This window comes from Elaeis guineensis, chromosome 9, assembly GCF_000442705.2.
Source record: "Elaeis guineensis isolate ETL-2024a chromosome 9, EG11, whole genome shotgun sequence".
NCBI lineage: Eukaryota > Viridiplantae > Streptophyta > Magnoliopsida > Arecales > Arecaceae > Elaeis > Elaeis guineensis.
The window spans coordinates 23339778-23411866 of NC_026001.2; the positions used below are offsets into that span (position 1 = coordinate 23339778).

The following is a 72089-nucleotide window of genomic DNA, read 5'->3' on the forward strand; positions in this document are numbered from 1 at the left end:
TAAATAGTGATAATATAATACTATATTAATATTATTATAATTTTTATACGAATATAATATAATATTAATATTAATATTAATATTATAATATTTATTATAATTTAATATTTATATAAATATAACATTTTTATTAATATTAATATATCATTTTTATTAATATATTAATATTTTATTAATATAATATTATATATAATATTATTTTTATTAAGATATTAATAAATTTATTATATTAAAATATTAATATTATATTAACATAATATAATATATATTAGTATCATATTAATATAATAAATAATATAATCTAATATTGTATTGTAATATATTAATTTTATCTTTATATAAATATAAATATAATATTATTATTTATATAAAGTTTAAAAATAAAAATATATGATCTTCTATTATTAAGGGTATAATAGGTATTCTATATAATTTTGTTCAACCAAATATAAGTTACTCTTCAAGTCATTTTTTCATGATTAATTAAATATATCAAAATCCTATCCTGAGAAAATAATTTTTTTGAAAGTTTTAGAAAGAAAAGTTCTTCCTGCGATCCAAATAAGCCTAAGAGTCTAACCAATTAGATAAAGGCTTGATTCAAAGCTTAAGCAGAAAAAAAAGTTCGAGTTGAAAAATAAATATGGTACAAACACCTTATCCATAACTTTGAGGAGTTAAGAGCCTGGTCACTCTCCCGTTGCAATAGTATTAGCATCTCACATTGCACCATGCTTTAAAAAAAAAAAAAATGAATATAGGAAAGGAGAAAAAAAAGGGGAAAAAAGCCAAAAAATGGGAAGAGCATTAGGGAGATTTATATTTAGCATAGAAAAATAAAAAAAAATGAAATTAGTTGAACAATGGATGAGTCTTTGGGAGACCATAATAGCTAAAGCAAACAATTTTGAAAATGAAGTAGTATTATGGTTTGAGATAATTAAGGTTGTAAAACTTCTGGCGGTACATTATAGTATATTAAATTTAATATGATAAACAAGCTAGTCAAAGGTTGATCACAGGGTTCAAACTTCAAATTAACTTCAAATCAAGCTTGATTAGATACAAAATTGATGAACTTGCATCCCTAATCACCACCGTTATCCATCTACCGTTTAAATTGCTGATGTGGCATCATCGCCACGCCAGTTCACAGGACAGTCGACGGGCTCCACGTGTACTATAGTGTTACTTTGTAAATTTCTCCCTCTTGTCTCTGGAGCCATCCGGTGATTCTCTCTCTTGTCCTTCTCCAGTCGAGCGCAAAAGCGGTTCTTCTAGCCCTCGACCTCAAGCGACTGCTATTCTTCGATCGTTGCCATCGCTATCTCCGACCAAGGTACGGCCTCTGCTCGCGGCCAGCAAGCCCTCTGCCGCCACCTCCGTGGCCGCCGCCGGTCCCACCTTCTCTCGCCTTCTGCCTTTCTCGCCCTGATCGAGTCCAAGTCCTAGACCCCGTCGAATCCAAACCCTAGTCGCTATCGGCAAGCCCTCCAAACACTGCCCAAGATACCTAAATTTCAAGGTTTTCTTTTGATTAATGTATTTTTTCTCCTGACGTTTGGTTGCGTTTTGCAGTTGATGTTCTGAAGGCTAGAGGCGCTTTGGAGAGCCAGATGGTTCAGCCTACCAAAGGTATTTCGCAAGTTTTTTCCAATGAAAACTATATGCTTGCTGGGTGATTTGCTTCTGGCTGTCCATTTGGTATGGTGGTCCATGCTAAATTGTAATTTTTGGAAATATAGGTGTTGTTGATAATATTTTCTTTTAGGGGATGTTGTAATAGGAGCTTGTATGTCCAAAAAAATATGGTTATAGGGTAGTTGGGTTTAGATAGTGGGAGCGAGGAATCTTTGTTGCGGGATTGATTGGTGAGAGTTAAAAATTGTAAAAGATGAATTGACTGAGACAGTCGGATGATATGCTTCACATCCGCAATATGAGAAAAATATAATCAGCGGAAAGGTTCCTAGCATCTCTCCTGTTGTTTGGGATCTTTCCCTTTTCTTTTCTTTTATTTTTTTGTTGCGTTTGATCTCTTAATTCTTCTACTTGTTAATTAATAACTTTCTGTTTTTTTCTTAATTTTTTGATCAACCTTTTGATGTTTTCTTTCATTGAGAAGATTTGGAATTCCAAACTTATGATGGAACATGATGTGGCAGTGAATTAAGATGTATGATTTGCATGCTGATGCTCCTGGGGAAAACTCCTTTCTTTTGTGCATTGAGGCTACCCGTAATTGTTTGTCGAGTGGAAGGAAGGGTATTGTGGGTGTTCTAGGTTTATATTTAACCTTTTAGTTGTTGAGATTTGAGCTAGTTTTGCTTTTCCCTACATTGTAATGGAGAAAATCACTTTGAACAAGATCATTTTATTCCCGGAATCATCACACCCTCCTCTTCTAAGTCCCAAGCAGCTTCTTAAACTTAACTAAAAAGACATGTTATATTTCTGATTTCTAAAGATATTTTGAGTTAAAAAAGGACTGCATGATCTTTCTCTATTGTCTACCTTTATTGTTAAAACAAATCTTAATGATTTGTGGATTTGATTAATTTCAGTCATGAGAGTAACACATCAATTTGGTATTTGAGATTTGACTCTGGTTTTGTAAGCTTAGGGTGTTATTGTGACAGTCCTGAGAGCAACCATCAGTTTGATATTCAAGATTCACCTTTTCTTTAAGTTTAGGGTGTCATTACAATCGAAATCTTACTATTGGAAAGCAAAATCTTGATAAAATTGTCTCCATCTTCTGCCTTACTTTTTGCCAACAGTAATCCTATCGATCAGATGGTAAAAGAAGATTATAATAAGCAGCAGCGAAATCTTATAAATAAAGAAAACATTACATTTCTTTTGCTACTTAATCTCTTTTTTTTTAAATAAATTTTTTTATCTCATAAAGATCTCCATGCTTGAATTTAATAAACTAATTGTTAATGCTGATTTTTGATTTGTCCAATGATATCACTAATCTTCTACCAAGGATGAATTACATCTACTCGAGCATAAGTCTTTGCATTAGTTGCTCATGCATTGATTAAATTTTGGATCATTTTTTCCAGCTCAAAGAGTACAACATCTACTCGAGCATAAGTCTTTGCATTAGTTGCTCATGCATTGATTAAATTTTGGATCATTTTTTCCAGCTCAAAGAGTACATATCTATTGCTCATGCATTGATTAAATTTTGGATCATTTTTTCCAGCTCAAAGAGTACATGTGTGTGTGTGTGTGTGTGTGTGTGTGTGTGTGTGAACCATAGAAAAGACCCAAGGATCTCATGAACAGAGTGTCATACTCGATTTCAGATATTGTAGTGGATGTGTGTGTGTGTGTGTGTGTGAACCATATAAAAGACCCAAGGATCTCATGAACAGAGTGTCATACTCGATTTCAGATATTGTAGTGGAATGAAGCAAGAGAATTTTAATGTGTGTGTGTGTGTGTGTGTGTGTGTGTGTGAACCATAGAAAAGACCCAAGGATCTCATGAACAGAGTGTCATACTCGATTTCAGATATTGTAGTGGATGTGTGTGTGTGTGTGTGTGTGTGTGTGTGTGAACCATATAAAAGACCCAAGGATCTCATGAACAGAGTGTCATACTCGATTTCAGATATTGTAGTGGAATGAAGCAAGAGAATTTTAATGCTCAAAGTTATATACAGTAGTGTGTAATCTGAGGAAGGGGAATGCTCCTAATCAATTAAACAAACATGCCCTTTCAATGCCCAATAAGGCTAGGCATAACTTCTCTACAAAAACATGAAACAAAAAAGGAGGACAATAGCACTAAGGGGAAATGTTCGATTTCAGATATTGTAGTGGAATGAAGCAAGAGAATTTTAATGCTCAAAGTTATATACAGTAGTGTGTAATCTGAGGAAGGGGAATGCTCCTAATCAATTAAACAAACATGCCCTTTCAATGCCCAATAAGGCTAGGCATAACTTCTCTACAAAAACATGAAACAAAAAAGGAGGACAATAGCACTAAGGGGAAATGTTCTATTCAAGAAATATGGGTTTGTTGATGGTCTCTTTTTTTTTTTGGAAGTACAGTTGGTTTAACATGGTAGATGGGTTTGATTTTAGGAAAATTTTATAAGAAGGATGTGCTAAAATTTAAAATTTTCATTAGGTAATAATGAAGCCTGTTGGTTTTCCAGCAGAATCATTAGAAGAAAAAAGGGAACTAGGAGGTGGCATATCAGATTTCAAGGTGCCATCATCTCTCTGTCGAGGTGAGATTGTACAGTGCCAGAGTTGGTCTTCACTGGTGTCTGGTGAGTGAATCTAGTTGGAAATATGTAGAGGTCTATGAGGGCAAGAGAGGGATTGGGAAGCAAATGGTAGTAAAAGGGCAAGGGAGGATAATAAGTGGGTAAGAATTGAAATTCTGCATGATTGAGTGTTTGGCAATCAACTAAATGCATCTTATGATGTCTCATTTCGAAAAAAATACAGATTCCTTATTTTAATAAAAGCCAGCTTTTGTATTTTACAAAGGACCTAGTAAACTAAAACATTTCTTATCCTAATTTAACAATTCTTTAACTAAAACTCACTTCCCAATGTGCCTTAAATATAATGGTTTTAGTAAAGCTATGCATCCAAAAGGCCCCTAAGGATGCATATATGAGAGCTAATTGCACATGCATCAATGGTTATAATGGATCAATAAGTAGATGCTCTTATCCCAACTGAATTGAAAGTCTTATGCTTTACTCGTGCTAGACTTTAATCTTGGGCTTTTTTTCTTTTCTGGAGAAAACATGGCTTTAAGTTATTGACTAATGAAATTTTGGGTTTTTTCACTTTTTTGGTTGCAGAAAACACGGTTTTAAGTTATTGACTTTCTTGTGATAATTTAGAGTTCAATCAACAAACATATTTTCTCGCCATGAACTAAGTTAAACTTGAGTGCAAAAGAATGTGACAGGTGGTTATTGAAATTGGGCCTAGTTGACTAATCAATTGATTTTCTATTAGAAGTATAACAAAGAAAAATATCCATGAAAGAACATATAACACTTCGATCTATGGTTGGCTATACCGCCCTGAATTGCTGTGTTCAAGGTGTATCGAGCTGGACCAATATGGAATTGGGATGGTTCGTCCTGTCAGCTCAGAATAGAGGCCGACTGTTCGATTAAACCCTCCCCTAGATTGATTAAATACTCTCCCTGCTGTCACTAGTAAGCGTCCCCCCTATCCTTCTCTCCTTATCTATCTCTCTCGCTCTACTAGGGTTAGTGTTAGAGTTTCTCTCGACCCTCCCCCTTCCTCCTTCCTCTCCCCTAATCTCTCACTCGCTTCATTAGGGATAGGGTTAGGTTTTAATCCTCAACCCTCCCCCTCCCTCCCTCCCCCCCCCCTCCATCTCCTTGTTCTCACTACACCCTTGGAACGACGTAGTATAGACACGTACCCTATCGAATTGGTAGCCGGCTGGTATGCTCTCCACTACTAGTTTAAGGGACCTTGCTTTGAAGTTTGATCAATGGATGCTCCAAATGAAAAGTGGCAGCAATTTGGGAAGATTCAAGACATTTACAAGTATGATCTTGTGGTATCATAATGTGGTTAGGGTTATTGATGGGGGAGAATCAATGTGGCAACAAGAAACCTTGAAGGTTTGTAGCAAGAATTTAAGTTAGTATCTTGGATCAAGATGGAGAAGATCATCCATTGTAGCATAATTAAATAAGCTATTGTTGCAATAGGAATGGTTCTAGTATATTGTTCTAACCATGGATTGCCGAACCGTCTCGAATCGGATGGTTCAGGGTATTTCGAGCTATCCCAAAGGCAAATCGAAATGGATCGGCTGAGACAAATTGGCACACTGGAGGAGAGAGGGAAAGAAAGGAAGAGAGAGAAGAGGGGATCTCGTCGTCGAAAGTCGGCAGTGGCCCGTTGAAGCCGTCGGAGGGCTGTGGAGGCCTCCGCGGCTTGGCATTGCCCGATAGGATGTTTAATCGAGCGAGAAAGAGAGAAAGAGTGGGAGCAATCGTACTGGATGGAGATGCAATTGGCGGAAAGGTTGCCGGAGGGCATCGGATGGCCGTCATAGCCACTGGATGGTAGAAAACATGCGGACAGAGCCGAGGCCACAGAACAGGGGCGACTGTTCTTGTTCACTCATTGACTTTTTTGAAAAACGAAGATGAAAGTGAAACTGGCAATGTATTTGCGGGCTTCATTTAAGTGAATCCGGTAGACCCATTGTGGGCTTCATTGTTTGAGGACTTATTTTTTTAAGTGAAGCCAACAAATCGATTGTTCGGTGGCTTTGCCTCTCTCTATTTCTTTCCCTCCCCCTTCCATCTTTCCCTCTTTTCCTCCTCCATGTTCCCTTCGCCTTTGTGTCGGTTCACGCCGGTCTGGTCTCGTACGGATCCATACTGGCCCATACCACCGGCCTGCTGACACATGCTTCGGCAACGCATCCGCTAACCTTGGTTTTAATGGTAACATTTTCTTTACTTGATGAAAGCAAAAACAGTCATTAAGCAAACAATGTAGGTTACAGCTAAAAGTAGGCCCTAGGATGGCCATTTTCTGATAGACTAGAAGTTCATGTTGCCTAGGCACTCAAGTTACAAGTGTCTAGATATGCAGATCATGCTGGCCTCCTTGAATCTCACGTAATGAAAATTCTGCGGCACACACATGCATGAGCACACATAAATGTATTAATGCATATGTTTATGTTTCCAATATTGTTTGTTTGGTTATTTTTGACAATATAATGGTAACCTTTGATAAGAAAAGAACTTATATATGATAAAATAAAATTAGGAAAAGGTTCGACTTCGACACTTCCACAGAATCATTTGAAATGATGGATATTGTAGCGTCGTCTTTGCATTAATATAATATTCCAAGTGCTGCCTTTAAGCTGATGTGAATAAGAAGGTTATAAGTTACGGACAAGAGTCAGCACTTTTGAAGGTCTTAAAATTCTATGTTTGGATAACTTTGTCATAGATGTCATAAAAGATGAGAGACAAATATTGATTGCACTATACACTTAGTTCATGGGAAGTTTGTATTATTTTTATTATGACTTGTTACAACCTCACTACTTGTTATTAGGAGTATCTCTCTCTTCTTCTAGAGGATGGGCCTTGGTATAATGGTAAGATTCCTCCATTGTGACTTGGGTATCATAGGTTCAAAGCATGGAAATAGCCTCTTTGCATACCAGGGGGAGGCTGTGTATATCTGACCCTCCCTAGACCCTATAAAGCATTATGCATCGGGACCCCTTTTTTTTCTCATCCCTTTTTTTTCCTTTTTATTGCACATCTTTTGTGATTCATTGGTAAAACAGAGAGCCTTTCTCCCTGCTATATAAATGGTATTCCATATAGTTTGTTAATCTTTTATTCTTTTACGATCACCACAAAATGCAAGCGATTAATTTTGCTCAAGTTACTAATGTTAACGTACAATTGCCTCATGCATATTATCCAAATGTATTGTAGATTGACAGCTCTTCTCACATTGTCAGTTTGATTTGGAAACTCACACTCTTAAAGTGAAACATATTATTGCATACTGGTCTGATTTTTTAATGCTTAATGTGCTTTACTTATTATAATTGATATTTGATAATGTGATATATAGGAGAAATGGAGCATCAAGAAGATGAGTGCCGGATTGTTGGTGAACATCATGGTAAACAAGATGATGAGGTAAGCCTAGTTCAACTGATTAGTGATATTTTGTCGTCCATAAGTACAAATATTAAGCAACATTATTAAAATTTGACCATGATTTTAAAAATCTGGTTATTCTCTATTTTGTTTTATATATCATAGTTACTAATATAAATTTGTGAAATGCACTTGGTCTTTCTTTTTCTTGGAAATGATTAAAGTATTCTATATTGTTCTGGTGCCTGTTGAAGGCTGGCACACTATATGTATTGTGCTAAGTGTTTAGGATAGTTAGGCATGGTTTAGAAATGGAAATGTAAGATTTAAGCCTATACCACTGCATGCTGTGTTCTATGATGTGCCATGTTTAAGTTTGCATTGCTACCATCCTGTGTGTATCACTTGGACATACATCAATATAGGCCTGTACATGGTGATGCGAGTTGATATAGATGATATAGAGGCACACAATGGTTTATAATACTGATAACCTGTTGGTATAGAATGTGTCATACATATAGCATGGTATAACAGACTAATCCTTGTTCTTTTGCATATGGCAGGGTATTTTTTTTAATTTAATTTAATTTATTTATTTTACAAACCCAAGCCTACATTTGTCTATAATGGTCTACACAATAGGTTGGGATCGAAGGTGATCCACAAAATAATTAGGATTATAAGAAGATTAATAAGATGCACTCAAGGAAATTTTGATTTTAATGGAAGCTGAGTAAATAAAACGAAGACCAATTATAGATATATGAATAAAGCTTTTATCACCATTATTAGGGGCTGTTTGGTTGACAAGTTTTAGTATAAATTTACAAAACTCAAAAATGATTGAGTTTTACAAAAATGGTTGTTTAATTGTTTCTATAAAACATGCATTGCCAAAAATGATGAGTCATGAAACCCAAAAAATGAGTCTAATGACAAATAGGCTTCCCCAGAACTTGTTTTATCGTGAATCATGTTTTTGAAAACTTACAGGCAACCAAGCAGCCCATTAAGATCTTTTTAGGCACTATGTCGTGTAGTTCAAAAAAGATGTAGGGAAGCTTTGAAAAAGATGCAAATAGGTTAAAAAAGCATTAAAGCAAGATGGATGTTGCTTGGGATTCAAAAATCATAGGAGAAATCAAGAAGTCAGCTACTTTTACGAAATCAATAAGTTTTTAACAACGTGATTTTAAAATAGGAAAATTGCTAAATGATTGGAGAACTATTTTGATGCATATCTATGATAACAAGATTGATGAACAAAATTCTACCACATACTGAAATTAATCCACACTTGAAGTTTTGAGAGAGGATGATGAGAATAAAGATCAAGATTGATGACATTAGCTTTCTAGAACCAATATGGATATATACTAGGAAGCCTAATTGTCATGTCTTCGATCCAAGATCATGGGTCAGGGGTTATGGCAACTACCACATACTCATGGAGAACCTCCCCATAAGTATGCAAGGCATTTCATCATGCTATCATAAAGCAATAGTGGAATAATTAATTAATAATTTAAGTCCAAACTTAACAATCTAAATTTCAACTTTCATATCTTAATAAATTCAACAATATTCAAAAGATCTTGCATCAATTTCAATAAAATTTCCAATCTAAAATAAAAATATCAAGGTTCTGCTTTAATCACTCTTCCGTACATATTTCTGTATCAACCTAGTTCTTAAGATCTGTAAGAACAGTAAAATAGAAGATAATGAGCTAGATAGCATAGTAAGCAATGATCGTTTCAACTAGATTACATCAGACAATAAAATAAATAATTATTTATAAAAAATAAGCATATGGAGTTCATAAGTTCGAAATTAGTTTTTATTATACAACATTATTAAAATATTATTCATGTCATATTCAATTTATTTTCAAAATTTGAGTTTCTTTTAATAATCTAATTTTTTTCAAATTATCAAGTGTCAACCATGAACTACAATCACATTATCCTTGTGGTAGGATCATAATATCGCATGTCATCTTACGGTAAGCTACATGTCATCTTGTAGCATGTTGCGAATCATTTGGTAGCAAAGTCCTTCGTAATCGCTGGTCTGCTGGTAGTTTGTCGCTGGTTTGCTGGTGACATGTCGTTGGTCTGCTGGTGATATAAATCCTCAGGACTAATCAATTGCCAACATATTAGCCTCCATTGACGGGATCCTCTACATAGTCAGGCTGAGAGTTCAAATCATCTTAAATCAAAATTTTTTCATAAGTCATGTTTCATATTTCAGTTTAAAAAGAGTATACATAATCATGTAGTATCGAAATCAATCAAGTGTAATGTATAACAAGATCAATACTTTCAATCATATTCATCATAACATTTCAAAATAAGATATTTTCAATAATAAAATATTCTTTGTCAATTTCCTGCATCATTTCATAAATCATGCCAAAAAAATATTTTATAATTTGCCGATAAATCTAAGAAAAATAAAATATTACTTATCCCATATGCATTCCAACAAATTCACATAATTTTAGAAATTTCTTTCCAAAATCTTCGATTTATAGATCATATGGCAGTATCCTATTGTCAGATATCTGCAACTCTATACAGGATCAAGTCCAATAATTAGAAAGGATATGAATAATTAAAAAAGTCAGGATTGACGGATAGTTGCATTCAACGGTCTGAATTGGTCCGATCATCTAATTTCATTCAATCAAGATCCAATTAGGATAGGTGGTTCAAGAGAGATCGAAGATGATCAAATCAGTGTTGTCTGATAAGCATCAAGATGAAGGTTGGTACATCGTTCGATAATCAGGAATCAGTTCGATTAAATATTTTTATTTAATCAAGATCATTAGAGATGTAAGGATTCAATAGAGATCAATAAAGATCAAATTTTACAGATATACTGTTCAATCGACAAAGTAGTTCAGAGTCTGTCTATAAGTCAACTTGGACTCAATGATAGGACTAGGAACCCTTTATTGAGTTCATAAATCAAGCAAAGAGAGTCTGAGAAAAGAGAAATTAATGAGATACAACAGGACTGACAGGCAATACTATCCGACGTCTCGATCAATCCGAGTAAGATAATTTCATTAAATCTCGATGGAACTAGTGTACATATGGTTAAATGGAACTTATGGAAAAAACAAATCTAGTAGAATCCAGTTTGGTTAGTGTGGATGTCAACATGCTGTCCGACGATCATGGATTAGGACCTTTTCACTAGGGTCGCATCATCAATCTTCTCAAAGTTTTAGAAAATCTTAGGAGAGAAATAATTTAGAGAGAGAAACTAGAGAGAGAAAGTGGAGAGAAAAAGTCGAAAGAAGAGAGGAGAGAGAAATTTCTCTTTTCTTTTTTTTTTCTTTTTTTCTTTTTCCTTTTCCTTTTTCTTCTTTCTTCTTTTTTTCTTTTCTTCCATTCTTCCAAATAGAACAGGGGCCCTTGGGTTCCCTATTTGTTTCCCCAAATCTAAGGCCACGGCCAGCATGGCAAGGGTTGGGAGCAAACAGGGTGATGGCGGCACAGGTGGGGGACCACAGGTCGGTGGTTGACGGTGGTGACTGCCGCAAAAATAATCTAGAAATACGGATGAAAATCAAGGTAAAAACAAGGAAAATCAATCTAAGCGCTCTTTTAATAAAATTCGGTGATTGCTAACTGGAGTCCCAACACCCATGGGCTGAGGAAGACGAGAAGGATAGAGAGAGATTCTTATGCTTTTTTCGGTGAGCTATGGCCTTCATTCAGGCGGGCACGATAGAAATTTTTCAGTAGAAGAATTCAAAGATGACTTTTTGGACGATAGGAGGGGGCTGGAGCTAGTGGGGTTCAAAGGGAGGTTGGCCCATTTTTAAAGAGGGTCGAGGGGAGGAATCCGAGTCCTCCCTAGCTTCAATTTCCATCGGGAAGTTGTGAGAAAGAGGACTCCCAACAGGAGTCCAATTCCTCCCACTCAGCATGTGCCATGCACGTGGCTAATTTTTTTCTTCTTTTTTTCAATGGCTGCTTTACGATTCGTGCTAAGAATTTTTGATGGATTGGGGTATTACACTAATAATGCAGAATAGTTTCTTGCTTAGTGAAATTATTAAAGAATTTAACTAAGCAAGAAAATATTTTTTTTGGTGGTTATTAAAGTATAGTGCTACACAAGGATTCAAATACTGTTGGAATGAGACAGTACTACCGGTTCCACATCGTTCTAATGTGAAAGCAGCGCCATTACATTTGCTGGGGTACTGAAACAGTATGTACTGATACACACCACTTGTATCAGTCTGAATTGGCGATACTGTACGAACTGTACTGGTCGGTATTGACAAATTTTTTAATCTTTTTGGTGTTTTCAGTTTTGGTACACATTTGTTGTATTGATACCGTATCAATACCATACCATTCCAATAGAAAAATTGTATGGGGTTTGGTACCATAATGAAAACCTTGGTTACAAGTAGTGGTTTGGTGGGCATTTTGGAAGAGTGCTAAGCATATATGTTATATGATTTTGATTATTGGGAAAAATGTTCTTGGCGTAGACGATGCACTTGGTAGAGATGATAATGCTATCCCATTTGGTAAAACTTAGAAGAATAGTCTAACAAATAAGTACTAAGAATGTATGAGAATTGCGGCAATTGAGGACATTGAAATGGTGTGGGCATGCCAAAGGTAAATGCTTTCCTTGGCTGCATAGAATGCCTAGGTGCCCACTTTCACATTAGTTTTGAGTGGAGAAAAAGGGCATCCGAGTGCACGAGGCTCCCACCACTATGAGGTTTGGGGAGGGTCAGATGTATGCAGCTTACCCTCGCATGTGGAGAGGCTGCTTCTTTCAAATCATTGGTCAGCATTGAATATTGCCAAGTTGATAATCCCCATTGATTTAGCAGATTTTATTTGATATTTTGTGTCTCAGCTTTTGAACTAGTGTTTAACGTCTTGGTGCCCATGCTAGTATTGACCCAGGATTCAAGTCCCAGTAGGACGTCCCACGAGACATCGGGATGGAGTACCATTCAATGTGTCGGGATAGGGCATCCTGCTAACATTCTAGCATCCCAATCGGGATATCTTGGGACATTCCTTGTCTCAAATGTCGGGACGGGACGGCGATGCGTCATGTTCTATAGGAAAATCAGGACAGCTCTACCCATGGGATTTAAAACCTTGGTATTGACACCATGTATATGGTATGATACAATCTGGTATATTATGGTTCTATACATCCACACACGATATGCTTGTAGGTGCCATGATAGCAGAAGTGAGATGTAGGATCACATGTTGGTGAGTTAATGTACCATGCATTGTGTTAGTAACTTACTGGTACAAGGCAATATGCTGGTATAGTATGGTAGTTTAATCAATATTTTGGATATAACCATATATTTACATTTCTACTTATATTTGTTAATTTTTTAAATTTGTGGTTTTTGAGCTGCCTTGACCTCAAGGTGCTTGGATGGTACCTAGGAACAGGACCTTAGGTTGCCTGTATGCTGCCTTCAATTTCTTAAGACTTTCACAAAGACTTCAGAAGGCATTTGTGAGTAACTTGTGTCTAAGAGTCAAGAAAAGGAGGGGAGACCAATCACATAGCTTAAAATGCTTATAGTAACAATGTATTTGAAAAAGAATTCTGCAATATTTGGGTTAATATTATTAGGATTGTTTGGCAGGATTTGCAAACTGATCCCGAATAACTAAGATATGCGTGATGGTTATGGTCAATTTCATACTAAATTAGATAAACTAAAACGATAAAGAAAGCTACTTATATGTTCATGCACTGATTTATGCAAAAAGATACATGGAAGAGGTAACATTTACATGCTATGGCATAACTACCATCGCCAACAAAAGCATATAACATAGTTATATGCAGTTCTTCAGTATTTCATGAATACATATGAGCAGTTTGTTGGTAATGTATAAAGTTTGTGATTTATTAGGTTAGTTTGTTATTATTTTTCCCCTGATTGGATCTCAAAGGTTCTTCTAGCCAATAAAATAAATAAGTAATTTTTGGTAATTTGTTACTATTTTCTGATCTTTTCATAATATGTTTGGGTGCCATTCTGGTGGCATTGAGCTGGGAACGGTACAGGTACTTGATACACTAGTACCATTAGGGATAAATAACTATAGTCCTATTCAATTTCTTGTTCTCAATTAATTTTACATGATAAACTCAGAATTTATAATTTGCTTTGTTCTTGTAAACCTAATAGGCTGATTGATATTCATCAGATATTCGGTACTAGTAATTTACTTTAATTTCTTCAGCTGGTTTTCAAGATCAGAACATGCAATTAACACATAACCGAATCTTATAAATATAATTTTTTGCTTTGCAGGAAAGTGCTGCACGTCTTGAGGAATATAAGAAATCAATTGATGTGAAACTTTCTCTCCGTCATGGCAATCTGAATCCTGAGAGGCCTGGTAACTATGTAGTGAAGCATGTCATCTTCATAAATTTTCTGTTGTTTTTTGAGTGTACTTGAAAGTTAGGGATTCAAGTTGAAGCTTAGTGACTAATATTTCACGATTGTGTTAGATGCAAAAAGTTAGATGAGCCCTATTACCTTGACATTTAATAAAACTAAAACAAAATCATCCATGGACATCCAGACATCAGAATTTTCCCCTCCTCAAATGTAAGTGACTTACCCAATAACATTTTTAGGTGAGGAGATGTAATATTTCATCCCACAGGTGATGGCATGCAGAACAATTGATAGGTACTTGGACTAAATTATTTTCTTTCTCAAATTCTGGTTGTGAGACCCCAAAATTATGAAGGGACTTGATCCTACTGGTCCTCACCTTAACAACTGATGAGCAAAGCATTCTTTGTGTTGTCTTTACAAATTTTTATTATGGGTCCCTATGCAAAAAAATATGGAGTTTTGGATTCTCACAAAAATTAAGGTTTTCTTTTTGCATTCTAGTGAAATTGGTCTTCTCATGTATGAAGTATGAAGGAGAGGTGGCCAACCATGTCCGTCCCCCCAAAAAAAAAATCCAGCATCAATTGGCTATCATATAGTATATCTTGTTAGCAGTTTCAACCAAGGCTGCACCATTCAGGAGTTGGCATGATATGCTTATTATGGTGTAATATTGTACCTCCACTTGGAATGTGCTGGTATGGAAAGATATGCTTGGATGGGCTACTTTATTCATTTTGTTTTTAAATAGATCAATTGTATTGCTTTGTACTAGTGCTTAGACATGTTTTAGACAAATAAATCTAGTCTTAATTAGTCTGTAGAAATTGGGAGTCTTTAATCCTCTTACCTATCTATAAGTATTGGGATTTAACAGTTGCACTGGATGATTTGTTACAAATTAACATTTCACAACAGTTGTACACCTATTACAATACAAATAAGCTCAACTCTATGATATAACAAAAGAGTAAATGCAACTATTTTTATACATTTAGCAGATTTTTTGTGTTAAAAAAGTATTGTCAGTACTATGGGCAGTTCATATTACTAATGGTAGTAAGGAAAGCTCATATACTATGTCATACCATTTTATAATCTTTGGTCAAACTACACGTCGACTTTTATTGTTATTATGTTCAATTGTTGATCACAGTTTCAAATGCTATCAGAAAAGGTAGTTGTGAAGCGTTTCAGATCATTTTGCAAAGATACTAAAAGGTTGTTTTGATTGGGTATGGGTTAAAACAGGAAAATTCAGCATAAGGCCATACTGCTACATACTAGCATGCACTGATGCATATTGAAACAACACACACTGGTACAAAGTCAATATGCATTTATACAGGCCATTACACTGGATAGAGGTGTGCACCCTTGTACCAGGTTGATAACCTGTCAGCACATGTATGTTGTAGATATTGCACGCTAGGGAATGTGTTCAGAATGCTATATTGACATTTCATCAGCCACAACCCACAAAAATTTGCGGGTGGAGACAATTTGGAGAACTTGCTAGAGGACTTTCAGGTCTGTAGATAAATTAATTGAGATTTCTTTGACTACTAAGGCTTTTTTGCAGATTCTGATTCTTTGTTGCCTCTTTGCAAGGTATATTTTGAAGGGGTTAGAATACTCTTATAAGTTGGTTTTTGGCTTTGCCACCCCCCCGCAAAAAAATAAAAATAAAAAAATAAAAAAAAGGACCACCACCACCTACATGTTTTTGTTAGCATGTCAACCCCGCACCCTCTGCTGATTTGTTGTAGCAATTATTTGGTGATTTAATCTTGTTGTCCTTATTATATCCGAAAGGACATGATTTTTAAGAAGAAAAAATAATATTAAGTTCAATTATTTGTCATTCCTTGAAGTGGTTGGCCGGATGTTGCTGCCAAAATATTTCATCTTTGATGGTTACCAAGTATTGGGTTATGGTGTTACAAATGGTTACCTAATTTTGCTGTCCTTAGGTACTGTTCGTCTTCAGATTGATTTTTCTCTTTTGGGGTCTAGGATAGCCTCCTTATTTAACTTTCATTTTTTTGTGGATACTGGACTATTCAACTATTTCCTTTGTACTCTGAGTGGTTGATGAAAGTCTCCACCGCTCCAGAACTTTTTTTCCCCTTGGTTGGGGCTTCCAAGTATATGTTACAGGAAGTCTCTGTTTCCTTCAAAATATTTGGAGAATCATAGGAAAAATATCAGAGATGGAAGCATGCCAAGGGGGGAAATGTTCTACTGTTTGGAATGATGATAGCATGCCAAGGGGAAAAGTTGCATTATTTGGAATGATTGAATGCACGATTCTAATGTTTTCGGATGGAAAGTCTGAAACTAAAAATATTTAAGGTCATCTCTAAACCAACAAAGAATGCAAAATATTGTGTCACACATCACTTTATAGTCTATATTGTTCAGCTGCTTGATAATGATCTAATTATCTAATACTTCATTATGTTAATATTTTCAAGAGGAAAACTACCAAAGATATAATGATGTATAAATGCTGACTTGATGTTAGGGATGATAGTGGGTCATGTAGGTCATTAACCATACCCACCCTGTACTTGCCTCAAGGTGGGGTAGGTAAGTTAGATGGAGCGGGTTGGACAAATCAGGTCAGGTAAAGCTATAAAATCAATATATATATATATATATTTGGCATAGAAATCTTTTTTTTTTGGGGCCTTGGGGAGGGATTTTGTGAAAAGTCATATATATCTAGGTTGGGTTTTGGTGCTTATACCCTCCTGGATTTGTGGTAGGTCAGGTAGAGGCTAGAGTAAAAGTGCACGGGTTATGAAGGAAATGGTTTTTTAAAGGGGCTTTACTTAGTTTGGTTAGGCTTTAAAAGCCATTTCACCCAATTCTGTCTTTTAGTGCTATAGAAGTGCTAGAGTGAGACATCAAGGATGGGCAAAGGAGAGAGTGTGGATATCTTGCAACACAATAGAGAACAAAACTTGGTTGCAAGATTCGCCTCTTGCTACCATATTCTATATTGATACCATCTTTGTACAACATCAATAGCTCGATAGGTTTGGCTTAGTGACACTTGGTAGTCAGTACACCTCTTATACTATATAGTGATATAGTACAGTATGCTGGTATACACTGGGATTGAACCATAGATGTACCATGCTTGCAAGGTTTGCCGTATTGGTCGGTATCTATGGCATTGGGTGTACCATACTGATACCAAACTGATATACAGTCTTGTACTGTACGGATACTTAGTTTGTCTTGCCATCTCAAAGCGTACTGCATACCAACATTGTAATAGGATGGTACTGGTATTATGGGGTCTGGTAGCGAAATGGTAAACCTTGCATGCTTGGTTGAATGATGAACTTAATCTTCACCTTGAACCCGACTAGGAGAGAATGCATGGTCAAGCCAAGCCACGCTTCCTCGCCCGCTTGAATGGAATTCATTTCCTTTGTCTAGTTGAGAAGGGAAAAAGCCCGGCATGGAACTGGATCGTGAGTGTTCTAAACCATTGCATTATGGGGAACTCCATTCTTGTCAATGTTGTCATGATCGATTTATGTCCTACCATAGTGCCTGGAGAACTAGGCTTGCTTAGCTTTTGAAGCTATCTTACTAAGCTATGTGTGAAGGAATTTATCTAAGATTTTATAAGTTAGCTAGAAGGTGCAATTTGAAAATTTCTATGAACAACAAGATACATTTTTTTTTTTTGCATTTATGTTTTACCCCATCATTTAATTCCAATTGTTCCTTATTCTTTGTCATCTTCCTTGTGCAAATCTTTTGCCTTCTTGTGCTGCCATCCTTTGTTCGCTTTGCTTTTCTCTTCTCTGTGTCAGCACTTGCATACTGCCTAGGTACCATGTGGTACCCTAGTTGCTCACAAAATGTGGCCATTTGTCAGACCTCTTGGTTCCATTTTTAAAGTTATGCATAAAACAAACTATATGCAGTAATAAAAGCTTCACTATCTTTTCCATCTTATTTTGTCTTTTTTAATTAATTGATATTTGTTATTGATTAAGTAGTATTTTCTTCATTAACTTCTATAATTTTTAGGTTGAGGAGGAAATGTATGTGTATATTATTTATCTAGATATTCTTATGAAAAATACTTGGTGAATAGTTAATGAGACTTGGTATATTGAAGAAATTACTTGGTTGAGTGATCCACATAAATGATCTAACAAATGATGGTTGAAGGATATTGACCAAGGAATTCCGTACTAGCCCGAACCGGCCGGTACACCCAGTACCGAGTCGGACTGGTGGGGAACCGGGATGTTCGGCTGGCGAAACCGGTATGCCGGAGGAGGGAGGGGGAAAGAGAGGAAGAGAGAGAGAGGATGAGAGGGAGAGAAAATCCTAGCCGTCGGAAGTCGGTGGTGGCCTGCTGCGGTCGTCGGAGGGCTTTTGCGGTCCGATTATCACCCGATAGGGCTTTTACAAGAGCGAGAAAGAGAGAGAGAGAGAGCTTAGAGGGGGGTTGGGGGGAGCGATGTACTAGAGGATGCGCAGCTGATGGAGGGGCCACCGGTGTTTGCTAGGTGGCCGTCGTGGCCATCGGGTGGCGGAAACCGTATGGGTGGAGCTACGGCCGCGGAATGCCTCTGTTCATCGTCTTTTTTAAAAACGAAGATGAATAGTGAAGCCAGCAATCGGTTTGTCGGCTTTATTTTGAAATTTTTTTGAAAAAAAAGGCTAAAACAATGAAGCCAGCAACTGGTTTGCCGGCTTCACTTAAGTGAAGCCGGCAATCGGGTGAAGCCGGCAAACTAATTGCCGGCTTCAAGTATTTCAGGCTTTTTAAAAAAAATAGCCGTGAAATAGGGGTGATAGTGAAGCCGGCAAACCGATTGCCGGCTTCAAGTATTTCGGACTTTTTCATAAAAAATAGTCATGAAACAGGGGTATCACCCTTGTTTCACGCCCATGGCGTCGCACGTGCGGAGTGCGCCGTCCGACAGCCACGACGGTCAGTCGGAGGTTGTCTGACGGTGTCTCCGACGGATTCCCCTCCCTCTTCTTTCTTTCCCCCTCTCTCTATTTCTCTCTCTCTCTTTTCCTCCTCCCAGTTAGCTTTTTTTGCCTATGTCGGTTTGTGCCGGTCTGGTCCGGTCCGGTACGGAACTATATTGACCCGTACTGTTGGCCGGCCGGCACGGATTCTGGTACCGAGTTTGCGAATCTTAATATTGATTTTTTAACCAATTCTTACTTTGGCTTATTTATAACCCGAGGTATCAACATTTTTTTAAATAATTGAATTTGTTTAAAAATTGTGGTTTTGTCAACTTCCCATCATATCTCATGGAAGAATGATTCTTATTCAGCAAAAACAACATCAGTTTTTGTTACTATTATTCTGTCAAGCTTAGAATGGACTTCCTTCCATATTAATATTTAAGATAAAGATATTATTAAACTACTGCTTAATAGTTTTTAAAATAATAAAGTAAATTTTCAAGTGATGTTCTGAATTGTCTTGTTGAATAGTACATCTATGGTGTCAAGTACTTTTATTGAAGTTGATGATGGATTCAAATAAGGCAAACTGTGATTGGTCATGGGTCAATTACCAACTATCAGGAATTGGGAATGAGTGAGGGTATTCTTAACTAAATATATGAGATATTTCACTCGCAGATAAGTGATCTTTAACAGATGAGATGGCAGTCTGGTGTCTAGGAGCTTTCTTAGATGACACAGTCTGCTTTCTAGTGGCTTTCTTACCCAAGGTTTTAGAAAAAGACTGATGCCAGCCCGTATTGGTCACTGGATGGTACAGCACCTTTGTCGACAAACTGTTCAGCCAGTACCCTGTTTCAGCATGAGTGGTATGTACCCATCATTATAGGCTGTACTGATGGTACTTCAATCCTTGCTCTATATGTTCAAAATCAGTTTTGGTGGATTTTTGGTATCTTGCTATTTATGATCTTCTCTCTCTGGTAATTTCTTGATGTATTTTTTTCTAGATGTAATTTAAAGGTTTCTCAGCAATGTACTTGTTCCACTAGTCTATACTATATTAAAGAGATGAAAATTTGGAATATACCATTAGGATTTTCTATGTTGCACTCCCCTCTCCAATCAAAGGGGAAAAAAAACCTCCCTTTACCAGAAAGAAAATCTCCACGCAATCTTTTAGAAACACTCAAATATTAGAAGAGTAAAGAAGATATAGCACCTGAAGATGTAGTTGCCTAATTGAGATTCTTTAACATATCATTGCACCATAATAGAGACATGTTCCTCAGTTCCAATCGAATGGTATTAAAACTATAGACACCTTTCCGCTTTCCGGATGCCATGTTATCATAAATATTGACATCTTTTGCATATTGCATTCAGATTCGGATCATAATAGCTTATTGAGGTTATGTAGTAAGTTCTCCTTTTTCTTTGCTCTTTATTTTCTTTCATAAAAAAAGGGATAAAAAAAGATAAGTGAACAAAACATAGAATGCCTTTATCATAAACAAGTGAATGAATGGTTCCGAATATTTAAATTCATCACATCTATCCATCAAATGTTTTCTTCTTTTTTTTTGTTCATAGTTATGTATTATTTTTATTCTTAGATTTGATTTTTAAATATTTTCTGTTTTAATTCATTCTGCTTTTATCTTTTATGTTAAGTTTATTTTTTTTATTTTCTATATTCCGTTCCATATCCCTTTAAGCCTTTTCTCTGATGTGCATTGGATATCTTCTAGCTAGAAATGACTTATGGAGGTTTGGATACCAAAAAAATGTGATGAAGTTATGATTTATAATTATGTTTTCTTTCAAGCCTTGACATAAGGAACAAAGTTAATCTATTAAGAAACACTTTTTGAAAATGATACAACAAAATCCTATGATTTCTTGTGGCTTCTATAAACAGGTAGCTTCTTCCTTTTTATGCTTCTGTTGTTCTAGATGTGCAGTGTACATATATCTTTCTCTATTTAACCCTCAGTTTATTCATAGGTGGTATATACATATTTTGCTTTCTTTCTCCTTGGTACTTGACATGTAACAAATATAATGTCCCATATTTTTCCACTTTCTTTACAAAAACTAAACCATTTTCATTCAATATGATATTTATTAATGAAAATGCAAATCTGACTTCTGTAGAAGTCTTTTATTCATCAATTATGTGGATCAGATGGCTTAGGGTTTTAAGAAAGTAGTGAATGATTGTTGAATTTTTTTAGGTTTTAGTCTTGGCATTGGTGCTAGCAAGGTCTGCAATCTCGGTTTCGGCCTATCGGGTACTATACTAGTATGTTGCTAGTTCGGTACGGATAAGCACCCTGTACCTAGACATTTCTCAAGCCATTTGTCTCACTTTTTATCACAGTACTGCCTGATTCCAGGCAGTATGAGTTGGCATGCACCCTGGTATGCCTCAGTACGTCTAGGAATACTTCAGCACATGTTGGTATGGATCATATGATGCCTATGCTGACTTGAATACTGGGCGGTTCAGGGTGGTAGGGCAAACACTTTCTAGCCTCTTCCAATGCCTCTGAAATCACGTCTTATCTTTCTGATGTTGAACTGTAGTGGACTAGACATATAATTCCAAGATGACATATTCAATTGCTTCAGATCACTAATTTTGTATAATTCTATGGCATTTGGTTGGGTCACTATGTGACTGCCTAGCAGCCTATGTTAAATCTTTGACTGTTCCGTATGTGGTTCCCCTGCATTTTATTTTTCTCTGCTGAACTCTTTTTTTTTTTTTTTGTGCATGAAAAAATTAGACCCATGGTAGTTTTATCATTACATCATGCACACCTTGCTTTCATGCCAGTTGACCATAAGTTCCACCCTAGTGACACTAGTGAAGCTGATTTTTCTCTCTCATTTCCTTTTGAATGCTGTTTGAGTTAAATTATTATACTTATTTATCCTATGCAGTCATCAGAGTAGGTGTCTCTTTTACATAATAATATTGTGATGTTTTTCTTCCAGACTCTGGTTTTCTCAGGACATTGGACTCCAGTATTAAGCGCAATACAGCAGTTATTAAAAAGCTTAAACAGATAAATGATGAGCAACGAGAAGGGTTGATGGATGAGTTAAGAAGTGTCAACTTAAGCAAATTTGTCAGTGAAGCTGTGGCAGCTATTTGTGATGCCAAGCTCAGAACTTCAGATATACAAGCTGCTGTGCAGGTATCGGATTGACAATTTACATTTTATGCCTGCATTGCTTGCAAATATCATCTTTATCTGTGTGTCCAGGTTGAACATTGTTAGTTATTAGAAAACATCTCCAACCACTACTGACTACTCGATAGGATTCTAGGACCTTTTACATCTATCTTTTTAGTTGGTGCATATTTAAATTGTATATGCATATAATATTCCTAAGACATGGATTGTGTACTTTGTTGCCTTATTTTTCTTGGATTGATTTTGGCTTTTTGTTTAAGAATAGTCAAGAAGAAAAACATCAACTCATTTCATCATGCTAGCAGTTGTTTCCATGTATCTTGCTTTGTTTTGATCTTTTTTGTGGCCAAGTTTTCTGATTTGGGAGTTGTTCTTGGATTCTATTTTTCTGTTACTTAAATCATGTTTGGTTGCCCTTTTTCCTAATCTTTGAATTTGATTAACTATTTAATCCTTGCTGGGTTTGTGTGAGAAAACATTTCACTTTGGGAAACCATTTCTGAAAATCTTGGTGCTTCAACTTTTTTTTTTTTTGTAATTATTCATTTCATTGTTCTTAGTTTGGATCCTGCATTTACCTGAGCTTTTTCATTTCAGTTCTGTTTGTAGCATGCTAACAACCTTTTTAGTGCCTGACAAATTGATGCATACTTTGAAGCTAGTCTTGTAATTGTCTTTAAGTAGAACATAATTACTATAAAGTAATAGGTAACCTGAACTATGCTTTTGTTATGGAGCTTGGAATTGATGTTATGGGGCACGTGATGTTCTGTCAAGTTACTAGGTGTCCTAAAACATATATCTTTGATGTGCATGCAGATGTCTATATGTCGTAACATGCAACTAATTGGATCCATTGCTTGATAATTTGCTAAATTTGGTAAATGGTAAGCTAAACTTGATGTGCAATTGTATTGTCAAGCAAAATCACGAGATTTTGATTATTCATGAAACTCAACTTGTAGTGTTTGGATAGCACCTTTTGGAACTAGATGTCATGGGTTTCAGTGCTGGTTGGCATGACACGACATGATACATATCATGGTAGTACCTTATAAGCATGCAGGACCAGCATGGTATTGGCCGCATAGCATTACTTGTTATGCTGTTGTGCGAAGCAATGGCATGGGATGGGATGGCATGGCAGGAATGACGATAGTGTTATACCAGCACCTTATTGGCACCCAATTCTTCCATTTATGGGATGTCGAAGTGGAGGTAGGGGCATATTGCATTTAGGAGTGGGGGGGTAGGGTGGTGGTGCTGTTTGATGTTTTAAGGATGGAGGATATATAGGAGATGTCGAATCACCATCATGTTGTGAGATTCTAGCAAAGCAGAGGTGCAAAGGAGAGGGCAACTCATATTGTTTCCATTGTACTCACATTAATCTTTTTCCCTTATGCCGTTCTTTTCTTGTTAATTGAGTCAGATGTTCCAAAACAGTTAAGTATTTGATGCTTCACATTGTCAGGTGGATAATTGATAGGGATCCAGCTGGAAATTGACCTGAATCAGACTAGTTGATACTTGTTTTATGTATTTATGCATATTTGCTTGCCATCATCCTGAACTTCATTCTGTTACTCACAAATTTCATTTGACAACAATTGGAGGTATCCATTTTCTTTTACTTGATCCTTATTTTAATTCACCAGTTGCTATTATCCTTTTTTTTTAAAAAAGTAGATCCATCAAACATATGAAATGTTTTTGACACCTTTATTTACCATCTGTCTGTTTCCAATCTTTCCATTTCTCTGTCCTTGTGAATCATTATTTTGTTATACTTTCTGGGTCAGATCTTCTTCATCAATGTATTTGAAATTTTGAATCATTACTATGTACTCCTAAGTGCAAATCCTCTTTGGTCAGGAAAGTCTTTTTTCATGGTTCTATAGTCCCATCATATTTTACATGGATATCAACATCCTTGTGGCTGATGCTTCTAATATGACCTAGAACTCTATCTATTCATTCCCCCATCTTTGCTAGGTCTGAATTTCTTTCTTAGCCATGTTTTACGTGAATAAGTTAACATGCAAAGCTGCTTGTTTATCGACAGTTTCCAACTTCCCACCTTGACTTTTTGATGTAGTCTACTTTTCATTTCTTTTATCAATCTGAGACCTTTTTTAATTAATTATGTATTGCACTCTACATTTACCATTCAGTTACTTTAATGCATCTTTTACCTTTAGATTTGCCTATACAGCCCAGCAACTTTGTCAATACCTTCTACCATAAGGTCCCCCTTTGCAACCATTCATCACTTTTTTTCATCTTATCCTTATACATTTCACATTATATGTCAATCATCAAGGGCCGAAAGAACATAACCACCACCTAACTCTTACCCCTTTCTCTCTTGCTGGCCCTTTTCACCAGTCTATGCTTGATGATCAAACTTTATGTGGGGATAACTTGACATCTCTTATGTCATTTGTTATTGTTCTGGATGCTAGTTCTGCATCTAGTGATGCAAATTAAAGCTCCAGGTTTGTTCTGTTGTTCTACACCTGTTTCAGGAATAGCTTTAAGGGAATGAGTTAGAGTTGACAGATAAAAACCCTTCAGGATATATACTCAGTATGTGCTTACGCATATGGTAAGGTTGTCTAGATGCTCTTGATGATCCATGGTTTTTCTTACATTTACCTGTTTATGGCACAGTTGCATAATTTGGGGATAATCAATGCATATAATTCTACAAGAATGAGTGTAAAATATACACCACAGAATTAAGATAATTTTGTTAATAATTTTGTGGTTCTTCCTTGCAATGTCAAGTGTTCTTTGTTCGACCTCATTATGTTAGTTCGAAAAGTCGAATCACCGACCCATAAGAGTCAGAATCGTGCAACACCATGAGTCAATTTTATACATTCAGGGATCTTATTCTACAACATGGGAACGTTCACTTATTTCTTAATTTGGTTATTTTTGTTGACTGATCTTTTATAGGTTTCCATAGCAGTTTTTTCTCCTATATATTTTCAGAAAACTCTCAAATAACATGCTTTAATTAACGGAATCATGCCTTCTCGATTGTGATTGTGTCGGGTTAGTCTCATCTGGTTATTTGTTTACTGTACTATGCTGCCAGATTTTGTCATTGTATGTTTTGTGCTCTTCATCATTGGCTTTCAGTGGTGTGATGGTTATCAAAAAGAAATGAAGAATGCAAGAGCAGGGTCAATAAGTCCTATGACTTCAAAGAATTTTTTCCCTTGTTAAATCAAACTTACATGGAGTTGGATCAACTTGCTTTCTCAAAAGAACTACAGTAAAAACTTGTGGTATTTCTGAATCGTATGTCTAGGCATTAAGTGAACTGCTGCCTCAGCATGGAAGGATGACTCTTAGTGTTTTAGTCTGGCTACATAAACTATACCATAGAAATAAATCTTTACAAAAAACATTGATTGTAACATGCAAGTTCTGTTAACTTGTTTTGATGCCATAATCCTTTTTTTCATTTATGTGTTCCTGTTTGTAGGTCTGCTCATTGCTTCATCAGAGATACAAAGACTTCTCTCCTTGCCTTATTCAGGGTCTCTTGAAAGTTTTCTTTCCAGGAAAATGTGGTGATGATTTAGATGCAGATAAAAACATGAGGGCAATAAAGAAGAGGAGCACTCTAAAACTTCTAATGGAACTTTATTTTGTTGGAGTTGTTGAGGATGCCAGCATTTTCGTAAATATTATTAAGGATCTTACTAGCTTGGAGCATTTAAAGGATCGGGATGCAACTCAGACAAATTTGTCCCTTCTTACAAGTTTTGCTCGACAAGGCAGATATTTCTTAGGGCTCCAGCTCCATCAGCCTGGACAAGAAGTTCATGATGAGGTACTAACCAGCCTTTTTTAAATTTTTATGGTATTGCTTTTGAAAGTTCACTTAGTATAGATAATGGTTAGGCCTTGTTCTGCCTAATTGGCGATATTTTTGTTGGGAATTTTGATATTGTTTGCATGTGTGCATATGTTGTTCTGTTTTCATTGAAAGGCAATGGAACCCAATTATTTTTATCACTCCCCAACACATATGCCACCAAATAATCTGGATATTAGTGTTGTTATCCATTCTAGTATCAAAAACCTACTATTGTATGTGAATACATGGTTTCAAAACTTTTGGAATGGGACTGTATGACTGGTATCGTACCATTCCAATGTAAAACCAGCATCGTTATAGGTGTTGGCATGCCAAAGCTGTGTACTGTTATGTGCCGGCCATACTGGTCTGTGTTACTTCATACCGGTGTGTAAAGATGGTATTGTTGCAATTGTACCAGGACACACCGACAGTTTTTCATTTTTCCTAAAGCTGTTAGTTGTGTTATGTACCCGTTTATAGCTGAACGTTACCGTTCTGATGGAAAAACATGATGGGGTTTGTTGTTGGTATTTAAAATCTTGTATATGTATATGCTTCTACGCTAAGTACTAACTGTTTTGTTTTACTCAACATCTAAGTCTCTATAGAAAGAAATATAGGAATACTCCAACTGTTTATTAACAAGATCATACTAAACATCTAGCACTAGTGAGATTTCTTCCTCACTTCCCTATATATGTGTGCTCATAATTGCTTTGAATAAAAGTCAACAAAGATGCATTTTGGATGTGTTAATAAATATCACCTTCATCTTGTTTCTGGGAGTAAGTTTGCTGATATGCGGTCGCATAATCCATCTCATAGATGAAACTAAGCAAGTGGACAAGTAAATTCAATATTCTGATTCAATAGTTTTAAGTTCAAGGAAACTTGCAAGTGTTCACTTTGCTTTTATATGCTTGATAATTCAAAATTTAGTATGCTAGATACTATTTGATGTTAGCTTACCCAACTAGATATATTGTGGCCAGTGTTCAGTATTTAATTTGTTGAAGCTTCAATACCTTGAAACATCATCATAAGAGGGCTCAAAGCTTCAATACCTGGACGATTATGTTATCAAATAGATAATCATGATCATGATCATGATCATCTACCCAACTATTTGGGGTCTGCTTTATGGATCCTCATGCGCCAAGTATCCTTTTGTAGGGCCACCTCTGATGTTATTCAAAATTTCTCCATATCCTTTCTCACAACCTCTGTTCATGTTAATTTAGGCCTTCCTCTGCTTACAACCTTTAACACAAACTAAAGTATCTCACCTTACAGTAGCCTCCTTAGGTCATTGTTGTATATGATCACACCATCCCCAATTGATTTTCTATCACTTTATCCTTAATTTGTGCAACCTCTAATATATTCATTTCTTAATCTATCCTTCCTATTTTTGCTATACATCGATCTTAACGTTCTCATTTCTGCCACAATTGTTTTCATGTACCTTCTCTATTGCCCAGCACTTTTAGCATACAACATTGTGGATGTGACTGTTATTCTATAAAACTTATCCTTAAGTCTCCAAGGTATGCACCTATGACATAATATCCTAGATGCACTTTCTACTTCATCCAACTGGCTCATTTTATTGTATATATCGTCATTTATCTCCTCATCATTTTGTATAATAGATCCTAAATTTTGAAATCTATTACTTGGTGGTGTCTTTTGTCCATCAATCTTATTTGATAATATGTGTTCATTTTCATTCTCATTAAATTTATGTTCCATGTATTATTTTTGTTCTACTAGTTTTTAACCCTTTATCCTCTAAAGTTTTGCTCTATAAATCCATTTTAGTATTTAATCTAGCTTTCTTTCATTGATGAATACTATATTGTCTGCAAGAAATATACACCATGGGACATCTTTCCGAATACCAGCTATAAGCGGAATGTGTTGTGTGGTCAGTGGTTGTATTTAATTTACTGAAGCTCCAATACCCTGGAACATCATTATTGGAGGGCTTGAAGTGGCTGATATCCCTTTCTAGGTGATTATGTTATCCAGTAGATAATTCATGAACACCCTTAATTCAATGGTTAATGTTGCCTGAACATGGTGACTTGTAGGTTTTAGCTTGGTCCTCAGTTTGTTCTTCATGGGGTAAGGAGAAGTTGGTAATCTTCTTGCACCAACCTACTCAGAGTGGAGGTAGACTACAATTTTTCCAAAAGCTATTAGAATGTTGTTCTTCACATTATTGTTTGCCAACAGTGACATAATGTAATTTGCATCATTTTGGTGAAGAGAACTTGGAATTTTCCAAATAATATCTTCTGGGAAGATCTCCACTTTCAAACTATGTTTTGTTTCAGTAGGGTGCAGTGATGCCATCTGTGTTTAACTGATCAGTCTCTCACCAGATTTCTGTGGAAGTTGGAACCATCACTCCATTTTTGGGGTGATTGGATCAGATGATGACCACCATCGCAATTTATGTATTACATGCTTCTGTTGTTCTTGTAAATTAATTAAAATTTAATTGGGTGCCTTCATGTGAAACTTCAATCTTCCATAGCCTTGGTGGAATTCATGTATGGGTTTCTTAGTGTTGAACCTGTTGCTGAACTACAGTTCCATCCCCTATTTTTTCTGTTTTGCCATATATGTTGTGAAAATGCCATACATACCGTTTACTCTATGCTATCTCATTCTCATGCTGTTGTGCATGCTATTAGGTATTATTAGCCAAATTAGTGAAGAGGTATGCAGCGATATGATATGCATATATTTTAGTCTATATAATCTTTTTATCATTTTATAATGTAAGCGAGAGTTGATTTGAAAATTTAAAGAAGAATAATTTCTCTAAAAAATAATCTTCGTCGATTAAATTTAACATGAATGCCGAGTGGAACTCAATCTCAAGAAGTTCTGTTCATTTTTTAAGACCATTGCATTGTAGAAACACATCAACAGATAAACAGAGAATGGATATAGAATGATCAATCCTGCTAAAGTGGATCTCTGGGGTCCTCCTCCTTCTGCAGGTTCTCTGTTGTCTTCCTGCTTATTGGACTTGATACAGAGTTTGAGCTCTCTCCTGAAATGTGTTCACAGGTTGAGATCCCATGTTCACCTCCTTAATGCTGTTTGAAGAAGCTAAATAAAGGGTTTCTGATACACTGGCTGATCCATTGGATGGCCATTTTCTCAAAATGATATATGGACTATCTTATCCATCCCAAATAATGATCCCTGACTTTTGCATGGTGGCTTAAGCATTTGTCTCCCCTATCTATGCTAGAAATGCCTTCAGGAAAGCAATATGTCCATTTTACTTCAGTGAGCAATACTTGCTTTAGGTGTGCTCTCACCTGAGTCGATCATGGAAAACCAAACCTGTAGGGTTTGAACCAGAATTGTCTTAGGCTCAAATATTTCTTTTTGTGATTCAGCCTCGGAGATTTCTGATTAACTGTTATGTACGGCTATGCAACAAGCATGGATGGAGGATTGAGCCAGGTTCAAATTATGAAGAAAATCCATTTATTTGCACCCTTTCTGGTCAAAGATTAGTTACTTTATATCTAGATTCAGCAAATTTATGCTCCAACAAACACTGAAAATTTATTAGCTTTGACTGACCAGAAGGCAATTGGCATGTCCTGACTGGCTACATTTATATGTATATAAATAAATTATTGAACATAGCTATGTTCAGCAGCTCAGCAGATGCTCTTAATTTGGTGTCCGTCAGTCATGGAGGTTTATCTTTTTTCCTTCTCTAGGAAAAGATTGTTCTATATTCAGCTATAAGTTAATTTTAGTCATCCCAGAATATTTCTCCTTATCTTTCAGTTTCTGCAATGACCTAATATTACACCTTGCCAAAAATATGAGAATTCTTCACAAGTTCACATGCATGATGAAAGCTGTGTTCATGTTCCGGTTTATCACAGAATGTTGGCATTCGGCAGAAACAGTAAATTACACTTTAAGGCTTGCTTCTATATTGACATGTAGTGGTAAAAAAGGCATAGTTGCAGCACTGTTTATTTCACATACATGCCGTTCAGAAATTGTGAATACTCACTTCTACTTCTTCCATCTTTAGCTTCCAATAGCATGCCAGGATATCAGGTACGGTAAGATTGCAATATTGCCTGTGTGAACCATAGGTTACTCTTCATAGGCTTTCTTAAATTCATATTAGTTTTTATTTTGTCCAGTAAGTATTAGATTGGTCACCTTTATTTTCTGATTTTTATGATCTGTATATCTTCTAACTATACGATTGCAGATTCCTTCTTCCTCAGTTAACTTTCTACCATGTCTTTTGCAGTTCTTTAAGGGCCTCAATGTCACTGCAGATCAAAAGAAGTTCTTCAAGAAAGCATTGCACTCATATTATGATGCTGTAGCTGAACTACTTCAGTCTGAGCATAATGTAAGTTTTGGAACTTTCTAAAAGCTTGGCATAATCTGAATATGCTTTTCTTAGCCTGGTTGAGAATGTGCTGCTTGCTTTGATAGTAATTCATTTGCTTTGCCCTTCATTTGTGACATATTATCGTTATTCTTTTATGTTTTTCCATGTTTGTGCAACAACTTTCCAGAAGCATTGGATAATATTGATTTTTGTTTTTTTAAAAATGTTGCAGTCTCTTCGAATGCTGGAACTTGAGAATGCAAAGATCTTAAATGCTAAAGGGGAGCTCAGCGATGAGAATACAACTTCATATGAGAAGCTTAGGAAGTCTTATGATCACTTATTTCGTGGTGTCTCCTCGTAAGATCGTTAGCCAAACTTTTTATCTTGATATTTTACTATAAAGTTAATGTCTCATAATTCCTATTCTAATGCCCTTTCTTGTTTTCATGAGTAGACGCCAACTCCGACACCCTGTGCCTTTATCTCAATCTGTCACTTTGAGTGGCCATCATCTCTGTATATACTATTATCTCTAGTACACATACCTATTTTGGTTCAGTTCTCAATCTTTTAAGCAAAGAGTTCAGGGATGTATCAATTAAATGAGGGAGCTTCCTTATCAATTTACATAATTTACAAAAATCTTTAGTTAGGAGGGGTACCAAAAACCATCCGTGCTTCTGCGCGTGCCAACGACAATTGTTATTTTATGTTGCAGGCTCTTAGCTTGATTTCACCTTTCAGCATCACTCTTGCATGATTACACATGCTCATCTTTAGTGCATACAAACCTTTTGCTTCATTTGTGTCTTGGAGAGACGAGGGGTATACTATCTAATAGGGGGAGTATCCTTTTCAAGTTACATGTCTTAATGGAGAAAACCTTTCAGTCAGAATGGAGTACAAAACATGTTGTCCTTTCATATGCTATCCTGCGAATTCTCCTCCTGGCTTCGCCTTCACTTATTATTTCACCTGCCAGTCATGCCTATATGAGCTCAAAGTCTTAATAACTGCACATCCTTAGGTTTGATTTTGTACCCCCTCTCCAAGGGAGAGAAATAAGAGGTGTGTCAGCCTAAGGTAGCAGTTCATTTATCCAGTTTCATAAGCAATAGAAAGTAATCTTTTAGCTGATGGGAAACCATAGCCATCAATTTTTCCTTTCATGTGCATAACACATTCCAAACATTAGTTTGTTGATGTTGCATGCTTGTTGTGCCCCTCCCCCTTTTCTCTCTTCCTGTAACAAGTTTTCTTTTTTTTTTTTTTCTTTTTTTTCTCCCTGCCTTTTATTTATTTTTCATTAGGTTAATTATTATGATTCCGTATACAATCTCATTCTTTTTTCCCCCTATTTTTTGGTATACAGTTTAGCTGAGGCCCTTGATATGCAACCTCCAGTAATGCCAGATGATGGGCACACTACTAGGTTAACCACAGGTGTAGATGTGTCATCTTCGGCTTCTGGTAAGGAGTCTTCTGTGCTTGAACCTGTGTGGGATGATGAAGATACAAGGGCATTTTATGAATCCTTACCTGATCTTAGGTTGGTTAAAAGTTTTACTGGTGTTGTTTATGCTAGCTTTCAGAACTATTATATAGAATTTATACTCTCTGAATTTTCAGTTAAAGATACAGTTCTTATTTATCCATTTGAGAGATTTCTTTTATTTCTGTTTCTATGTAGTTGTGATACAAATTGGCTTATTTTATTACCAGAGCTTTTGTTCCTGCTGTATTATTGGGAGAAGCAGAACCAAAGTCTAATGAGCAACATCCAAAGACAGCAGAACGGCAAAGTGTAAGGATGCAAAAGGCTCATCTTCTGGCAACTCTCCAATGACTTTTTTAAAAGTTTATGAAAAGAACACATTGCTTTAAAATTTGCTTTAATATTTTTGAGAATGGAGTACTGTAATCAAATATGTTAGGAACTAATAATCTTAGAAGCTGAGTGCTCCTTATCATGCAGTCATGTTACTAAAGTGGCAAATGTAGAGCCATTAAGGAGCATGTCAGTGATCTCATTTAGTATTTTTTGTGTTTGAAAATGCCTTAAAAATTTTATCCCAAAAAAGCCTTAAAAATCTGCTCACGGTTTAGGGTATTGTCATGCTTCAAAGGTGAATTGCCCTAGCATCATTTTCCATTGTTAGTTAGTCCATCTGTTGCAATCTGAAAATGGTAAGATTAAACTGAAACAATGTCTTAACTAATTGTTTAAGATGACTCTACTGAGCTTGGTTCCATCTTCTGTGTCTTAGTTGTAGAAAAATAAGAATTGATAGGGGAATGATGGTGACATAAAACGGAGTGGGGATTTGCAAAATGTCCGGTTCTTAAACCACCAGGGAAGACTTTTGGAACATATATTTATATGCACATGCATGTATGTTCTTTTGAGATGTTCAGTTGCAGTTTTTTTTTTAGTGCTGCTGTGTGTGTTCGAAGGGATGGTGTAATATGCAAGGTTCCTGCTAATAAATCCACATTAAATAACCAGAAAACTTAAGTGATGACTCTGGGGGAAAATTCCATTAATTGAAGAACTAAAAAATGAAAATGAGGGAGAAGGAGCAAAACTGAAATCCTTTCCCCTCCCAAATTTTAAGGCAATACTAGGACCACACCTAGAATATACTTAAGATCTGGAGTTATTTAGTTTCATGTAGCAATTTTATAGTGTTCCGAAAGACATCTTGGATGTTCTATATATGATCAAAAAGCTTTCAGTCAATAATTTATCACTATATGTAGAGAGAGAGATGGACTTTGTTCCTCTCAAGAGTAATCACTATACATATATGTGTATATGTATATGGAATACACATAACATAGGGTAATCACTTGACCTGCCAACGTTTTGTCTTACTCATGCATGTTGTTGGTAGGACACACATCAACCTTTGGCTTGAACCAATTGAAAAATGGTGGCCTTTTATTCATCTTTCTTTGGTGGGATTATTGCTTGTTGAACTTTGTGGAGCATTGCAGCAGAAAATCTGTGATTTTAGTTTTAAAGCTTATGAGTATTAAAATGGGTGATAGTGTGATACTGAATCATTCTTTACAACATGTATTTCATCTTTTCTGCATGTATGTAGTCCGCTGGTTAAGATCCTCCATTGCCAAAATTTGATTTGATGAAAGTCCTCATACAACATTCATTTGCTTTATTTTTCTAATTTCTTTGAACTTTTCTAGTAATTTTGTAAATGCCATTTTACAAAGAGAGACATAAAGCACATTACCTTTCATTGCTTATGCCTCAGTTATTTTGAGTATTTGGATGCTTAACCTTGTGCTTTGGCTGTTATAAGCATTGAGGGGACGTTCTAGGTTCTTCCTTAGCATCCTTAGGAAGTCTTTGTGGATGTGCACACATCCTACTGCCCAACATTGTAACTTTGAAATGATAGCCAATTAGGATTTCTCCATGTCTAAATCTAGGAGGAAAAGGGCCAGTATATCTGAAAAGATGATCTAAACTTCTTTAAGATTTTGTAGTGGTAATGTGAGTGTAAAAACAACTCCTCTTCTTAATAGTATTTGAATTGTCGAAGATGCATCGATAGAATTTGGTTTGTTTGCAAGTTACTTCCATGTAATTTGGCATGTCTATGTTGTTGATAATGTTTGTAACCAGCTAGTGTAGTGACCAGTTAATCTAAGCCTAGCTATCTATTTATTTAAAAAAGAAAACACATGCACTCAAATAAGTAGACATAGAGACATGTGATCTTTAGTCCAAAAATTTCTCTCTTTTAAGGGACATTGCAAATGATAAATGATCTATATGCAAATTCAAGCTGTCCTAAGTTTCGCAAGGTAGTAGCAACTTTGGTTCAAAACTTTCCAAGGAAGGATTGGCGAATCGACCTAAACCAGGTGGTTCGGCCCATACCAAACTTAAGCGACACCAAATCAGGACGGTTCAGCAATGCTGGTCTATTCGGGTTGTAAAACTCCTCCCTCCCCTCCCCCCCCACCCCTGATAGATTCTATCCCTCGTTGTCCTAGCTCGCTCGCTCGAGCTCTCTCTCCTCTTTGATGCCGATCGAGATAGTTCCGGGGTTTCGGCCGCCACTGCTGATGAGGTAAACACCCCCCCCTCTCTCTCTCTCTCCTGCTCCCTCTTCTTCCCTCTCCTCCCTCTCCCTCCACTTTATAGGTCCTTGCCCTCCTTCCCTCCTCTCTTCTTCCCTCTCCTTCTCCATTCTCCCCTCTTCCCAAGCTCCCTTCTCTCCCTCTCCCCCTCCCTCTCCATCGCTTCCTCTCTTCTTCCCTCTCCTCCCTCTCCCTCCGCTTTATAGGTCCTTGCCCTCCTTCCCTCCTCTCTTCTTCCTCTCCTCTCCATTCTCCCCTCTTCCCAAGCTCCCTTCTCTCCCTCTCCCCCTCCCTCTCCATCGCTTCCTCTCTTCTTCCCTCTCCTCCCTCTTCCATGCTCCATGGCCCCCTCTTTCTCCCCCCCACTTTCTCCCTCTTCCCCTCCCTAGTTTGGTATGTATCAGATTGGTATGATATGTACCGAACCAAACTGAACTAGTCACTGGCCATTACAGCCCTTGGTGTCGGCCATTATGACCCTTGGTATTGTCCGGTGAACCTTGCTTCTAATATTATAATTATAACCAACAAGCTTCTATTCCTATCTACCAAGGAGTGCAAAATGGAACTCTTCAATTTTTCTCGTGCTATGACCGTCTTGCAAACCTTTCCTTGTTTTTTAGGAGCATGTCTTCCATAAAAACATTTATATAATAACATTGATCTAATTATCTGTGATAGTTTGGCTAGGAAGACCTGTAGGAAAAAATTAGAGGATTTGGTAGAACCTCCTCAGCGAGGATAATCCTATCTCAAAAGGACTATCATTTTGTTCTTTTAGTATGAGGTCTCTGCTCACTGACAATTTTGTCGATGGATTCAGTACACTGCAAGTTGCGACCATATTGGATAGTTCTAATATCACAACATGATCTTAACAAAAATGCTTTTGGCATAACTTCCTTTGGTTTAGATGGACTGTACTGGGAGAACCAACTTATTTATTCTTTTGATCTACTTGGCCCAACTGACTTGCTTCTTAGTTGATGCTCAAGCGGCCTGCCTAGGTAGAGGAGGCTCGTCAAATTAAGTTTGAACTAGCTTTTTGGGCTGTTTGGGTATTAAGCAGTGCAAGGTGAATTGTTAGGCATCTTAGTTGAGAACAGCCATGTCTTTTCAATAGTGTTTTTTGGGCACTTCTTGTTGCATTAAGTTAGCTGAACTATTATGCAGCTTGTTTTTGTTTGAAGAAAAGGAAAAAGAATGATGAACAATCTGCCTTTTCCCCCTTATATCTCTGTTTTTTTTTGTGAATCTATGTTAAAAACTTCAATTAATTTTTATATTGTTTTTGGGGTTATAATCACACTATAACTGTCTTTTAAAGCACTGAGTCTAATATTTCAAAGTTTCTTTGCTGTTATCAACCATATTACGATAAGTGCTTTTTCCAACCTTAAGTTAGTTTTCATCGCTCATGATTGAAATCCTTGACCCAATTGAGTGAGTGTTTTAATTCATCATTCTTTTTGATGGGAATCATACAACGAAACCTTGCTAATCTTGTCATATGGTTTGAATTCCTTAACCTAGCTTTTTTAATTTTTAAATGCCAACCTGAACTCATCCATTTTATGTCTTATTTATTTGTTTGTTTTCTTTGTTTTCCTTTAAATCACGCAAAGACTGAATGCTGCACTGTAGCACTTCCATTTCCTTGCCCTTGTGACCAAATGCTCGAATTATTCATATTCTCAATGGCAATGCTTTTTGAACCAAGATTTTTTCTTTTGTTATACTTAATGCAAAATCTGGTTTATTTTTTTCTATTATGTCATTCTTTATCAAGTCCAGTAGAGATACTTTCTGCATGCCATTGCTAACTTGTTCTATCGCATTTACTGCTAGTGCGTCAATGTTATCTCTTAAAAGTCTCTTTTATATTTGACACCCTTTTATGGTTATGTTGTTTTATCCTTGTATTTGATACTATTTTTGGAATCAATTAACTTTTGGAGAGTTATCATTCAAAGGAATCTGCTGTGGAGCTGGACATGGAAGTGCAAGATATTGCTGAGGGCTGTGGAGACTCAGAACCTTTACCAGAGGGAAAAACAGAGGAAAAAGGTAAGGATAAAGAGGACAAAGAAAAGGAAAAGTTGAAAGATTCTGAAAAAGAAAAATTGAAAGAGGACACAGAAAAAAAGGGGGAAGGTGAAAAAGATAAAGTTAAAGGCCTTGATGGCACAAGCTTGGATGGTCTGTTACAGAGGCTTCCAGGTTGTGTGAGCCGTGATCTTATTGATCAGTTGACGGTAATCTCCACTTGGTTTTCTTGCATTATTTATATATATATTTGATTTGTTGTGGGTCTCAACCTAATCTGTTATACAAATATTTTACTTTTGGCAGGTAGAATTTTGCTACTTGAATTCAAAGGCAAATCGTAAGAAACTTGTCAGGGCTTTGTTCAATGTCCCTAGAACTTCCTTAGAATTACTGCCTTACTATTCTCGAATGGTAGCAACATTGTCGACATGTATGAAAGATGTTCCAACTATGCTTTTGTCAATGTTGGAAGAAGAGTTCAACTTTTTGATAAATAAAAAGGTCTGTCTAATACTTTCATGATTTAGCTTATTGTTTGGTTTGTTTCAATTTTTTACTATTATATATGATCGATATCTGTGTGGCCAGACATATTCAAGAAGCCGTAAGACCCATACTTTTGAAAAGAAAAAAATATTGTACAGTATGTGGTTGTGCCATCAGTTTTACATTTGGATATTTCACATATTGGTCCCTCACAGATTTTGAGGTAGTGTACGCCCTTTGTTTATCTATTCTAAAAGGGTCATGTGCTATGAAGCCTCCTTTTAAATAAAAAGGCACTGTTTTTCTTAGAACCTGTCGTCACACCAGCTACTTGATTCTAACAGATGTTGTCATATGAATCCTAGAAGGATTTTAACTTTTATAAGCAGTTGTGTCTTACTTGATGGTTATTCATTGAGAGGTCAAAGATATATTTCTTTGAAACAAAAAGAATGAACATTCATTTGATCTTGATCTTTGTGGAGTGGAATAGATACCATACTGAATCTGTACAAACCTTCTGCTAATATCCATAAATGACTTGTTTTTGGTAATAGATGAACATTACCAAATGTATATTCAGATGCATGGTGGAATCAGTACTCGAGTCCATTTTCTGTATGTTTTTGAATATTCTTATTGGACTGACTTTTGTAACTATCTTCTTTCAGGATCAAACAAACATTGAAACAAAGATAAAGAACATCAGGTTTATCGGAGAGCTTTGCAAATTTAAAATTGCACCTGCAGGCCTTGTTTTTAGTTGCTTGAAGGTATGTACTATGTGGTAGTCAAGGTCTGACCGACTTGGTTTTCACAAATAAAGTTTATGATCTGATAGTTTTAGTGTAACAGACCAGCAAGTACCTACATATTGATTGTAAGTTGATAATGTTGTTAATGTAAGATGATCTGTTGTATCGTAGCTGAGAACATTAGCGAGCCCTCGAAGATTAGACATTTGTTTGGAAGTACATTGCCAAGTTGTTGGATGAGCTGGACAAGTACCATTCAGTGGTCTGTCCTATCGAGTTTTTATTTTTTACTTTCCATTGCTTAATCTTTTTATTTTTATCACACTAATCCTTTTCTCTTCCCTTTATAAATTTTAGTACAATCTATCATATTTAATTAAAGCAGAGAATGAATGGCATGAGAAATAATTGTCAGTTTGAGTCCGAATTATATTTACAATTTATGCTGACACAAAACTAAAAATTTTGGTAAAACTTCTTATTACCTTATAATTTTGGTCATTCATCATCACTAGAACGTTTAATGCCAAGTTGATAAGATCATGTGCTGCAATTTGTTGGTTTCCGACTAACTTGAATTTCCTTTTTGCTATATCCAAAATCCTTTCCCAGTGCTCCATGCAAAATAGTTGTCTTTAACAAGCCTAATTGCTGATAATTAAATGGATTTACTGGTGAGAAGTCCATTATCTTTCAATCTTAAAGCTTAGTAGATCAGGCTCTGGTGTGTGGATACATACGAATACTAACTGGTGACTGGCATGTTAATGGCCTAAAATGCTCTACAAGGCTGATTCTCCAAGCTGGAGGTATAAATTGATAAATTAACGTTTGCTAAATACAGAGAAACTTGAGAAATAAAACTCCTTCTGATAGGTTGACTTTCCTTTAGTAAACTATTGATGCAATTGCAGAATCTGGATCAAATTGAATGGGATCAAATTTAAGATTCAGAAAAATCATACTGTCTGTTTATTTCCTGAGATCAAGTTGGAATTTGACTGATTGGCACTGCCTGATGGTCTCATATGTTAGAACATTAGATTACTATAGTCATGTCATAAAGTGTGTTAATATTCACTATTTAATTGTATACTAATTTTAATCATTCAATCAGGGAAAAAGTTGCTTCTGTTGACTAATTTCAACTCATGAATACTTAAGAGTGAAGTTTATTTAACATGTTTAATATTAGGTTTATTGAAAATTGTGGGTCAACTATTGTTGATTGTTCTGTTAAGGCACATGTCCTTTCATTGTAATGGAATTTTTGGTAAAATGTGTCCAGAATTTGTATTTAGTTTTGTGTTAGGATGAGTATGTTTAGGTCTCTGTACTTATAGGAGTGCCCCCCATATTATATATATGGGGTCCTGATGTATCTCTTAGCCTGGTTTATTCCTATTTCAGTTGTTGCTTAGGTCGAGAAAGTTTAGTTTAGAATGGTTGAGGTTCCTTGACAAATGGCATTTACTTACCCAGATCATTAGCAAGCAAATTTTAGGTTACTCAGAAAAATATATTTTATAGAGGTGTGGCCCTGTGGTGCCCTGGATTTTATGCTTGACCTTGTTTTATTTTCTGTAATGTAATACTGCCCTGTTGCACCTGATTTTGTATGCCTTCTCACCTTATTTTGTTTTCTTTAATGTAATGCCCTTATGAATCATGAGTCAGTCATCTGTAACTCCAAACTTACATTTTACTTAACTCTTGTTATGACAATTGTACCACTTCTGGGGTTTTGTGGAGCAAAGGGAAAGAATTTCCATCTTTGAGTAGATAAGAAATGGATAGAATGTAAATGTAGATAACTAGATATTGTTGAAACCTCATTTTTTTCCAGTCCAAAACTGGGTTTCTGTGAAGACAACTATAAATCTAATAGTCCTAAATCTTGAGAAGTGATACAGATTGTACTGAAGACTGAAGTATTTTAAAAACTTTGACCTGAAGGTTCTTAAACTTGTTTTGGTGCTTAAATAGTTTATTTCGGGCTGCATTGTAGTCCAGCATTGATGCTTGCATCAGTGAGAACAGTTGCACCCATCTGGACTTTAGATGCCTCAACATTACTCCACTTGCATGTCTAGAGTATGTCATGCTGCTGGTTGTCAGGTTCCTCCTCCTTTACCGAGTTTACCATGCCTTCCACAGTTGTCTGTCTTGGCTTTACAAGTATCCGATATTTAAAATGCTCTGGACAACTTTTTGTGCATATTTCTCATATTAATCTGCTGTGTCTTGATGTTTCCAAGTGGGGTATAAGCCATCTGTATTGTGAGCTGCAGATACTTTTACTAGAGCACATAGTCCATCTTAACATAGGCTGCTTTCAACATTGGATTTTCCTGAGAGTCATCTATTTTTGTTCAGGCCTGCTTAGATGACTTCACTCACCATAACATAGATGTTGCGTGCAATCTTCTTGAGACATGTGGCCGTTTTCTGTATCGATCTCCAGAAACAACAATACGTATGGCAAACATGTTGGAAATAATGATGCGTTTAAAGAATGTCAAAAATTTGGATCCACGTCATAGTACGCTGGTAGAAAATGCTTACTACTTGTGCAAACCACCTGAACGATCTGCTAGAGTTTCTAAAGTACGCCCTCCATTACATCAGGTATCACATTAGTACTTCTTCAATTCTTTTGTTCAGATTACACAGTTGTAATAAGTTGTGTAAATTAATATATTGTTGTTTTCTGCAGTATATCAGGAAATTGCTTTTCTCAGATCTCGATAAGTCAACTGTTGAGCATGTTCTTAGGCAGTTGCGCAAGTTACCTTGGGCAGAATGTGAACCATATATCTTAAAGTGCTTTTTGAAGGTCCACAAGGGGAAGTACAATCATGTTCATCTGATTGCTTTGCTAACTGCAGGCCTCAGTCGCTATCATGATGAATTTGCAGTAGCAGTAGTGGATGAGGTCAGTTTTCTTGCTTGGGAATTTGAGATCTTATAGCCTTTTTTTTCCCCTAATTATGAATATAAGAACCAGGCCCATCTTCCTTCAAAATCCAATTTAAGATCTTGTTGGTAGATCTTCAGGTATCTTTCATCTTAACAGTATATGTTCTATTTCGTATTAAATCTCTCCTGACTACTGGTATCATAAAGTGTTACGTGATCTGATACATGCATATTTTGTAGTTTCAAAATTGAGCATTCAAGTTAATTTAGCAGATTATTGTGACTCATCTCGTCAACTGCATGCTTTTATGCAAGTTTCGCCATCTCGGTACCGAGCCCCATACCAGTGCCAACTGATTACTGTGTTGGTACGGGGCCGATTTGGCGTATTGAGTGCCAGTATGCCCCCTGTACTGTATATTGCTATTGAACCGGTACAATATGATACGTCCTATACCGTCTGGTTCGGTATGGTATGACAAACCTTGCTTTCAATAACTAAGGATATCTAGGCTGGTTGAATTTTATGGAAGTGTATACTCCCCATCTTCAAAAAGTTTTTTTTTTTTGGTTTTTAAAAAAAAATCAAAGGGACCTCATCTTCAAATATTGGTTCAGGAACCTGAGATATGTAAATTCTTCAGTATCCTTAGATTTGATTTTTTTCCCCCTCTCTCTTTAGCTTGTTAAATCTGAAATGATTAAGCATCATTTTTGTTAGGAGTTTCTGGAAAAAAAAAAGCTGTCTTTTTATGTTTCATTTAGCCTTTATTTCAGCAACTTCCGTGCCTTACATTTGATAAGGAAAGACTGATCCCTCCGGCTTTCATAATATTAATGGAAACTTTCCCCTAGATTTCTCAATTTTATGTCATATGTAGGATTTGAGTTTTCTGTTTTGTTGGTTGGAGTTAAATGAGTGATGAGTTTGTCATTTTCTGATGTTTCATCTCATGATTTTTGGAAATCGATGAAACCATAAGGAGTCCCATTTCCCATTTAAGCTTTCTCTCATTTTTGGGTTTCTTTTGAAAATTAGTGTGATTTGGTCATTAGATGTATACCATTTTGGTGTAATCATCGCATATTTTCTTTTAGCACTTTCTAGATTCATTTGTGGTTTCAACTCGTATGGAAGTTCATATTTTGAGTACATATAAGTCATGTAATCACATGATATACGTAATATGTATTGAGGGACCATGTGTGAAAGATGGCCAAAGGAAATTACGATGTGTTAAACATACTGAATATAGAGATAAACAAGATATAAGCAGCCAAGATCATGACATGTGTAAAGCCTAGACATCCGAAGTGCTATGAGCCACGATATCATATTTCAGCATTACCATCCATCTTCTTTGGTCTCCTGTTCTTGTTTCCAACCCTTAACCTGAATATCAGAACTCTTATTAAGATGCTCAGTAGAATTTTCAGGCCCCAAAGGTACTATGCTTTATTATTTTCAGTTAATGGCTGGTGCATTTAAAAATATCATTGTTTAATTATTTTTAAAAAAGCATGATAAACAATTCCAGGTTTTGGAGGAGATTAGGCTTGGGTTAGAATTGAATGATTATGGGATGCAGCAGCGGCGCCTTGCTCACATGCGATTCTTAGGAGAGCTATACAACTATGAGCATATTGATTCATCTGTAATTTTTGAAACATTATACTTGATTATCATTTTCGGCCATGGAACACCAGAAGTAAGTATTGTTCCTTATTATTATTGATTATTGAAATTCTTATGTGTATTCCTTACCTCAAGTTTTCAATTTTTATATTAATGTTTATAGAATTTTTTCTGCTGGCATGGGAAGACATGACATGAATTATTAAAGTTAAAACCGTATCTGGTTTCTGGAATTCAGCAAGGGTTAGTTATTTGACTAACAATTCTACTGCATTATATACTTGGTTAATTTGCATACAGAAGAGGTTAGAAAAATTTATCAGTTAGTATATTCATCAAAGTTTTATGTCCATTATGTTTGGCGTTCTACAAATTGTTTACCTTGTTGACCTGCATCTGAGGGATTCATGTATACGTTGGCTGATGTATGATGCTTTTAAAGTTTGAAGCTCAAAGCTTCTTATATTTCGGTGATGAATGACCTAAACGGACAAAAAAATAAACAACTGTGCTCAAGCTTAAAATCTTTTGATTGCAAGTTCTAACTCGATCCTTGTTTCAAATGTTTTTGCATGACTTTACCCTTGTTTCCTAATCATGAAATGTCATTTAATTTTATAAAATCCTGGATAATGGATTTATAATAGAAATGTTTTCTTCTCATGTTACTTGTGTTTTAATCACTTTTCTCCCATTAATTACTAGCATTTTATTTTTGCTGTTTTTGTTTTTTTTTTTTTTCTTCTTGCCTAACCATGTAATGCTATTTGGAACTGTTCTTACCTGGGACATTTTTTATGTTAACTGCTTATGATCACTGAAACAGGAAGCTTTGCTCTAGTTAATCATGATGTTAACAATGTGATGTGAAATGGTTGCTCGGATAAAACTGGTGTAACCAGTTACCAAAGCATGATGTTTCTACATAGCTTCTGGCTTCAACATAGATCAAGACACTTCCTGCTCATTTGTGATGTTACATTTTCTTGTGAGCAGGTTTGGGCATTGCACAGGCTCAACAATCTGAAAATTTGTTGCAATCAAGTTTAGTCAATCAAGACATTGTTAAAAAAAAAAATTGAGGTCGAGACTTGAGGTTGTTCATAAAGAATTATTATGTACAGATGAAAAACAGATAAAAATTATGTTGTATACCCTTTTTTTTGCTGATGTTGGTGAGGCACAAGCTTGTAGAGTCCCCACATGGGAGGTCCAGTTCATTTGGTGGAACTCTAAACCAATGGAATCATCATTATTTCCAATGAAGGAAACTGCTAATTTGGAGTTATCATATGTAAACTCTGGAAATCTTTTAACTTTTACCACTATGAACTTTAAAATACATGGACTCTATGAAAATAATTAGTCCTATTGCAGTTTAGTAGAGGTCATGAAATTTTAATTTTCTGCTAGTTACAAGTGATCAGATTGACCGGTCAGATCCACATGGCTGGCAGATTAAGGTGAAAGTAACTAAGACACAGAATTTCAAAATTATAGACTAGGAGGCCGAGATATGCTGAATACCCAGCTACATTACTCAAGGTCAGCGGCATGCTTCGGCTTAGCCATGATATATTGACCGAACGTGGTTCTTGTGGAAATATGTAATGTGCAATTCTTTTGATGGTATCCTGCATGTGCATATCCATATCTTGCATATTTACCTCACAAAGCAATAAATGTTTTTTGGGGTACATTGGGACTATTAACATGCTTAAAAATCAGACATGGAGATGCATAGAGATATTGTGTTGCTATCAACCAACTGCTTTTCTAGTTATATGAAAAAATAAAGGCAGTACAATAAAGAGAAGGAGAATAAGAAAGAGGGTAAGAGAACTAATTATCTGAATGCACAAATTGCCAACCATTGTTCCATTATCTGATTATTGTAACTTCTAAAAGTCTCAGGGGTAAAGACAAAAAATGCCTTATAGTTCAGAAGTTAGATATTGACAGAATAATAATCGATAGATGCATATATTTAGTACAAGAAACGACTCAAGGATGGACTGCAATAAGCCCAACCCATCAAAATTATCAACATGATGTTGTTTTAGTTCATTCAGTTATTTGGTGTCATGAATAGCATTTTAATTTTGCAGTCTGAACTTGTCCTTGTTCATGAAATCAAGTGTTTTTTTCCTTCATTTTTCTGCTTCATATAACATTATGGAAGTATTATTTGGCCAAATTTTTCTTACTAGAGCATTCTTTTTGTTTTTCTTGTTGTAAAGCAAGATGTACTGGATCCACCAGAAGACTGCTTCCGGATCAGGATGATAATAACACTTCTTCAGACATGTGGTCACTATTTTGATCGAGGTTCTTCAAAGAGGAAGCTTGATAGATTTTTGATATATTTTCAGAGATATGTCCTTAGCAAAGGTCCAATACCACTAGATATTGAGTTTGACATTCAGGTTAGTCAAAGTTTACTTGTCAAGTAGTTATTCATTATTCTTCATTCAATAGTGGAATTCCTATTTCCACTAAGTTGCTTTGAGCTTCCTAGCATGTAAGGTGACAGTGCACTTACCATACACTCGTAGCTATGATTACTTTGTGTGTGCAATGTGATGCAGCATAGCGTACAGCCAACAGGTACTTTGATTAGCTAGATCATGCCAGGCATCGGAGAAGCCAATGACTCGTGGGCGAAGATTGCAGTAAGAAAATATTTGATTTATTTTCATCCCATGAGTGAGAGTGTGAAGCTTGCTTACGGGATTCAGAGGTTTTTAGTGGATTTTCTTATAAATTTTTGATTGGGGACAATATTGAATTTTAGCCAGGTTTGCATATCTGAAGTATTGTCGAGTTCTATTTCAATTATGATTCTGTATCAGGTTTAATAATGACCAATTAGGGTTAGGGGATCATGTCCTATAAATATATGCATAATAAATTGTAAGAGGCAGCCTTTTGACTTATTAATAAAATTTTTCGAGAGAGTTTCTTTCACTAAGTGAAGGATTCTTCAATCCAATTTACTTCTATTAGCATGTTATCTTCAAACTGCAAACTCTTCGCTGTAGTTTACTTCCTCTTCCTTTTTCTTGTGATTTGATTGATGGAATTGCATGTCAAAGATTAACATACAAATAGAAGTAAATTAGATTGAAAAACCCTTCATTGGTGAAGGAAATTGTGTCAAAATATTTTATTAATATGTCAAAAGGCTACCTCTTACAATGTATTATATACATCCCTTAACTCTAATTCAAGCATTAAACTCAATACATAATCATTCTCGAAATTGGGCTTGACAACAAGGAAATATCCTCGAGTTATTCTACTATAAATATGAAGAGCTGGCTAAAATTCGATATTGTCCCTAATAGAATTTATAAGAAAATTTATCAAAAACTCTGAATCCCATGAGTGAGCTTTGCATGCTCGTTCACGGTAGAAATAAATCAAATATTTGCTTACTGCAGTCTTCGTCCGTGAGTCCATTGGCTCCACCGATGCTTATTATGGTCTAGCTGTTCATAATACCTATTGGCTGTATTCTATTTTGCATCACAATGTACATAATTCTTATGCCTTGGAAAAGGCAGATTTTCTTTCTAGCTTTGACCATGAACATTAGTTCTGCTTATGGTATTGCTGAATTAATCATAGAGATTCTGGCTGATTGGATTTTGGTTTGTCAGTTGGCACCTCTCTCCTTGCTGCTAGCTCCAAGGAGAGGATCCAGGTTTGATCCTGGAAGGTGACCCTCCCATGATAATTCTTGAATATGAAAGAAACTAATAAAAGAAGAAACAAAGAAATTATGTATGTATTCTGCACTAACAAATTTAGTGGATAGTGCTCACTAATTAAAATGCTTGCAGGATATGTTTGCTGATTTACGACCAAACATGACTCGATACTCATCCATCGAGGAAGTTAATGCAGCACTGATTGAACATGAAGAACATGAACGCATGGCCTCAATCGAGAAGGCCAGCAGTGAGAAACACTCTGATAGTGAATCCCAGAAAGGTCCATCCCAAACAACTAACATCAAAGCCAATGGCAGCAGTGTAGCAAACAGAATGGAGGAAAATGGCAGGGGCCATGAGGAACCGCCAGACAGTGAAAGCTATTCAGATAGTGGCAGCGTTGATCAGGAAGGCCATGAAGATGAGGAAGATCTGTTGTATGAGGACAAATCAGATGACAGATCTGAAGGGGATGGTGATGATGAAGATGATGGGGGACCCATTGGTTCTGATGAAGAAGACAGTGTCCAGGTCAGGCAGAAGTTGGTGGAAGTTGATCCGAAGGAGGAAGAGGAATTTGACCGGGAGCTGAGAGCCCTGATGCAGGAGAGTTTGGAGTCTCGCAAATTAGAGCTACGGGCAAGGCCCACTCTGAACATGATGATACCAATGAATGTTTTTGAGGGTTCTAAAGATTCGAGGACCATTGAGGGGGAGAGTGGGGAGGAGACGATAGATGAGGAGGGTGGCAGCGGTGGAGGTAACAACAAGGTGAGAGTGAAGGTGCTTGTTAAGAAGGGGAACAAGCAGCAGACGAAGCAGATGTATATCCCTCAGGACTGCTCTCTTGTGCAGAGCACAAAGCAGAAAGAGGCTGCAGAGCTGGAGGAGAAGCAGAGCATTAAGCGGAGGATCCTGGAGTACAATGAGAGGGAAGAGGAGGAATCAAATGGGATTTCATCCCAGGCCGGAAACTGGATGCAAGTTGGGAGCAGTGGTGGTAGCAGTAGGCCGGTGGGTCGTGGCAATTGGGATGGTGCAGGAAGGACAGGATCACGGCAGCGGCATCATTCATCTGGTGGGTTTTATCATGGGTATGGCAGGAGGAGATGAACAGATGACAGTTATTGGTGCCATGGGTACTTTTTGATTTTTCTTACAAATCTGCAAGGATGGTCATTGGAACTGTCATCTTAGCCTGTTCCTCAACCTCGTTAAGGTTCAAATTTGACAAGGGTGGTGGTCGGTAGTTGCCAATCCGAAATCCAAACCACTGGAACCTTTTCAGTGCGCAGCTCGATCAATGCAAGCTGCTGTACCACTCAGGCATTCTTCTTCAGAGTGAAGTATTTGTGAGACTATATACTATTTCTGTCGTTGTCTTAGAGTTGCATGGAGTTTGGAGATCACAGAAGTTATGATTAGATAATATTCACGGTCTTACTAGAAATTCTCTATTTTATGTGATATAACAGCTGTTTTAGCATGCCATAAGTATGCCAGCACGAATGTTGGCAATTAGTCTTCTGGAGATCGACTGTTCATAGAACGGACCTCTACTTGGATATGGATGTAGCTTGTTTATTGTGCCTTTGCTAAAGTTTTGCCATTGTGCTAAAGCTTGTATCCGCTTTCCTGTTTGAAGGCTAGGGCCTGTGATGAGTATAATTTTCATCTAGACCGTATATTACTGAATACAATTTGATGTATTAAAGAGCGAGGAAAGTGTGGAAGAAAATACTCTTGTTCAATTGTTATTTTATGGTTTTATTTTGAGCAAAAGACAAAGCTTCAAGCAAGGTGTGCAATGGTTAGACGAACCAGAGGAATATTCTAGAAATTTAAGCCTGCGTTTGGATAGCGGAACAAGTTAACCCTACGTAAATAGGTCAACCTATTCCTTTCTATTTCAAGAAAGTCTCTCCATCCTGCATTTATGGAATTGTTGATTTCATGGGTAAATGAGTTTAGGAGGCAAAAATTGTGGATATTTCTTCTTCAAAATATTCATTTTGCTCTTCTGATAAAGTGATTTAATTCAACTGCGTCAATGAGGGCATCATATGAGTATTTGAGTGAAAAAGAATAAAATAACGGAGTTGAGTGGCATTTGCTTTAATCAGTTTTGGCTTACCAACTGAGAAAAGGAAGAACACTGTTGTTCACCCTCTATATCAGAACCTAAGTTCTAAGCTAAACCATTGAGGGAGCTAGCAGATCCCAGCTAATCTGTGGAGAAGAATTCACAGAATCTAGAATGATACGTCCAAAACTACCTCATTGAACTTACTTTATCTTTCTTTTGCCTTTTTATGCCTTGCAATCCGGCATTTGAGTAGTGCATGTTTAGAAAGAAATTTTGTTCCATTCTGCTGATCTATGAAAACTATATGCTGTCAATTAATTTAGGAAAAGAAACGTGCATCATTTAGTTCTCCTAATTTAAATCATATTTGAAAGAATCAGCACCAAGACAAGATCAATTATCATCTGCATATTAATATCACTTTGTCCTCACATTGTTTTTATTCATTTAGGGAGTGTTTGGTCAGAGGAGTGAGGGTCTGGAATCGGAATGGGTGACTCCTATTCCAATTATTTGGTTGGAAGGAGTCTCATTCTGATTCCGATTCTAGGATGGAATGAAAATTGCTCAATCTATATAAAACTCAATCCGTACTCTTCTCTATAGATTCAAATTTTCATTTTAATTTCGATTTCGATCATGAACCAAACGCTTCAGAAGATTTGGCCATTCCGATTTCGATTCCAAACTATTTCAATTCTCATTTTCATTTCAATTTCGGTTACAAACTAAATACTCCCTTACTTTCATACCACTAAGGTTTCCAAGAGCATGAAAAAATTGAATATCACAAAGTTCAAGGGTTAAACTTTTAACTATGATTTTAAACATTCCACACATCATCAAATCGACCAAATTCAATGAGCAAGAGGTTAATAAGCAGTCGTGAGCTTGACCACCCCTAGCCTAAGCCTGGCCCAAAACAAGCTTGAGCATTTGAAATCAAGGTTAATAAGAACCTGCAAATTGCTGGTGCACCTTGAGTTGGGCTCAAAATTTATGATCCCATCTGATTTCATCCCAAAAATACATAGCATAGCCAACATAAACAAGGGTCATGTTAAGCATGCCTTGGACAGCCGTACGACCAGACCAGTGTGCTTATGAGTGCAAATCTAGCCTTTGTGGAAGGAAACTGTGATAACCCGGCCCATTAAACCAAAAGCCCACTAAGCCCCAAAAAAAAAAAAAAAAAATAGAGCAGGAAGACTCCCGATCGGAGTCTTCCTCTTCTCCATTTCCAATCAAAAATCAGAGTCCTAGGGCCATTAAAAGACCCTAGGACGAGCTCTATAAGAACCCTCCTCTTCTCCTTTAAGTGTAGATCCAAGAGTCACCGACGATCGCCGGAGTTTTTCTCCGATTTTTTCGTTTGAAGCCGCGGCCCCTCGACCTGTGCTCGCCGCGATTTCACGCCGGTGGGGGTCACCGGAGGTTGTGGAAATGTCTCCCTCCTCTCCCTCTCCTCTCCCTTCTTTCCCGTGCCTGTGGGCACGATGGCCGGTGACGGGTGTCGCCAGATTTTGTTGGAAAGGAAAACCCCCTGTTCCGGCCTCTTCTTTTCTCCAATTTTTTCGGCACCGACGGTCACACCGATCGTCGGCTCTGGCCTCTCCGAACCCGGGAGAGTCGCCCGTTGCCGCCGGCCACCGTCGGGCATGATATGGCCGTGATCGGCCGGTCAAGGCATGGGGACCTCTAGGTCCCCTATTTCGGCCTAACGAAAGCCCGAGAAGAAGAAGAAGAAAAGAAAAGAAAAGAAAAGAAAAAGAAAAAGAAAAAGAAAAAGAAAAGAAAAAGGAAAAAGAAAAAGAAAAGAAAAGAAAATGTAAAATAGAAAAATAAAATAAAAAAAATAAATAAATAAGAAAAGAGAAAAATTTCCTCTCTCCCCTCTTTCTCCCTCTTTCTCTCTCTTTCTCTCTCTCTATTGTCTCTCTCTAAAAAGAAAAAGAAAAAGAAAAAGAAAAAGAAAAAAAAATATATATATATAATAATAAAAAATATATGTGAGAGAAAGTTTTTCTCATCTCTCTCTTAAATCTTTCTCTCTCTAGAATTGGACTTTCTCTCTTTACATTCTCTCTCCATTTTCTCTCTCTAATTTTTCTCCCTATTTTCTCTCTCTAGACCTTTTATCTCTCATTATGGATTTTGTCTCTCTAGGATCATTCTCTCTTTGATTGCATCACAGACCCTAGGAGAAACTTGAGATGAAAATATGATGATCTGAGACTGCTCCGAAATTCGTGCAGTAGATTAGATCTTGATCCGATCCTTCTTCGAAATTGATAACATCGATCATGGTTAATCCATATTAAGTCATCCTGATATAACCTTTGATGATCTCAATCATGATTGTCACTTTTGAAGGATACGAAGATTCTCTCTTTACTTTCTCTCTCTACTTTCTCTCTCATGATCGACTTTCTCTCTCTAAGAAGATCTATGAATCCTGTATCGAATTATGCCTTCATCTTTTAGAGGCTCATATTGACTCTAACAAGACGATCTGAAATTGCTTTGATATCCGTGCTGTATGTCAACCTCATTTGATCGTATCAAAGATCTTTCAAATTTATTATTAAAGAACCCTATTGATTGATCTTGACTTTAATTCGATCTGTGCTTCATGATTTCTTGATCAAGTCACTTGAATCTGACCCTCAGATCAGAGACCCTGAATTTGCCCTAGTATCTGGATGGTCCGACACATCCGGTCAACAGTCCTCTTTTCTTATGATTTAATCTTATTATATTCATGGAATAGAAATTGATGATGATTGGATATTTTAAATAGGATTAGCTGATTCTTCTAAAGTCTGAAGATCTAAGATGAACGAGGTAAGTGGATCTTATGCTCCTTATTTATTTTTAAATGATCATGTTTTTATGAAAAGAATTGCTATTGATGAAATTATAATTTTTCATAAAATAAGGATCGGCATATGTGATATGAAAAAGCATGTTTTATTATGAGCATTGATTTCATGAATATGTCTTATGAAAATAGCATGATTATGAAGCATGAATTTCATTATTTTTCCATCTATGTATATGTATGCTTTAAGAAAAAGATATAAGGATTTCAAAGGCTCTCAGATGGCTATGAATGAATTCCTTCGGGAAGGTCGACATCCGGAGCTAGCATCCACACGAAACATGGCCCTGCCAGCGGGTATAAAGTTGGCACATGAATTAAGAACTCTGTCGATTAAGAAACATGGCCCTGTCACGGGTATAATAGTGACCTTAGCACGAATATCTGTGAGCAATGTTTTGAAACATGATATGAATACATGATGAAAATGATTTACGATTCATGATTGTGAAATATACATGATTTATGCATGCATGATGAGTTTATAACTTGTTTTATTATATGCTCTATAAAATACTTTATTTTATATTATCTGTTATTTTCTAAATATTGCATTATCATGAAAAACTTATGCTTGATCCGATAAGAAAGCGCAAGTTCTACTTACTGGACTAGTGTAGCTCATATTCTTTTTGTTTTCTTTTTGTTTGAACAGAGAAATAAGGTTAGGATCGGCAAAAGGAATTCAAGCTTGAAGATCGGCATAGCAAGCTTAAAAATTTTGCGCTAGGAATTCAGTTTATGTTTATGGATTGTAGTCATTATGAATTTTAAGACTTGGATTATTTCATCTTTGGATTTAGATGCTCTGAACCAATATTGGTTCGATTATTTGATGAATAATAGAATTGAATTTTTTTATTTGACGGATTTTAGATGATTATGATGGATTGGCTTTGTGTTATCGTGGGCTCCATCCCTCGGTAGCATAGCCGTGTTATGTCCCGGATTTGGGGCGTGACATTTTATGGTATCAGAGCTTAGGTTATAATCTTTGGGGATTTTGATATAAATAATATAAATGATTAGGATATGATAGAATAATATCAGAGCTTAGGTTTAAGATCATTGAGATTATAAAGTGATATCAAAATTTTATGTATGATCAATAGGATGTGACCGAGTGGAGTATAATGGATAATATCAGAGCTTAAGATTATGATCATTAAAGACGTGATAGAATGATATAAAGTTTAGATTATGATCACTAGAGAATATGACTTAAGTAGTATTTGAGCTTAAGGTTATTATTATTCGGGATTGTGACTTTAGTGATATTTGAACTTAAGGCTAAGATAATAAGGAACATGATAGATATATATATATATATATATATATATATATATATATATATATATAAATTCAATAATTTGATTTCGAATCAATAGGTATTATGATGAAATTTATGTATAAATGGCATATGATGTCTATAATAGAATTGACGAGTTATATCTTAGATTTCAATTAGCAAGGTTGACCTGAGTACGAGAAGTGTTGATCCTAGAATAAAGTGGGAGGTATTGATATATTATGTTAGGTATATTTGAAGACATTGGAATGCTAAACCTATATTGATAAAGGACGTGATAATTCTGCTGATTTTGATTTCTTTGCAAAGAAAAGTTGGTTTGAAAGTTGTCTAAATGATTGTAAGGTAAATCGAAGGTTAACTCAAATTAATTCTAGACATATTGGATTCTTGAGGAGTGGTGAAGCTTATGTAATAAGTTCAAACATAGAAGGTGGATGAAGATTTAATTTTGATGTGCTATACCTAAGAGATAGTAATGACAAGAAAATCTTAAATTTTATCCTAAATTGTATATAAAATCTGAAAGTTGGATCTATTTCTGATTGATTTAATATACAAAGATATTTTAATTTTTGATAGACTTAGATAATTTGGTAAGTTGAGATCAGAGTGCGCAGCAAAAGCGTGATGGTCTGAATTGATTAGAAATATTAATTTTGTTAAATCAAAAGATATTATGAAATACGTTAGTTGTAAATAAGGAAGGATTTTACTGATAATAAATGAATGCTAGAGAGAAAATCTTTCTGATCAAGGAAAGACTTGAAGCAGCACAGGATAGACAGAAGAGTTGGACAGATAGAAAAAGAAGAGAATTGGAATTTCACTTTGGTGATCATAATTTTCTAAAAGAATCACCTACAAAAAGTGTCATGAGGTTTGGGAGACATGGCAAGCTGAGTCCGCGATTTATTAGACCTTTTGAAATTTTGAGCCGAGTAAGAGATGTTGCTTACGAACTAGCTTTACCACCAGAATTATCTAAAGTGCACAATGTCTTTCATATTTCACTACTAAGAAAATTTGTACCTGATCCAAATAACGTGATAAAGTATGAGCCATTGCAAGTTCATGAAGACTTAATCTATGAAAAATTTTTCCTTCGAATTATTGATCGAAAAGAGTAAGTTCTAAGACGGCACATCATTCCGTATGTAAAGATTTATTGGAGTAATCATGAAGAGAGAGAGGCCACATGGGAGCTTGAAGATGATATGAAGGCGAGATATCCTCACTTATTTGAAAATGAAGGTATGTTAAATTTCGAGGACGAAATTTTTTTTTAAGGGGGGTAGAATGTGATAACCCGGCCCATTAAACCAAAAGCCCACTAAGCCCAAAAAAAAAAAAAACAGAGCAGGAAGACTCCCGATCGGAGTCTTCCTCTTCTCCGTTTTCGATCAAAAATCGGAGTCCTAGGGCCATTAAAAGACCCTAGGACGAGCTCTATAAGAACCCTCCTCTTCTCCTCTAAGTGTAGATCCAACAGTCACTGACGATCGCCGGTGTTTTTCTCCGATTTTTTGTTTGAAGCCGCGGCTCCTCGACCTGTGCTCGCCGCGATTTCACGCCGGTGGGGGTCACCGAAGGTTGTGGAAAGGTCTCCCTCCTCTCCCTCTCTTCTCTCCCTTCTTTCCCGTGCCTGTGGGCACGATGGCCGGCGACGGGTGTCGCCGGATTTTGTTGGAAAGGAAAACCCCTGTTCCGGCCTCTTCTTTTCTCCAATTTTTCCGACACCGACGGTCACGCCGACCGCCGGCTCTGGCCTCTCCGAACCTGGGAGAGTCGCCCGTTGCCGCCGGCCACCGCCGGGCATGATATGGCCGTGATCGGTCGGTCAAGGCATGGGGACCTCTAGGTCCCCTGTTTCGGCCTAACGAAAGCCCGAGAAGAAGAAGAAGAAGAAAAGAAAAAAAAAAGAAAAAGAAAAAGAAAAGAAAAAGGAAAAAGAAAAGAAAAGAAAATGCAAAATAGAAAAATAAAATAAAATAAATAAATAAATAAGAAAAGAAAAAAATTTTCTCTCTCCCCTCTTTCTCCCTCTTTCTCTCTCTTTCTCTCTCTCTATTGTCTCTCTCTAAAAAGAAAAAGAAAAAGAAAAAGAAAAAGAAAAAGAAAAAGAAAAAATATATATATAATAATAAAAAATATATGTGAGAAAAAGTTTTTCTCATCTCTCTCTTAAATCTTTCTCTCTCTAGAATTGGACTTTCTCTCTTTACATTCTCTCTCATTTTCTCTCTCTAGATTTTCTCCCTATTTTCTCTCTCTAGACCTTTTATCTCTCATTATGGATTTTATCTCTCTAGGATCATTCTCTCTTTGATTGCATCACAGACCCTAGGAGAAACTTGAGATGAAAATATGATGATCTGAGACTGCTCCGAAATTCATGCAGTAGATTAGATCTTGATCCGATCCTTCTTCGAAATTGATAACATCGATCATGGTTAATCCATATTAAGTCATCCTGATATAACCTCTGATGATCTCAATCATGATTGTCACTTTTGAAGGATATGAAGATTCTTTCTTCACTTTCTCTCTCTACTTTCTCTCTCATGACCGACTTTCTCTCTCTAAGAAGATCTATGAATCATGTATCGAATCATGCCTTCATCTTTTAGAGGCTCATATTGACTCTAACAAGATGATCCGAAATTGCTTTGATATCCGTGCTGTATGTCAACCTCATTTGATCGTATCAAAGATCTTTCAAATTTATTATTAAAGAACCCTATTGATTGATCTTGACTTTAATTCGATCTGTGCTTCACGATTTTTGATCAAGTCACTTGAATCTGACCCTCAGATCAGAGACCTTGAATTTGCCCTAGTATCTGGATGGTCCGACACATCCGATCAACAGTCCTCTTTCCTTATGATTTAATCTTATTATATTCATGGAATAGAAATTGATGATGATTGGATATTTTAAATAGGATTAGCTGATTCTTCTAACGAAGTCTGAAGATCTAAGATGAACGAGGTAAGTGGATCTTATGCTCCTTATTTATTTTTAAATGATCATGTTTTTATGAAAAGAATTGCTATTGATGAAATTATAATTTTTCATAAAATAAGGATCGGCATATGTGATATGAAAAAGTATGTTTTATTATGAGCATTGATTTCATGAATATGTCTTATGAAAATAGCATGATTATGAAGCATGAATTTCATTGTTTTTCCATCTATGTATATGTATGCTTTAAGAAAAAGATATAAAGATTTCAAAGGCTCTCAGATGGCTATGAATGAATTTCTTCGAAAAGGTCGACATCCGGAGCTAGCATCCACACGAAACATGGCCCTGCCAGCGGGTATAAAGTTGGCACATGAATTAAGAACTCTGTCGATTAAGAAACATGGCCCTGTCACAGGTATAATAGTGACCTTAGTACGAATATCTGTAAGCAATGTTTTGAAACATGATATGAATACATGATGAAAATGATTTACGATTCATGATTCTGAAATATACATGATTTATACATGCATGATGAGTTTATAACTTGTTTTATTATATGCTCTATAAAATACTTTATTTTATATTATCTGTTATTTTCTAAATATTGCATTATCATGAAAAACTTATGCTTGATCCGATAAGAAAGTGCAAGTTCTACTTACTGGGCTAGTGTAGCTCATATTCTTTTTGTTTTCTTTTTGTTTGAACAGAGAAATAAGGTTAGGATCGGCAAAAGGAATTCAAGCTTGAAGATCGGCATAGCAAGTTTGAAAATTTTGCGCTAGGAATTCAGTTTTTGTTTATGGATTGTAGTCATTATGAATTTTAAGACTTGGATTATTTCATCTTTAGATTTAGATGCTCTGAACCAATATTGGTTCGATTATTTGATGAATAATAGAATTGAATTTTTTTATTTGACGGATTTTAGATGATTATGATGGATTGGCTTTGTGTTATCGTGGGTTTCATCTCTCGATAGCATGGCCGTGTTATGTCCCGGATTTGGGGCGTGACAGAAACTTTCAACATTTTATAATACAAGAGAAACTTTGACATGTAGAATCTGAGAACATCATAAAGAGGTCTGAATATTCTTATGACATTCTGCATGAGCTGAATAAATACAAGTTGTCATATAGTAGATTTTGAGATTGGGAACAGTATCATGCAGAGCTTCAGTTCACTACAGAGCACATGGTGGCAATCATGAATCTTAAAATCTTTCATGCATGGGAAAGCGATCCTTAGTAAGTTTCAACTTGATAACAGACCTATATCACTTCCTGTGATACAAATTTTTCTTCATTGATATTCAAAAGGAAACATATTTAGATGCTCAAATAAGCACCAAATACATCAAAATGCAATGAATAATTTATGTCGAGAAAATTGTGATCCCATAAGCCATTGTACCATTTTCCAATGCATCAATCTTCGAAATCTCTCCTATATTTTAAAGTGAGGATGGATCATTGGATCGTCAAGGAGTTGGGGAATGGATGAGTGAGGAGTTCATGGATAGATGTGGAAGCCTAAAACCTTTTGAAAAGAAAAACAGATGGATAACTTCCCTTTGGCATAATAGGTGTGCGTAGAAACAAAGATTAAACTACATAACCTTCCGCTTTCTAGCAAGCCTTCATAAGACTCTTTAGAAAAGGCAATCTCTCACTGTAAGATTCTGGAGATGCTCTCTCTCTCTCTCTCTCTCTCTCTCTCTCTCCCTCCCTCCCTCCCTTTAAATGGAAAAAGCTAAAAAGAAGCAAATCTCCTCACCCACCTACATTTCCATTTTCAAATCATAAAATCCCCTCACAGTATCTGTTGTGGGGGGATCGCTACAATTAATTATTTATTACAAGTGAATGAATTGCATGTGACTCTGATAACAACGCTAGATGCTACTAGCTTGTGCATTCGCTGGCCGATGCACATTTATTGGTCTTAGTTGCTAATGCATGTTTATTGAAATTTTGTGAGACAAAAATTATGAATGTATAGCATCAAGCAATAGAGTGGTGAACAATTATGTGGCTATGCATCATTACCGAGTGAATTACTCAAAAAAACTTGACTTGCAAGTGTACCAAAAAAAACTTGTCTTGTGGGAGTTAACCCAGTAATTATATCTATAACATGTATCTTATTGTGCTGTTCATTGCCCTTTTTAAGGAAAAAAAAAATCGCTCTTATCATACTTAACGATACTGTAAGTTCATTGATTTTTCCTCACCTTGTTATGTTCTTCAGGAACAATGCCTTTTTGTTAAACCAACTAGATCTTAAGCTACAGCTGATTGATTGAAAAGTTTACATTCTGACAAGGGAAGGACCTATGAGAATAAATAATAAAACCTTCAAATTTGAAATATGCAAAGGGATTCATAGATTTCACAATTTAATAAAATCCTAAATAATTGTATGATAATAGTGCTTGTACTTGAAAACATGCAAAAGATGGACATCTATCCATTGACCCTATAAAGAGGGCTACATCTTAACATGTCCTAATGTGAAACACGAATTCCTTCATGTAGCTAGGGCTATCAAATGAGTGAGCTATCATGAGCAACTCACGTTTGGCCATAAATGAACTTGCTCAATGAGTAAACAGGCAAGGTGATTAGAGCTAGTGGCAAAAGATTGGTATCTTGTTCTGCCCTTTATGCTGAGTTGGTTACAGAATGGGCCTTCATGCCCTGTGGTTAAGTTGTACAGTTAGCATATATCATTGGAAGGTGATTCACTAACGGTAATTAATTGGATTTCTAAGTTTAATCATTACAAGCAACAGCATTTCCCCCTCTTAAAGGATATTCTATAATGGAAATTGACTAGAAGCTTGTTCCTTATGTCTCATACCTTTTGGGAGGCTGACCAAGTCGCAAATTGCATTGCTAATTGTGCTCTAATGGGTTCAGAGGGGAATGTTTTTGATCCAACCTTTGCAGGTATTCTGTTGGATGCTGGTTCTTTTCTTACTCTTATATTTATCAAGGTTTGTTAATTGTGTGGTTGATATCCATGCTGTGCTGTTAATAGTCTTCTGTAATTCGTCCTGTGATAACCCGACCCAATTGAGGCCCAAAACCAGCTCAAAGCCCACCCGAAAAAAAAAAAAAAAAAAAAAGGGAAAAAAAAACAGAGCAGGAAGACTCCCGATCGGAGTCTCCTCTTCTCCGATCAAGAATCGGAGTCCTAGGGCCATTGAAAGACCCTAGGACGAACCCTATAAGAAACCCCCCTCTCTCCTCTATGGGTAGACCCTTCAGTCGCCGTCGATTGCCGGAGATTTCCTCCGATTTTCCCGTTTGAAGCCATGACTCCTCGATCCGTGTTCGCCGTGATTGCACGCCGATGGGGGTCACCGGAGGTTGTGGTAAGGTCTTCCTTCTCTCCCTCTCTTCTCTCCCTTCTTTTTCGTACCTGTGAGCACGATGGCCGGCGACGGGTGTCGCTGGATTTAGTTGGAGAAGGAAACCCCCTGTTCACCGCCTCTTTCCTCTGATTTTTCGGTGCCGGCGGTCGGCGGGTCTCTCCGAACCCGGGAGGGTCGGCCGTTGCCGCCGGCCACCACCGGCCATGTTATGGCCTTGATCGGCCGATCAAGGCACGGGGACCTCAAGGTCCCCTGTTTCGGCCCAATAAAAGCCCGGGAAGAAGAAGAAAAGAAAAGAAAAGAAAAAGGAAAAAGAAAAAGAAAAGAAAAAGGAAAAAGAAAAAAAAAGAAAAGAAAAGAAAAAAAAAAAAAAGAAAAGCAAAGAAAATACAAAATAGAATAATAATAATAATAATAATAAAAATAATAATAAGAAAAGAGAAAATTTTCCTCTCTTCCCTCTTTTTCTCTCTCTCTCTATTGTCTCTCTCTAAAAAGAAAAAGAAAAAGAAAAAAAAAGAAAAAAATATATATATATAAATATATATATATATATGTGTGAGAGAAAGTTTCTCTCATCCCTCTCTAAAGTCTTTCTCTCTCTAAAATTGGATTCGTTCTCTCTCTACTTTCTCTCTCTACTTTCTCTCTAATAATAATAATAATAATAATAAATCCTATGAATCCCTTATTAGGCTATCTTCTTCACTTTTAGGGACCTATGACCTTAAATCGGGTTAGAGCCGAAGGGAGAGATTTATTGGACTGATTATCAAATCGGTCACTTCTTTATATTATATAATTTTATTAAAAATATAAAATTTATTAATGATTTAATATTTTAAATAAGACTGTCTGATTCTTTTAAGGAAGATTAAAAGGTCCAGGATGATCGAGGTAAGTAGATCTTATGCTCCTTATTTATTTTTAAATGATCATATTTTTATGCAAAGAATTGTTATTGATAAAATCATAATTTTTTATAAAATAAAGATCAGCATATATGATATGAAAAAGCATGTTTTATTATGAGCATTGATTTCATGAATATGTCTTATGAAAATAGCATGATTATGAAGCATGAATTTCATTGTTTTTCATCTATATATATGTATGCTTTAAGAAAAAGATATAAAGATTTCAAAGGCTCTCAGATGGCTATGAATGAATCCCTTCGGGAAGGTCGACATCCGGAGCTAGCATCCACATGAAACATGGCCCTGCCAGCGGGTATAAAGTTGGCACATGAATTAAGAACTCTGTCGATTAAGAAACATGGCCCTGTCACGGGTATAATAGTGACCTTAGCAAGAATGTCTGTGAGCTATGTTTTGAAACATGACATGAATACATGATAAAAATGATTTACGATTCATAATTGTGAAATATATATGATTTATGCATGCATGATGAGCTTATAACTTGTTTTATTATATGCTCTATGAAATATTTATTTTTGCAATAATTATTATTTGCTAAATGATGCATTATCATAGAAAACTTATGCCTGATCCGGTAAAGAAGCGAAAGTCTACTTACTGAGCTAGTGTAGCTCATATTCTTTTTGTTTTCTCTTTTATGTACAGAGAAATAAGGCTAGGATTGAAGGAAAGAGAATCCAAGCTTGGAGATCAGCAAAACAAGTTTAGAAATTTTGCTCTAGGAATTCAGTTTATGTTTATGGATTGTAGTCTTTATGAATTTTAAGACTTGAATTATTTTATCTCTGGATTTAGATGCTCTGAACTAGTTTTGGTTTAATTAAATAATTAAATTGAACTTTATTATTACATTTATTGGAGATACACCTGTTATTATATTTAAGAAGATGAATTTTGGCTTCATGTTATCGTGGATCCATCCCTCGGTAGCATGGCCGTGTTATGTCCCGGATTCGGGGCGTGACATTTTATGGTATTAGAGTAATAGGTTTAATCAAGGATAGAACTTAAAACCTAACAGTGAGTAGCTAGGTTATGCATAGTTAGACTTTGACTTAAATTATTAACTGTACTGTAACTCTGTTATAAAATAACGTAATAATGATTGACATTTGAATAGGAAGCGATGAGCGATAGGGAGGGCGAGACTTTGGCAAATATGGCCGCTAGGACAAGAGGAGCAAGAGGAGCAAGACTGACGTCACGAGGAGCTGACAATCAACCAGTTGAGCGGCTCCTGACGCACCGGCCACACAGGCGGACATTGCTGGTGTATGTCAAGTGGTGGCTCAGCTTATTCAGCAGCAGGCACAGACTGCTCCTCGACCGACATTATCTATGGAGTCATACTATGAGAGATTCAGAAGGCTCAACCCACCTCTATTTGAGGGTGGATCTGATCCTATGGCTGCAGAGACATGGATTCGAGAGATGGAAAAGATGTTTGATGCCCTGCAATACCCTGAGAATGTGAAGGTCCGATTAGCCATCCCTATGTTAAAAGGAAATGCCGAGTTTTGGTGGACTGCAATAAAAACTGCCTATGGGAACAATGATGATCAGCTCACTTAGGAAGAATTCAAAGAAATATTTTATGACCAGTACTTTCCGGGGACAATGAGGTTGGTAAAAGAAAATGAGTTTCTAGCCTTAAAGCAAAAGGATGATATGACGGTGCTAGAATATGCTAACAAGTTTAATGAGCTAGGCCGCTTCTGCCCCCAGCTTATGGAATTCGAAAGGAGTAAAGCTAACAGATTTGAACAAGGTCTAAGATATGGAATTCGATCCCGTCTATCTTCTCATATTTTCAATAACTACAAGGACGTACTGGAGCGAGCTTTGAAAGTGGAATCTGAATTGAAAAGAGCAGAACTAGAAAGAGGAGATAAGAAGAGACCGAGATCAGTAGGAAATCTAAAGGATCAGTAGAAAAATTTAAAAATAATAACTCTGATAAGAAGAAAGAATCTTCATCCTGCTCTTACTGTGGAAAAAATCACAATGGACCTTGTCTCAAGAGGATTGGAGCATGCTTCTTATGTGGTGAAAAAGGACATATGGCTCGTGATTGCCCAAATAAGAAAAGAGATGACACTAGATCTAACAAACCAGTTGATCAAAAACAAAAAAAAAACGCACGAGTGTTTACTTTAAACCAGCAGGAGGCCAATGCAAATGATCAAATGGTGACAGGTATTATCCCAGTCAATTCTATTTATGCTCGTGTGTTATTCGATTTTGGCTCTTCACACTCTTTTATATCTCTCAAGTTTGCTACTTCTTTGAATTGTGTGCCTGGAAAACTAAATAAACCATTATATGTTAGCACACCTTTTAAAAATATTGTTGTTGCTGATATTATTTTCAAGAATTGCATAATCCAAATAGAAGAAAAAGAATTAGCAGCAGATTTGATTCAGCTAAATATGTATGATTTTGACGTTATTCTTGGAATGAACTGGTTATCTTCATACCATGCACATATTGATTGTTTTGGAAAAAGAGTGGTATTTCAAATTTCGGATGAACCGCAATTTTCTTTCAAGACGAAGTTCATAATACGGAATCCAAACAATCTTTGGGTATAATCTCAATTATGAACACAAGAAAAGCTTTAAGGAAAGGATGCAAAGCATTTTTGGCCCATGTAATAGACGTCGAGAAGGAAAAGATAAAGCTGGATGATATCCCAATTGTCAAGAAATTTTCTGATATTTTTCCAGATGAACTACCCGGATTGCCCCCAGAGGTGAAGTTGAATTTAAAATTGATATCACCCCAGGAACCGGACCTATTTCAAAACCTCCTTACCGGATGGCTCCCGTAGAATTACGAGAATTAAAGGATCAACTGCAAGAACTTTTGAATAAAAAGTTTGTCCGGCCAAGTACATCACCCTGGGGAGCTCCTGTGTTATTTGTGAAAAAGAAAGATGGAAGCATGCGATTATGTATTGACTATCGGGAGTTGAATAAGGTAACCATAAAGAACAAATATCCTCTTCCACGAATAGATGACTTATTTGATCAACTTCAGGGTGCTCAAGTTTTCTCCAAAATCGACTTACGATCTGGCTATCATCAACTAAGAATTAGAGAGGACGATGTACCTAAGACTGCATTTAGAACCAGGTATGGCCATTATGAATTTTTAGTAATGCCTTTTGGACTAACCAATGCACCGGCTGCTTTTATGGATATGATGAACAAGATTTTCAAGCCGTATCTGGATCAATTCATTATTATTTTTATTGATGATATCCTAGTGTATTCTAAAAATATAGAGGAATATGAGAGACATTTGAAGATCGTATTTCAGACCTTGAGAAAAGAAAGCTCTTAGCCAAGCTTAGCAAGTGTGAATTCTGGTTGGATAGTGTTGTCTTTCTCGGCCATGTAATATCCAAGGAAGGAATTTCAGTCGATCCAAAGAAGATAGAAGCCGTGGTAAATTGGCCTCGACCGACTAATGTGACGGAAGTTAGAAGCTTCTTAGGCTTGGCTGGTTATTATAGAAGATTCGTCAAAGAATTTTCCCAAATTGCAATTCCTCTGACTCGCTTAACTCAGAAACGAACAAAATTTGTATGGAGCAGTGAATGTGAGCAGAGTTTTCAAGATCTGAAGCAACGATTGATATCTGCCCCAGTTCTTACCCTACCATTAATGAAGGAGGATTTGTCATTTATAGTGATGCTTCTAAGAAAAGATTAGGTTGTGTGTTGATGCAGAATGATAAGGTCATAGCTTATGCTTCTCGACAACTAAAAGCCTATGAGCAGAATTATCCGACCCATGATTTGAAGTTAGCAGCTATTATTTTTACTTTAAAGATTTGGCGACACTATTTATATGGAAAATCATGTGAAATCTTTACTGATCATAAAAGCTTGAAATACTTATTTACTCAAAAAGAGCTGAATATGAGGCAAAGAAGGTGGCTTGAACTATTAAAAGATTATGATCTAAATATTAAATATCACCCTGGAAAAGCTAATGTGGTGGCAGATACACTTAGTAGGAAGTCTTCAGCGAATGTGATGACTCTGCTATCCTTTCAGCAACAAATTCTTAGGGATCTTGAAGATTTACAAATTGAAGTGACTTGTACTGATGTTAAGAATGTGTTAGCAAATTTAATGGTACAACCAGCATTAATCGAACAAATAAAAGCGGCCCAACAAAGTGATATTCATTTATGTCAGATTAAGAAGGACATAGAGAAAGGATTACGAACTGAGTTTAGACTACATACAGAGGAACTCTTTATTTTGGGAACAGATTATGTATACCGGGTGATCCTGAACTAAAAAAAAAATTTTGGAAGAAGTCCATAAATCTCGTTTCTCTTTTCATCCCGGTAGTACAAAGATGTATAGAGATTTAAAACAACTCTTCTGGTGGAATGGAATGAAACGGGAGATAGCTCGGTTTGTATCTCAATGCTTGGTATGCCAGCAAGTGAAAGCCGAACATCAAAGACCTGCTGGTCTGCTAAGACCATTAGAGATACCAGAATGGAAATGGGAACATATCACGATGGATTTTGTTACTGGACTTCCAAGGACAACAAGAAAAAGCGATGCTGTGTGGGTGATTGTTGACCGACTTACTAAATCAGCTCACTTTCTATCTTTTCGAGTTGGTACTCCACTTGATAAGTTAGCCCAGATGTATATTGATGGAATTGTACGTCTGCATGGTATTCCAATAAGTATTGTATCTGATCGAGATCCACGATTTGTATCTAGATTTTGGAAAAGTTTTCAAGATGCCTTGGGAACAGAATTGAGGCTTAGTACTGCATTTCATCCTCAGACCGATGGCCAATCTAAAAGGACAATTCAAACTCTGGAGGATATGTTAAGAGCTTGTGCTTTTGACTTCGGAGGATATTGGGATAATCATGTGACATTGATTGAATTTGCATATAATAACAGTTTTCATTCTAGTATCCAGATGGCACCCTATGAAGCCCTATATGGAAGAAAGTGTAGATCCCCTCTGTATTGGGATGAAGTGGGTGAAAAGAAATTAATTGGTTCCGAGTTAGTTCAAGATGCCAGAGACAAAATTTATCTAATCAAGAGAAGACTCAGGGCAGCTCAGGATAGACAAAAGAGTTGGGCAGATAGAAAAAGAAGAGAATTAGAATTTCAGGTCGGTAATCATGTTTTTCTAAAAATATCACCTACTAAGGGTGTCATGAGGTTCGGGAGGCATGGCAAGCTGAGTCCGCGATATATTGGACCTTTTGAGATTTTAAATCGAGTAGGAGATGTTGCATACGAACTAGCCTTACCACCAGATTTATCCAAAGTGCACAATGTCTTTCATGTTTCACTACTGAGGAAGTTCGTACCTGATTCAAACAGTGTGATAAAGTATGAGCCATTGCAAGTTCATGAAGATCTAACCTATGAAGAATTTCTCCTGCGAATTATTGATCGAAAAGAGCAAGTTCTAAGACGGCGTACTATTCCATACGTAAAGATTCATTGGAGTAATCATGAAGAGAGAGAGGCTACTTGGGAGCTTGAAGACGATATGAAGACGAGATATCCACACTTATTTGAAAATGAAGGTATGTTAAATTTTGAGGACGAAATTTTTTTTAAGGGGGGTAGAATGTGATAACCCGACCCAATTGAGGCCCAAAACCAGCTCAAAGCCCACCCAAAAAAAAAAAAAGGGAAAAAAAAATAGAGCATGAAGACTCCCGATCGGAGTCTTCCTCTTCTTCGATCAAGAATCGGAGTCCTAGGGCCATTGAAAGACCCTAGGACGAACCCTATAAGAGACCCCCCTCTCTCCTCTATGGGTAGACCCTTCAGTCGCCGTCGATTGTCGGAGATTTCCTCCGATTTTCCGTTTGAAGTCATGACTCCTCGACCCGTGTTCGCCGCGATTGCACGCCGGTGGGGGTCACCGGAGGTTGTGGTAAGGTCTTCCTTCTCTCCCTCTCTTCTCTCCCTTCTTTTCCGTGCCTGTGAGCACGATGGCCGGCGACGGGTGTCGCCGGATTTAGTTGGAGAAGGAAACCCCCTGTTCACCGCCTCTTTCCTCTGATTTTCCGGCGCCGACGGTCTCGCCGACCGCCGGCTCTAGTCTCTCCGAACCCGGGAGGGTCGGCCGTTGCCGCCGGCCACCACCGGCCATGTTATGGCCTTGATCGGCCGATCAAGGCACGGGGACCTCAAGGTCCCCTATTTCGGCCCAATAAAAGCTCGGGAAGAAGAAGAAAAGAAAAAGGAAAAAGAAAAAGAAAAGAAAAAGGAAAAAGAAAAAAAAAGAAAAGAAAAGAAAAGAAAAAAAAAAGAAAAGCAAAGAAAATACAAAATAGAAAAATAATAATAATAATAATAAAAATAATAATAAGAAAAGAGAAAATTTTCCTCTCTTCCCTCTTTTTCTCTCTCTCTCTATTGTCTCTCTCTAAAAAGAAAAAGAAAAAGAAAAAAAAAAAAAAAAAATATATATATATATATATATATATGAGAGAAAGTTTCTCTCATCCCTCTCTAAAGTCTTTCTCTCTCTAAAATTGGATTCATTCTCTCTCTACTTTCTCTCTCTACTTTCTCTCTCTAATAATAATAATAATAATAATAATAAATCCTATGAATCCCTTATTAGGCTATCTTCTTCACTTTTAGGGACCTATGACCTTAAATCGGGTTAGAGCCGAAGGGAGAGATTTATTGGACTGATTATCAAATCGGTCACTTCTTTATATTATATAATTTTATTAAAAATATAAAATTTATTAATAATTTAATATTTTAAATAGGACTGTCTGATTCTTTTAAGGAAGATTAAAAGGTCCGGAACGATCGAGGTAAGTAGATCTTATGCTCCTTATTTATTTTTAAATGATTATGTTTTTATGCAAAGAATTGTTATTGATAAAATCATAATTTTTTATAAAATAAGGATCAGCATATATGATATGAAAAAGCATGTTTTATTATGAGCATTGATTTCATGAATATGTCTTATGAAAATAGCATGATTATGAAGCATGAATTTCATTGTTTTTCCATCTATATATATGTATGCTTTAAGAAAAAGATATAAAGATTTCAAAGGCTCTCAGATGGCTATGAATGAATCCCTTCGGGAAGGTCGACATCCGGAGCTAGCATCCACATGAAACATGGCCCTGCCAGCGGGTATAAAGTTGGCACATGAATTAAGAACTCTGTCGATTAAGAAACATGGCCCTGTCACGGGTATAATAGTGACCTTAGCAAGAATGTCTGTGAGCTATGTTTTGAAACATGACATGAATACATGATAAAAATGATTTACGATTCATAATTGTGAAATATATATGATTTATGCATGCATGATGAGCTTATAACTTGTTTTATTATATGCTCTATGAAATATTTATTTTTATAATAATTATTATTTGCTAAATGATGCATTATCATAGAAAACTTATGCCTGATCCGGTAAGGAAGCGAAAGTCTACTTACTGAGCTAGTGTAGCTTATATTCTTTTTGTTTTCTCTTTTATGTACAGAGAAATAAGGCTAGGATCGAAGGAAAGAGAATCCAAGCTTGGAGATCAGCAAAGCAAGTTTAGAAATTTTGCTCTAGGAATTCAGTTTATGTTTATGGATTGTAGTCTTTATGAATTTTAAGACTTGAATTATTTTATCTCTGGATTTAGATGCTCTGAACTAGTTTTGGTTTAATTAAATAATTAAATTAAACTTTATTATTATATTTATTGGAGATACACCTGTTATTATATTTAAGAAGATGAATTTTGGCTTCATGTTATCGTGGGTCCATCCCTCGATAGCATGGCCGTGTTATGTCCCGGATTCGGGGCGTGACACGTCCAGTTCTTGGTTTATATATGGTAATCATGTTATGGTTTTCTTACTATATTGCAGCTGAAGATACAGAGATATTTGTCGTGCTTGCTGGGCTATATATTTATTTTCAGCATCAGTATTATGGTCTTTGCATTGAGTTGCTAGTACCTGGATGGTGCAAAAGTGTTGACCTCTACACCTGTATTTGGTCTTCAAGTTATACTCAGTTGGACGGTGGTTGGTTTCTTACTGATGAGTTTCTTTTGGAATCATGCGAAGGTGGTTTATTTGCTATGCTGCTTAGTTTTTCATCTTTAGCAGGGTTCATGTGCATGGAATGGATGTTAATCAGTTGTAGGGCCGGATCTCTCATGTGTTTATTGGTCATCTACATAATGCAAATGCTGATACTGAATTTAGGTATTGGGTGTGATTTGTTCCAACCTTGTGCAGCAGGTTTGTCATCTTGCCTTACATATTATTGAACTCAGCGCACTGTTTACTTATGGGATGTTTGGTTGTATTCTCAAACTTTGGAAGAATGTCTCACATCACTGGGTTGGATTGCTGCACAATTTATTATGCTTTAGTTGTGTCATGTCCTGGACTCAAGATTCATGAGCCAAGGATTATGGCAATCGCCACATACTCATAAAAAACTCTCTCTACAAACATACAAGTACAAAGGCTGGGTTATTATACTTGTGGGCTGGAGACATATATAATCACCTATCAGGACTCTTGGTTATGCATATTCACTTGCTTCCATCCAAGGACATTCATTGCAGTGGAATCACAGCATCTGTTCTGTCATGAATTTACTGTTGGCCGGGTGGAATATATGCAGCATTTCATAACATTGCATAATTCTTTGTATTGTAATTTTGTTTGGCTCATCTAACTTATGTGTTTGGATGTATGGTTATTTTTCACAAGGATGTAACTATTATATGCTGTGACACTAATTGAAATCTCGCTTCAAACTCCTCTCTTTACCAAAAACAAAAAGGGTAAACAGGCCAGAAATGAGAAAAGCTTATGAGAATGACCTAAACAAAAACCATGCACTTTATCTTTTCTTTCATCTCTTGAGACTGATTGGACCATGAAAGATAAGCATCATGGCTTGATAGATGCTGGCGATCAGTGAAGCAATTCAGAAACAGTTCAGATTCAGTTCAAAAATTGGTTAGACAGTTTAGAGTTTGTTCAAATTCTGTTAGGAGGTTTAGAGTTAGTAGTTTGTTGTAACAAGATGAGCCTCAGATTGTGGGAAGCCATCTCTATAAATAGCCAAGGTGCATTAGAACAAAGGTATGTAGAGTCTGAGTTTTTTTCCTCCCTGTTCTGTCTCCTAACTTCTGTTTCTCTGATCTGTTCTGTTCTTCTTACTGTTCCTTCTTCCTGTTTCTTCTTCCTGTATCTGTTTCCATTGTTTCTTTCTCACAACACGGCCATAACTAGATCTAAATCTCGAGCTTCTCTAAGCTCGCATCAAGTGATGTCTGAGCCCCCTTCCGGCACCATGGAAATAGTTTCGCCGGGAGATTTTATGCAATTGAAGGTAGAGTTTGGAGAACTACGAGCAGTCTTAACTTCTTTGCAAGCTACAACTAATTTTCCATCAATGACTGAACGCAACCTTCCTCGACGACTAGATCTTCCATCCTATGATGGATCCACTGATCCATAGAAGTGGTTATACAAAGCAGATTTATATTTCCAATTCCATGATGTGCGTGATGGTCACAAAGTGGCAACTGCCTCTTTTCATCTTCATTCAGAAGCTTTACAGTGGTTCTGGTGGTATACTAGTACAGCAAACTGCATCAAACCATATCAGTATAAGATTGTCAACGTGAATTAGAAAAATTTACGTTTCAAGCCGGCCACTTGCCTGATCAACGTCTCCTCGGAGCATTTTTAAGCGGCCTACATGATGACCTCCAAACATTGGTGCGAGCCTTTCATTCTGTTACCTTAACAGATGCTATGGAGCTTGCTAGATACTTAGAGCGGGAGGGTTCATTTTTAAAACCTCCACGTTCTACTCTTCCATTAAAACCAAACTCTTTTACTTCTTTTCCATCTTCCAAATCTTCCCCAGCTTCATCTTCTGCTTCTTCTTTTCGTCCATCTCCACCATTACTTCCTACACCACCGTCTCAACACTTAACCTGTTAAACAAACAACTGTCTGCTGCTGAGCATGCTTTTCACACCAAAAAGAATCTTTGCTATAGTTGTGGAGATAAATGGAATCATGCTCACAAATGTAAATCCCTCTATCATCTAGATTCTACCGGATGAAGTTTTTTATGAATGTCAACATGATGAGCACGATCCTATGCTTCAGGAAGAAAGAGGATATGATCCGAAAATTTCTCATTTTGCACTCATGGGAATTTCGGATGATCCAGTTTTTCTTACTATACTTAAAGCAAGAGAAAAAATCTTCAATATTCCCATCACCATTCTCTTAGATTCAGGGAGTACTCACAATTTTTTGCATCCTAAATTGGTTGAGAAAGCAAACCTTCAATTATCCAGTTCTGAAATCTTCAAGGTCAGACTTGGTACGAAAATTCAATCCATGAGTTCTGGCAAATGCTTGCAAATTTCAATCCTGGTGCATGGGTTATTACAAGAAATCGATTTTTATGTGCTTCCTTTAGGAGGCTGCGATGTGATTTTGGGAGGTATGTGGTTTAAATCCTTAGGTGATATTATTTGGAATTTTGACAAACCAACCATGAAGTTTCAGCTGAATGAGAGGAACTACTTGTTCAAAGGCTTGCCATTTGATAATTTGAAGATTGTAAATAACAAAGAACTCAATCATGATCTCAGAATGATAACAGAAATGCATCAAATTCAGTGGATGAATAAGGACGGAGCTGCTCATACTTCAGGTTTTCAGTTGACAGAGTCTGGAACCTGCATTGGCCAACCTTCTTTTTCACTACAAACAAATATTTGCCCACCCAATATGTCTACCTCCTGTTAGACCATACGACCACAAAATTCCATTGGTTGATGAAACTCAAGCTATTTCCTTACCTTCTTATCGATATTCTTACCTTCTTATCGATATTCTCCTTATCAAAAATCGGTTATAGAACAAACTGTCAAGGAAGCTTTAGCAGCTGGATTTATTCAGCCTAATTCAAGTCCTTATTCCTCCCGTGTTACTGGTCAAGAAGGCAAATGGATCTTGGCAAATGTGCATTGATTACTGCATGCTCAATCAGAAAATCATAAAGGACATGTATCCCATTCCTCTCATTGATGATTTATTGGATGAACTGGTAGGATCTAAATATTTTTCTAAGCTGGACCTGCATTCTGGGTATCATCAAATCAGAATGAATGAGACAGGCATTCCTAAGACTGCTTTCAAAACTCATGAGGTCATTATGAATTCTTGGTTATGCCATTCGGCTTAACCAATGCTCCATCTACTTTTCAATCATTAATGAATGATATATTCAGACCATATCTGAGGAAGTTTGTGTTAGTTTTTTTTTTTATGATATTCTCATATATAATAAACCTTATGATTTCCATCTTTCACATTTAGAGATGGTATTTCAGCTTTTTCTCAAGCATCAATTATTTGCTAAATACTCTAAATACTGCTTTGCTGTGACAAAAGTAGACTATTTAGGCCATGTGATTTCCAAAGACGGAGTGCCAATGGATCAAAACAAAGTGGTAGCTATCACTGCTTGGTCAGTTCCTTCATCTATTAAAACCTTAAGAGGTTTCTTATGGCCTCCTTGCAGCTCCATTAACTTAGCTCCTTAAACAAGATTGTCCATTTATTTGGACTAATGAGGCTCAAGATGCATTTGAATTGCTTAAAGAAGCATAAATCACAGCACCAGTTTTGGCACTTCCAGATTTCACTAAAACTTTCATTATTGAGAGTGATGCAAGTGGAGTGGGCATGGGTGCTGTGCTTATGAAAGATGGAAAATCAATTGCATATATTAGTAAAGCATTCAGTAGCCGGTAGTTGGGTTATTCAACCTATGAAAAAGAAATGGAGGCTATTATATATGCTGTCACGAAATGGAGAACTTATCTATTGGGATGACAGTTTATTATTAGAATTAATCATCAATCACTCCGCTATTTGCTTCAGCAAAAAGTTCACACACCAGCTCAACATAAATGGTTAGTCAAATTGATGGGCTTTGATTTCTTGTTAGAATATAAATTGGGTCATCATAATCAAGCTGCCGATTCCTTATCAAGAAGGAATGAAGATCCTTCTTTTTCTGCACTAACCACTGTTGTTTCTGATTGGTATCAAGAATTAGAGGAAGCTTACAAAGTTGATACTCAGTATCTACAACTTATGAAACAGTGGCACAAAGGTGATTTTGATCCAAACAAATACAAGCTGGTAGATGGTATTTTGTTTTATAAAAATAGAATTCTTTT

General features: G+C 36.4%; 1 protein-coding gene across 3 annotated transcripts; it reads left to right on the forward strand.

Moving 5' to 3' along the window:
- The first annotated feature begins 1215 nt into the window (after positions 1-1215).
- On the forward strand, positions 1216-47994 carry LOC105051288 (regulator of nonsense transcripts UPF2). Of its 3 annotated transcripts, none has more exons than XM_010931639.4 (18): positions 1216-1484; positions 1579-1635; positions 7643-7710; positions 14021-14108; positions 22085-22287; positions 25787-26137; positions 30477-30581; positions 30796-30923; positions 31939-32115; positions 32289-32370; positions 36650-36931; positions 37029-37226; positions 37883-37984; positions 40343-40594; positions 40683-40901; positions 42424-42594; positions 44762-44947; positions 46367-47994. In XM_010931639.4, the coding sequence occupies exons 2-18, from the start codon at positions 1617-1619 to the stop codon at positions 47348-47350; spliced, it is 3615 nt and encodes a 1204-aa protein (XP_010929941.1). In that variant the 5' UTR covers positions 1216-1484; positions 1579-1616; the 3' UTR covers positions 47351-47994. The 3 variants fall into 3 exon arrangements, with proteins under 3 accessions (XP_010929941.1, XP_073099750.1, XP_029122342.1); XM_073243649.1 differs by having other exon boundaries at positions 1244-1339; XM_029266509.2 differs by lacking the exons at positions 1216-1484; positions 1579-1635; positions 7643-7710; positions 14021-14108 and adding an exon at positions 14796-14814.
- Positions 47995-72089: the final 24095 nt, after the last annotated feature.

Bases quoted from the DNA above. Each gene is read 5' to 3' on its own strand.
- LOC105051288 (XM_010931639.4), top strand. The intron at 30,924-31,938 runs GTAAGATCGTTA...TTTGGTATACAG, and splicing joins TTATTTCGTGGTGTCTCCTC to TTTAGCTGAGGCCCTTGATA. The intron at 40,595-40,682 runs GTATCACATTAG...TGTTTTCTGCAG, and splicing joins TACGCCCTCCATTACATCAG to TATATCAGGAAATTGCTTTT.